Below are 72,089 nucleotides of genomic sequence, written 5' to 3' on the forward strand. Positions count from 1 at the left end.
AATCTAGGGACTTGTTCACTACTATAGGACGATCAAGATTCGATACTAAATGAACATAATATCATGAAATTATTGAAAAATTCTGGAGCTCCAATAATTGAGAAAATATAGGAATGTGTTCTACCACATTTAATGGAGATCCTAGTGTTGGGAACTAGATCCATTATTTGAGGGATTTTGGAGGCGAAATCTTCCTCCTTTCAATGAGAATGCTTCCTCATCATTTTGTATAAGTTCCAATTCAAATTTTCCTCTAGGGGCATGTATTTATTAGTCTTATTGTGGAGAAAACTTGTATTTTTGTGGCTCCACTCTCATTTCTATCATGGATGTACTTGGATTGATCAAAATAATGAAGTTTGGTGCCATTTTTAGCTTCTAAAGTTTGGTCTCCTTCATAGGAATCTGAGTATCCTAGGTTTTGTTTATCCTAGGAGCCTTAGATCCCTTTCATATAATTTTATTTTCTTTTTTTCACTTCTTATTCACATGCATCTTGTATTATTTTTTTTCCTATATCTGCATTTAGTATTGATGATTTTTTGTTGTAGGATTGGGTTAAATGGTTGAAGTGAATTATTTTGTAGATTATTTACAAATTCATGGGCAAGAATTTCTAGAAGTACCTTGTAGAAAATAATATTCAATTTATGTTATTTTTTAGGACGTGTTAATAACTGGTTAGCAAAAAAAATCAATTTAATAACAAAATTTACCCCATTTCATTTGCACTTGATTAGGTTGGGCAGTTGATAGGCTAACTAGCTCACTAGCTCTTGAATTTCTAGTTTTTAGTCTAGTAGTTTTTTGCTATTTTTTAATACGCGTGGACAAGGGTATTTTGGAGTTATGCCACTTGGAATGGAGACCTAAGACATCCTAATTAATAAATAAAAAAATCCCATCCCATTTCCATTTGATTTACTTGGTCATTCAGTGAGTTATCTCCTCGTGTAGCAAAACAAGACCTCATGTAGTAGTTATGTTTCACATATAGAAGTCACCTGTATAAAACCTTTAACACCACTTTCCTTCATCAGTTTTGATCCCCACTATAACTCTGATTTATTCTAGATGAATAGTTACCCTGAACTATTATTTGATGATCAGGGGAAGCTTCTAAGCCACTCCAATCCTTGCTTTTCTTCACTGAAAAAACAAAATAGACATATTTTCTTGATCACATGTATGATGCAACTAGGTTACTAATTTACAAGCAAATGTGAACTAGGTAGATGGTACATGTAATTATAATTGGTAGTTTTATTAATTATGCAAGATAAAATAGATTTATTTCTACAAGTATATTAATATTTGTCCTCTCATGAAGTTATTAGTTAACATTTACAAGTTCAGCAAGTACCATTTCCATTTCTTGCAAATAGAGTAACAATTGCACTTTTACAATTAGTTTAGGCTCTAATTTCATGACATTCACTCTATTACATCATATCAACAAAATAAGGACACATTGTATGTTGCATATATATTGTTGATACCTCTTAAGTTTGTACGAACTCTGGGATGATAATTAAATCTGGTAGCCTTAAGAGTTGCAAAATTCATGTTGCAATACTGAGGCTCATCATCATCCTAAACCAAGCCAAGTACCTTAGATTACCTTCCTCACAGGATAAGATCTCTTATATTCCTGCAGAAACTAAGCCCCACTCCTAAGACTTATAAAGAGTTATTTCCTTACAAAGTAAATAGTTATAGTAATCCTAAGTTTTGGAAAATTTGAGATTTGACTTGTTGAGACTTTCTTTTCTAAAGCATCATCATTTATGTAGCAAAAAGGAATCCCATTGAACATTCATCCTATGTGGTAATTCCTTGTCCCACCGGCATCAACCCCGCCACCTGAGCCATCGTGTCTATTGATCAAAAGACCTAAATTTTGACCAACACGAGCCCAAAGATTTCCACAATGCCGACCCCCCAAGTACTGTGGCTCGATGTTCAGGATTATCTTCTTTCTTACTTGAAAGAAGGCCTACAATTTCAAATTTATCTTACCCGTCAAATGGAAATTTGATGACGATCATTTCCTTTTCATGACTGTCATTTTATGTTTTATGTATATTCCTGAGTGTAAAAGTTTTTTTTTGTTATACGAAAATTTTCTATAACAAATGGGTGGTAGTCGTGAAACTAGTCATCATCATAAGTAGAAACAAGATTCACTAATCTAGCTCTATAGCGCCAAAAATATAAATAGGTTCAAGTAATTTCCAAGAACGAAAATTTCTTAAAAGTGAGGTTCCAAATATAAAATTATATATAAAATGACACCACTCCCAAAGGATTAAATAGAATAACATTGTCACTTGGAAACTGTACAAGTAGAAAATACAAGATCCTAACAATAATGAAAAAGGTTATATTGAAAAGCTCATTTAAACCAACTAGAATTTATTTATCCTCAACTTTTGTGTTGAATCCATAAATACTATTGACCAAATAAGTCATGAAGTTTTCTCACAATTCCAAAGTACATGATCATCTAGTAGAGAGAAATGTTTGGCACTTTGTGAAATGATGTTTCATCTCTGTGGAAAGACTCAAGAAATTGAGAAACCATAAAATACTAGCTTCATATTAAAAATCAAGGAATCTAAAGAGAAGTTATGATACAAAACATAGATAATTGGGGATATGTATTGAGATAAAAGGGCAACATTAAAATTAAATAGGGTAGTGAGCAGATATCTAAAGAATATTGATGCCTCATTTTAATAATACAACCCATTGGCTATGAAATGAAAGGAAACTAGATGAATAGATTAAGTATTTAGAATGTGAAATTTTTATGGAAATCTTTGAGGTGGTTTTCGACTCGAAGAAATTTGATTCCTTTTAAGGGTATTTCACACAGATTGATATTTTAGATTAAACTAGAATGAAACTAGCTAAAAAAGTGTAAACTAGAATGAAATTAGGTAAAAGGACTAATTTAATGCCAAACTAACAAAACTGGGTACTTTCATACAGTTGTTGAGAAATGGCAACAAGAAATTCCACTTTAAATGTGTCCTTGAATTAAACTGAGAATTAAAATCGAATTCTATTCTCATAGAGACTTGTAAATAGTTAATTAAGTTTAATTAACTTAATTAGCTTAGGAATTTCGAGTTGGAAGTATTTTTGTAGTCATGTATATGTTCTCCCTAAATTTTAGGGGTCAAGTATGAATTTAAATTGAGTTGCAAATTAGATCACTCAGTTTACTAAGCTAAGTTCAGTTAAATTAGTTCTAAATTGTTTTTGGAACTAGTAGAGGACTAACAGTTAGTGGGTGCACTAATGCATTCCCTAGTGCTACTTTAGTTAACTGAAGATTCCCTCACAAGAAACTCATGCATGTCAATTCTGAGAAAGACCCAGTTGAGACTAGAGTGCAAAGACAGTGTACTATTAGTGGTATTATTTACTGGACTGTAAATATCATGCATGCATTAGAGATTGATCCTATGTTTGGATTGTGTAGTTTTGGAAGCATGAGTTCCCTTTAAATATGGGTTATTCCTCCTAGGAATTATGCAAGAGATTAGGGGCTTGGAGAGTTGTGGAATAAGCTAAGGATTAGGCTTAAGCTAGCTTGCGAGCTGAGAGAGTTGAGCATACTTGTCTGGAATTGTTCTAGTGAGAACAAGATTTGTATATTCACTCATATTTTTGATATCTGCAGTACAGATAGCGGGGTTTTGAGCAGCAACTTTCCCTAGATACATCTTGATTTATGTGCCATTGATTTATCTTAGTCTCATTCTTATTGTTTTCGTCAATCTATTGGCCTCTGCTGGTTGAAATTATAAGTAGATTCTTGTCCTGTGCTTTAGTACATTGCATGAGCTTATGAATCTACATGATTTTCTACATGGTATCTGAGCTGAGAATAGTATCCTAGAGGAGATTTTGAAGCTTTGAGTCTTGTGTTATAGGTGAAATTTGAATTTGCAATACATACTTCAGTATCAACAGATGGTGTTCTCCAGTTTGCGGCTCAAGTATGCCTTGGAAGGAAACTCAAATTTTATAGCCTAGAGGGATAGAATGGAGGTTGTGCCAGAGGATAATGGCTTGAAGGAATTTGTTGGTCAAGAATTCCTAAGCTAGCAGCATCAGATGCAAAGAATTTGGCCGAATGGAAAAAGTGTGTGGTGAAGGCGAGGCAAATAATCCTTGAGGGAGTTCAAGACCACATTGTCTCGAGTCTCCATGGAAAGGAAACTCTATATGCTATGTGGAAATAATTAACGAAATTGCATTAGAGCAACAGTGCCCAATGGAAATTGGCACTGAAGAACAAACTTTGCAAAAAAAAAATGGAGAAAGGCAAGATGGTTCTCAAATACTTGACCAAGTTTACTCAGTGCCGTGATGAACTTGGAAGCGTTGGCTGTCGAGGATGATATGGTGAGTCTTTCTCTTCTAGGAATCCCAAAGAGTTGGCATAGTTATCAGGACTATGTCAATGGTCAGGGGAATTTCCCAGATTAGGAATGAATGTGGTCAAATTTGATGCTGGAGGAGATTAGGAGGAACATTGGGGATAGCTCTTCATCAAAGACTGATGACGAAGAGAATTTCACCTTAGCGATAAAGGCAAATAAGGGGAAAGGGAAAGCTTCCCATTCCAAATCTGATTCTTATCATGGAGGTAAGAATAAATACATGATGAAAGTTAACTGCTTTCATTGTCATGAGTTGGGCCATTATGCTACAAATGTTCCACTCAAGAAGTTAGAGAAGAATTCCTCAAGAAGAGTGGCGGGTGAGGCTTTGGCCTCTAAATTAGAATTGAAATTTTCCCTCATTACATCCATGGTGTCATCAATGACGGGAAGTGTATGGTACTTAGACATTGGAGCTTCATTCAACATGACTAGTGACAAACAGTTATTTAGTGACCTGGAGGAGAAATATCTTCAGATGCATATCTTGATTGGTGACGATCGGAAGTATAGTGTTACTCGATTGGGCACAATTACTTTTAAGAGGGAGCATGGGCCTCCACTCACCTTGAATAATGTTATGTATGTGCCTGGGTTGAAGAAGAACTTGGTATCTATTTCCATGCTTGAGGATAGAGGCTATGGTGTGATCTTCTCAAAAGGAAAGGCGTTCCTTTGACACATAGCCATGGGTCAAGTAAAGAAGATAGGGATTCATGTGAAGTATCTTTATAAGATTGAGTATAGGAGTGTATTTTTCAAGCACAAAATCAGAAAGCGTGCAGAGCCGAGACGTTAGTGAGTTGTGGCACAAGCGATTGGGCCACTTGCATCATGGGATTTTGAAGATATAGTAGCAGATATCTACCAGTCTTCCCAAAGGTACGCTTGAGAAAGTTGATACATGCAAGGGGTGTACTTTGGGAAAATACACCAAGTACTCCTTTCATGAAAGAGATAATCGAGCAGAGGCTATTCTATAGAAAGTCCATTCAAATGTGTGTGGACCATTCTCGACAACATCCACAACCAAATGCATGTATTATTTTATATTTATTGATGACTATTCTCGTAAATGTTGCATATGTCTCTTGTAGAAAAAGGATCAAACTTTCACAGAGGTTTGTGAGTTTAAAGCATTGGTGGAGAAAGAGTCAGGAAAGAAGGTTAAATCTCTACAAAGTGATAATGGTCGTGAGTATGTCTCAACTGAGTTTAAGAACTTCTATTCAATGGAAGGGATTAAACGGGAGTTGACGACACCCCATAACCCTCAGCAAAATGGGGTGGCCAAGAGGCAGAATAGAATCATAGTAGGGGAAGCAAGGGAAATCTTGCATGATCAGAGCTTACCACTACACTTGTGGGTTGAGGCATGCAACACAACAGTTTAAGTTCAGAACCGTAGACCACATTGGATACTTGAGATGAAAACACTAGAGGAGGCTTATTCCGGTAAGAGGCCAGATGTTGGTCACTTCAGGATTTTTGGGTTGTCGGTATTTTTCCACGTGAAAAAATATGAACTAAAGTAGCTTGAGCTTACAATAGACTTGGGGATATTTGTCGGGTATATTGATACACCTCACAACTATTAGGTGTACCTGCTAACCAGCAGGATGATAGTGGTTCGCAGGGATGTTAGACTTGATGAGGAGAAGGCCATGTGAGTTTCCCTTGAGAAGGAGCTTGAGCTACATGCAAATGAGAAGCTTTTAGCTCCTAAGGTTGAGGAGCCTGATATTGATGTGGAGCAGCCACATTTAGAGGATCCGAGAGTGGAGACATGCACTCGGGAAGAGCCTTCCAGGAGCAAAGAGCGTGGACCAGAGAGGCTGCCAGATTGTTGGATGATGCAAGACAGAATGTGGGAGCACCCTCTTCTCAATGCAAGTAGAGGAAGTCACCTGAGAGATACCCTAGGTGCATGACTCTTATGGGAAAATGTGTTGTAACAGAGCCATCTTCCTTTAAGGAAGTAGTGCAGCAGCCGATTTTGGTTGATGCCATGGTGGAGGAGTATGACTCCATAGTTCGTAATAGTCTTTAGGATGTGGTCCCAAGACTGGAGGAAAAGTCAGTGGTGAGCTCTCGCTGGATTTTCAAAGTAAAGCAAACTACATATGGTAGTGTGGAGAAGCATAAGGATAGATTTATGGCCCATGGATTTTCACAAGTAGAGGGGATTGACTATGATCAAACCTTTACTCTTGTTGTAAGGTACTCATCAATCAGATATATATTGGTAATATCAATGCAAATGTGTTGGATGATACATTAGATGGATGTGAAGACAACCTACCTTAATGACATGATTGAGGAAGAGGTGTACATAGAGCAGCCTAAAGTTTTGAGACATTTGACCATGAGTCACATGTGTGTCGGCTCAAGAGAATGTTGTGTGGGTTGAAGCCAACACCCCATGCTTGGTACACTAGGATAGATAGTTACTTCGCCGGGTTGGGCTTCACAAAGAGTGAAGGGAATGCGAACTTGTACCACACAGTGGTGGAAGGTAAATTGTTGATCATTTTACTTTATGTTGATGATCTCATACTGACAGGTGATGATCAGTTGATAAAATCTTGAAAGGAGGAACTTGCAAGAGAGTTTGAGATGAAGGACATGGGGCTCATGTATTAATTTCTTGGCATGGAGGTATGGCAAGGAGATGGGGAGTTGTTTGTGTCTCAGGGCAAGTATGTCAACGAGATACTCAGGACATTCCACATGCAGAGTAGGAAACCCATGGAGATTCCCCTAGCAAGTAATTGGAGGAAGGAGAATGCGACTTCAAGGGAGGTAGTGCAAGCTATTGTTTACAGGTAGCTTGTGTGTTCACTCATGTACTTGGTGAACACACAACCAGATATGTGTTATGCAGTTAACCAACTTATTCAAGCGATGGTTAGGCTGACCAAGATGTATTCGAAGGCAGTAAATAATGTGTTGAGATACCTTAGGGGCCCTTCTCAGTATGGATTAGGGTACAAATAGATAGAGGGAGTGAAGCTTCGAGGCTTCATTGATGCAGATTGGTCAGGGAGTCCATCCTATAGGAAGAGCACATCAGGAGGGATCTTCAACATTGGGTCAGCGACAATACACTTGGTACAATAGGAAACATAGATTGGTTGCACTCAGCTCGCTAGAGGCATAGTATATGGTTGCGATTCCAGTAGAAAGTGAGGCCATATGGATGAGGAAGATCTTGGTTGGTTTGTTTGGTGAGCAGATGGATCCAACTATGATTTAATGTGATAATCAAAGTTGTATCAAACTCTTTGAAAATCTAGTTTTTCATGATCAGTCCAAGCATATTGATATCTGATATCATCATCTTAGAGATTGTGTATTGAGGCAGATTATGTTGTTAGAGTACATTCCCATGGAGGAGCAAGAAGCTGACATTTTGACAAAGGCATTTTAAAGATGTAAATTCGAGTTTCACATAAACACGATCAAGGTAGCTGCTAATCCCTTTCTTGTTGAGAGGGAATGCTGAGAAAGGGAAACAATAAATTCCAGTTTAAATTTGTCCTTGAGTTAAACTAAGAATTAAAATCGAATTATATTCTCATAGACAATTGTAAATAGTTAATTAAGTTTAATTAACTTAATAAGCTTAGGAATTTTGAGTTGGAAGTGTTTCTGTAGTCATGTATATGTTCTCCCTAAATTTTAGGGGTCCAGTATGATTTTAAATGGAGTTGGAAATTAGATCACCCAGTTTACTGAGTTAAGTTCAGTTAAATTAGTTCTAAATTGTTTTTGGAACTAATAGAAGACTAACAGTCAATTGGTGCACTAATGCATTCACTAGTGCTACTCTAGTTAACTGAAGATTCGCTCATGAGAAACTCATGCATGTTCATTCTTAGAAAGACCCAGTTGAGACCAGAGTGTAGGCATAGTGTACTATCAGTGGTATTACTTACTGGAGTGTAAATATCATGCCTGTATCAGAGATTGATCCTATGTTTGGATTGCACAGTTTTGGAAGCATGATTTCCCTGTAAATATGGGTTATTCATCCTAGAAATTATGCAAGATATAAGGGGCTTTGAGAGCTATGGAATAAGTTAAGGATCTGGCTTGATCTATCTTGTGAGCTGAGAGAATTGACCATACTGGTGCGGAATTTTTCTAGTGAGAAAAAGCTTTGCATATTCACTCATATTTCTGATATATGCAATACACATAGCGGGGTTTTGAGCAGCGGATTTCCCCAGATACATCTTGTTTTATGTGCCATTGATTTATCCTCTTCTTGTTCTTATTGTTTTCATCGATCTATTGGATTCCACTCGTTGAATGTAGAAGTAGATTCTTATCTTATGCTTTAGTACATTGCATGAGCTTATGAATCTATAGGATTTTCTACAACAATGATTGTGCAAGATTCGAGCAAAACTTCAGCAATTGATGCAATGCCAAATGATAAAATATGTTAAAGGGACATTTTAATTTAATTAGAAATAGAAAAATCCATTGGAAAAATTTGTCACGACTCGACAAAATGGTGTGTAAAAATATGAATTAGTGGCTAAATCAATAGTTGAAATTATCCCAATTTATGTACAAATGAGGGATCTATACTACAAAGTGACCATTTTAGATCTAAAATAAGTAAATTCTTGCAAGATATTTTATCATTTTTCACGAGTATATTGAAATGACTTCTTACAAGCTTTAAAAGAAAAATTCAAGCTTTAAAAATAAAGTTCAATAATAAAAAAATATATGGGAAAATTACATGAAGGATTTATCTTGCTTCCCTCCGGAAAAAGAAAATAGAGAACAAAAGTTTTTATCAAGAAAATGAACCAACTTGGAGAATGTTTTTCTTCTGAAATTGGTAGCCAAACTGTCTTTTTTTTTATCCTAAAATTCTATTTTCCGAATGTGACTCTTTTTATTTTTGGATAAAACTATCATCTTCACTCTACTCTGGAATACCAAACATATCCTCATTTTTCTTCATTTCCAAGTCTTTCAGAAAACACTCTTCACCATTACTGAGCTCTTGAACTCCATTTGGGTGCAAAAGAATGCAAGACAGAAAACTGAAACTTTATACAAGATAACATTACGGAGTGTGTCCAGGATGATCAATAGTGGAATGTCTATGCAAATATAAATGGTATTGATATAGTCAAGTTGAAAATTTATACATATTCATAATGGTCTACGCTCCCTCATTCTGTTGTAAAATTTGACAGACAGGTAAAATTTAGATGGGCAGGGAAATTTATGAAGGGCAACCTAGAAAAATGAACGTCAAATTTAGGGTTTGAAATTTATTTTACTTGTCACTTTATACGTTTGAAAAAAAATTAAGCCATCAAATACATTTAAAAAGAAAAAAATATTATGTGGAACGTCAAATTTTAGGCCTGCTTGAAAGTATGTATATTTGTGTGACAATACGAAAACCCATGATATAGGTTTACTGACTAGGGAATGAGTATGATTACGGAGCTTATAATATCTGTCATTGTCTGGACCACTGACTTACATGGTACTCACTATTATACTACAATTCTATGTGTAACCTCATGCCAATGGTAAGATCTTTATTGACTTGACTTGCAATGTTTACCTTTCCTTGATCTAAGAAAGAGCTTATTGTATATCCACTAACACTCCGGGATTCTCTTCTTTCTTACTTGAAAGTTGAGTTGGGTGAAAGAATCAAATTTTTAAGAAGTAAATGTTAAATTGGAGGATTCTGAGGAAACCTATGTAACAGTTATAGAGTGAGATTTAGAGAAATACTCTCCACAAAATCCCAATCACAATCCATGTTGTTGTTCAGACAACGAGAAATAGAGTCACAAGAAATCCAGTACTTTGCATACAGTCACAGTCCATACTGTGCTTCAGACTGCAACAAACACAATCACAAGTTATCCATCAACTCCACACAATTTGAATAGTTGTGAATTTGAACATATCTGGTTTATATTGGTTTTGCAGTTCGGGCAAGGAGACGTGCAACCAATCATGAAACAATCCTGCAATAACTCTTCTAGCACCAACCAATCCTGCAAAAAACAAAAAAATAATTAGAATATGCATAAAACCAAAAAATTCCAACAAATAAAATAGGGACATACATGGGGATGGTTAGTTGGCAAAGTGTAGAAAATTCCTCCTACGCACTTGGGCCACCTGAACTCATAGTTGCAAACCAACCTCCAACGCACCCGGGCCACTTGAACTCATAGTTGCAAACCAACAAAATAACAACGCGAAAAATTCTGCAACAACCCGAGGGTCATCATATATATAGATATTTTTTTCAAATGAAAAGCTAGTTCAACCGAGTTATATATTTTCCCGAGTAAATAGTTCGGCCGAATAAGGAGTCCGATTGAGTTATGTTTTCTGCCAAAAAAATTCATTGCCGATATTTTCACCTCTAGCCAAAAATTTGTTAAATGGTCGACGTTAATATAAACGGCCAATTCTTCGTCTAAACTTCAATATAAAATTTTCGTGGAATAAATGTAAATATTTTGGCAAAAAATAAAGTTGTTCGGTCTAAAAATTGGGATTATCAATTTTTTGAGGGTGTTTCTTACAAAAGTGTAACCCAACTTCACATGTTTACCCACACACACACAAACAAATATATATATGTATATGTATATGTATATGTATATAGATATAGATATAGATATAATCATCCCGCAATCCCTACCTAACCACTAAGTGGGTTGCGGGCCAAGGTGGGAACCCTAGCCCACGACTTGTTAACTATTGGGTGGGATTGGTCACCCCCTCCCAGCCACCAAGGGGCTGCTAGCTAGGCGGGGTGCCTTGGCCGCTGGGGAGGGGTGCCCACCCTAGTACGTGACCCATTGGCCATTGGACGAGGGCCCCATGCCCTCGCCGACAGTCCCTAGGGCATTGGGTGGGTTAGTAAGTTGATTCTCAGAATCACCCTCTGCCATGTTGGGGGTGAGAGGGCTCCACTATGCTAGGGGCCAGAGTGTGATTATGAGAATCACCCTCCATCATGCCCACACCATAGGATGATTCTATGGTGATTCCCATAATCACCCTACATTGTGTTAGGGCTAGAGGGTGATTATGGAAATCTCCCCCATCTGTGCTGGGGCTAGAGGGTGATTCTGGAAATCGCCCCCCTCCGTGCTGGGGCCAGAGGGTGATTCTTATAATCACCCCCTGTCATGTTGGAACCATGAGATGATTCCAAGAATAACCCTTTACCATGTTGGTGGCGAGAGGGCACCCTGGGTGATTCCTGGAATCACCCTCTGCCATGGTGGGGCTAGAGGGTGAATCACAAAATCACCCTCAGTCGTGTTGGGGGGGAGAGGTTGATTTCGAGAATCACCCCCCACCATGCTAGGGACCAAAGGGTGATTATGAGAATCACCCTCTACCGTGTCAGTTCAAAAGGTGATTCCCAAAATCACCCTTCGCCCTGTCGGGGCCAAAGGTTGATTCTCAGAATCATCGTCTACCATGTTAGTGGCGAGAAGGCACTGTGGTTGATTCCCAAATCACCATCCACCATGTTGGAGGCTAGAGGACGATTTTGGGAGTGAGGGTGATTTTGAGAATCACCCTCTGTCATGCAAGGACTATAGGGTGATTCCTGAAAATAGTCTCCACTCTACTGGGCAAAAGAGGGTGATTCTAAGAATCACCCACTGCCATGTTCAGGGCTGGAGGGTGATTCTGGGAATCTCCCTCAGTCATGCTAATGTCATAGGGTGAATCCAAGAATCACCCTCCATTGTGTTGATGGAGAGAGGCACCATTGGTGATTCCCATAATCACCCTCCACTGTGCTGGGGGCTATAGGGTTATTATGGGAATCACCCTTTGTCATACGAAGGCTAGAGGGTCATTCTTGAAATCAACCTTTGTCATGTTGGGGGTTAAAAGGCAATCATGGGTGATTATCAGAATCACCCTCCACCATGATGGGGGTTAGAGGATAATTCTGACAATCACTCCCACCCTAGCCCACTAGGCGAGGGTGGTAGGCCAGTTTTATTTAGTATTTTTTAATATATATATATATTATTTTGTCTTTTATAATATTTTATGTTTTTCCTTATTTTTTATGATTGAATTTTGATTGTTTTATGGTTTTTTTTTTTATCTTTTTAAATCTTTTGTGTTTTTCTTTTGTTTTTTGTGTTCTTATACAAATTTTGATGTTTTTCAAAATACACATCCATACTTAATATATCAAAAAATTTGAAGTGTCAATAATAAGTTGCCAAAAAAAGGGGGTTGATGCCACACCACCATTTTTCAAAATTGGCATGAAAGTCACTAACATTTAAAAAAATGTGCAAAGAAAATTTAAAGTATCAAAAATATCCTCCCAAAAAAAGGTGTACTCTGAATCAACACTTAAAAATCCGGTGATTTTTTGCTACCTCTAAAAAAGTGAGAGCTCCATTTAGTTCTCATTTGATTGGTTACTATGTTGAGTTAATGTTCATCGAATGTGTAGATTTTCAAACTATATTCAACTTCCCCAACATTGTGACTTTGGCCACTGTGTGAACCCTCAACAACTCTCACGATTATTGATAGACCATCTCAACAACAATAATGGTCGTATTACATAGGTTTGAGGATGTTTGGTCGTGTTTTGTCACCAAATTTAAACACACGCTATGAGGGTGTCACGACTCAACCTCAGGCTCAAACAACATCTCACCATTTAGATGGGTTAGGTCCAATTCCAAATCACACACTTGCAATTGTAGGGGCACAAGGCTTCTACTGTGGTCCTCTACTTTGAATGTTAGATTTTCTCTATTGATATAATATAATCTGACATTGTTTGCAGGTCTCCAAGACATCATTGCTTGATTGTCTAACATGGTGCTCACTATATCAACATCAGACTTGTGCCCCTTCCTCTTTCTAAGGCTCACATGGATTGTACATCGAATAAGAGTGTACACACACATATACAAACACATGTTCTTAAATATAAACACATTCTATTGCTCCAAAAAAGAGATTTATCAAGGATTTACATGAACCCCTTTCCCAAGTTCTCATCTTGCACCTTCAACTCCTCTCTATAAGCTACTAAAACTCTACTCCTTGAGTTATTTAGCTTTGTTCCTCAGGCCTCCTCTAAACTTATTCTTCACACACACACATATAAGTAGTAGATAGACTATCCTCTAATAAAATGAAGATTCTTTTGGACATTTTCCCAAGTCTAGAAAACTATTTAACACCTCAAGCTAGCATTTGACATTTTTACAAATGCCCAACTGGCTAAAATACCAACTCATCAAAACAACCTAACAACCAAATAGTCGAGATCCTTCTAGAGTCTACACACTTGTAATTACATGAAATTTGTTTTTTCTAGATTTTTTAAAAAATTACATTTGAGGAAATTTCTTCCACTTGGAAAATTTTTATCATCCCTTGGGATTAATCACAAATGTTTGATTAAGAGTTTATGCTTTTGCATCAATGTGATTCTTAGATATGTGCAGGAGAGAAAGAGGAATAGATGATTGACCATGCAATTGGAGAAGTTGTGAGCTGACCTTTCGAATTAAAGATCATAGTTAATTAAGTATTGGGGGTTTTCGTAGTGCATTTTATTAGATATCATGCAATGAGTGCTAAGTGGATTGTTCAAAAATCAACAGAAAATAGTGAATTACAACTACCTCTCATGGAAATGGTCATAGATGAATGACTTACTTAATGCAATTGAATCCCAAAAAATGATATCTAATCATAATTAATTGTCAAGGTGCTACCATATTTGAATATGCAATTGAATTAAAGATAATAGTAATTAGTCTTTATGGTTTTTATTGTTGATGATTGTCATGTTTCTCTCACGCCTATGTAAAGTGTGCAATTTCAATTTCATGAAATGTTTTTTAGTATCATCCTATAAAGACACATGGTAGCTAACGTGTTTAATCATCATGATCATGATCATAGTGCTCATGCGGCATTAGTAATCATATGCATTTCTAAACATTTACTTTTTACTTGATCTCCATGTTCATGCTACATTTTTAATCCCCTTAAATATCCATGGTTGCAAATGCATTTATAATTCATAAGAGCATTCCCTTCAGTACGGAAAGTACAGAGTATAGTTAACGGGGTCTATAAAGTAAATAGTTCGAATCACTTCATTGAATAATCATAATATATGTTTATCCATATTATTGAGAATAAACAATTCCGTAATCACTTCTCAGGTTTCTTGACAAATATTTATCTTTCGATTTCAAAATATTTGACAAATAAACAATGCCATAATCACTTCTCAGTTTTTTCTACACATATTTGTCTTTCGATTTCAAAATATTTGGCCAGGGATAACTTTTCCATAGAAAAATCAACCACCAAGGGGGGCTTTTCTTTAATTCGCTCACAATGTCAATGAGTTTCCATGCATATGCGATCATATAAATACTTATAAATCGGCAATCTTCATTTGATATTTAAATCACTGATCCATTGTTCAATCTGTCGTTGTTAGATACCAACAACATTCAGTAAGAGCTAAGTTGGAAATACAAGCAAAAGATAGAATTCAATGTGCAGATTATGTTTCCACCGAAGAAATAATTAGTTGTTCAGTGAAGGTGATATATGGAGTCAAATTTGTTTCATAGTGGTTATTCGAAAATAATCATATATGCTCATACCTGCATACCTACTGGCACTCGCAATAATATACGTTTTATAACTATATTCATATTATAAATTTTAATTAATATAAGTTTCATAACTATGTTACAATATTATTATTATTATTTTATTATAATTATATTTTTAATAAATTTTATAATTTTAATATATATATATATATATATATATATATATATATATATATATATATTATTTTGATATAATTATTAAAATTTTAATAACCTTATACTATTATATAAAAAATTATAATTTTATAACCTTACATTTAGATATAAATATTGAAATTTTAACCTCTGAATACAATTATTTAAATTTTAATAACCTTATGCTATTATTTAAAAATTTATAATTTTATAACATTACATTAATGCATCCATGTTGTTTTACATAAATTACATGATGGTAATATAGTGAACTCTTCAACTCCATTAATTATGAACAAATATTTCTTTAAGTTTCTAGGTTTACATTAATACGATCTTAGATCCATCTTAATCTCATATTTATCAAGCGCTTAAAGGAATCAAATCTCTTTTCATAGTAAAAGAGGTTTGTATCTCAAGAGATTGATAGATCGAGGGTTAAGATGGATCTAAGCTAGTATTAACATTATTTGTTTAATATTAATAATAAATGTTTTTTACATGGTGTGATAACAAGATTAATATTTTCAAATATTACAACTTTGATGTGGAAATATTTATGCCATTAAAGATTTTAATATATCCATACTATATGGTTTTTTCCTTTTAATGATTCATTTTACAAAAAAATAATTAAAGGAATATTAAAAGATTTTGGAGCAAAATTTTGGGCCTACATTAAATTTTTATTTTTGTTGTCATTATTATTATTATTATTTTATTGGAGACGTGACATACTTAGACATCACCTACATAATAGGTTGTAGAATGCACCTCTCAGCGCAATAATATCAATATCAATTTTAATTTTAAACAAAAATTGAAAGCAACATTTAACTTTAAACTTTAAATAATTTATAGTATTATTTAAAATTTAATAACTTTTTAATCATACATAAACATATTAATACATTAAAAATATAATACATTATTTTATATATATATATATATATATATATATATATATATATATATATGACATATTAACAACTTAAGTTATACATTAACACATTGATAATATATTAACTCTATATATATAATATACATATACATATACATACACACATAAACAAATATCAATTATAGTTTACTATAGTGGACTGTAGTTCACGTCGTCAACTATAGTCAACCATAGTCGATATTGGCATGATAGTCAACCATATTGAATATGGATGTCATAGTGAACATTAGTCAACTTGCTAACTATAGTTGACTATGATTGGCATGGTTAACCATTATTAAACATGGCATTCATCTCAACCATACTCAACTATAGGAATCATGCTCAACATGCCCATAGTCAACCATAGGCATCATACCCTAACATGCCTATTCGTATCAAGTTCGAGATGACCATAGGCATCCATAGTAAACTGTGTCAACTATGTTTGACATGGTCAATCATATTCATCAATAGTCAACATAGGCACCATGTTCAACACTAGTTAATGATAAAAATCATGCATATATCCAACATGATAATAATCAACATGAACATAGACATTGCTACAATAATTAAACTTTATAACTTTAACATTAATAACTTTATATAATAAATCTAATACTTCAAAATATTTAACATTACCTTAATATTATTTAATATTTAGGTTTTTCAAAATTTATTTTTTAATATAACTTTTATAACTCTATTACAACATTAATAGCTTCGTAACATTAACCATGGTATGATAATATAGTAGTATAACTTTAATATTTATTCTCAATATAACCTTAACAACCTGAAAATTGATCTCAATGTTACAAACAACAAAAAGTTGTCATAATGTGATGAACAACAAACAACATAATAACTGGACCAAAATAACGATGTCACATAGTTATAGACATTGCCAATCATACTCAACATGGTATACCATAGTCAACATGGGCATCATAGTCAACCATAGTGAACATGGGTGTCATGGTGAACAATAGTCACCATAGGTAGCATGGTTAACCATAATCACTTATAGATAAATATGAACAAACAAAATTGATAATGTAGTTTGACAAACAAAATTAAAGTCACAGTGTGGTCAATAAGAAATGATGTCACATTACGATCTTGTAATGTGATGAACAACAAACGATATAACATGAATAAGAAACAATGTTGCAATTGGACAAAATAATGATGCCATGACATGATGAACAAGAAATTATGTTGCAATCTGACAAAAATAAACAATGTTGTAATATGATGAACAACAAACAATTACATATTGCCTCGAACAAAAAATGACATCAGAATGTGATGAATAACAAAATCAATTCCAAAGTGTGAAACAACAAATGGTGTCACACTATGAAAAACAAGTAAACCATGTCAAAATTTGATAAATGATAAACTTCTTCACAATGTGAGAAACAATAGACGATGCCACAATGTGATGAACAATAAATGTCAGCACAATATGTTGAATATCAAATTATGTCACATTGTAATGAGCATAAAAAATCATTGCAATTGGACAAAATTGAATTTCAATGCAATAAAGAAAACCATTGCTAACCCTAGTCAGCCATGTTTAAATAAGTCAACCATGTCTATCTCTTTCTTCACCATTGTGAAACATAGTGAACCAGGGTCATATATGGTTGAGAATTACCATATTTAGACAACAAGGTAACCATTTTCAATTATGGTTGTCATTTATAAATTATTTATAAATAATTATAAATGTAGATACCTAAACATTAAACATAAATAAAATAAATTTGACATCATAATATGACAAATAAAATGCTATGTTGTAAGGTGGCAATAAAAAAATAGTTTTCGTCATGTAAAAAACAAATCTTGGCATCACTATGTGACAAATATATATCGACATCACAATGTGACATACACAAATTGATGTTGTAATTTAAGCAATAAAAAATATAACACAATACATCGAATAGATATCCATGTCAAAACATGAAAAACAAAGCTAATGTCGATGTACGTCACCATTAATTATCTAGGTCAACCATGGTCAACCAACCATAGACATAAAGGTCAACAACAGTGAACTTGGTCAAAGCATCCTTAGCCATGAATAACTTGCATAATATAAGCAATCATTTTTAGACATGGTCAGCTAGTCTACATGGTCAATCATGGTAAGAAATGATTAATGATAGTCATCCTGATTAAATATTGACAACCATGTTGACCCACAAGAAAATATAGGTGACCATAGTCAAACATAGTCAAACATGCTCACGTTGGACAACCATGGTCAACAAGTTCAACCATAGACAACGATGGTTAACATAACTCAACAATATTCAACCATGGTCACCATCGAAATACATACTTTACATTATCAACCATGGTCAACCATGTTTGACCATGGTTAAATATGGTAATCATGTTTATCCATTATTAACCATAAACAACCATATAGAACATGGTCAACCACGATAACCTTGGTTAAATGATGTTTAGCCATGGTTAACATTGTTAGCATAATCAACCACAATCAAACATGGTTTAGTGGTCTACATGGTCAACCATGTTCAACCATAGCCAATATGGTCAACAATAGCCATCTATTGTTAAAAATTGACAACCATGGTCAAACATGTTCCCGATAGTCACCCATATTTAATGATAGTCAACCTTATATAACAAGTTCAACCATGGTAGAAAAAACTCAACCATGGTCAAACTTAGTGAGTAAGTTCAACCTTAGTTTACCATGTTCAACATAATCAAACTAGCAAAACAATGCTTGACCATGGTATCCATGCTCATACATGCTTAATGAGATTAATCGTAGATAACAAGGCCAAACCATATACATCCATGCCTAGTTATGGTTAATATGGTCATCCATGATTATGCTTACTCCACCATAACCTATACTCCTCATCCCTAGTCAGCTATGGATGGCCACGATCATTTAAGGTCAAGTACAACCAACCATAATCAACCAACCAAACTCAACAATAATATATCCTCTCTATCCTTTGTCAACCAAGGTCGACCATGGTCTACCTTGATAAAAAATGGTTAACTCTCTTCAACCATTTATGTAACCATTTTTTAAAGATTAATGTACCATCATTCATTGTCAACCATGATCAAAATTAATGTAATTTAATGCAACAATGTAACAATTTGTAACATTCATATAACATTTTTATATGAATGTAACACAAATACATTGTTACATTAATGGTTTACCATGGTTAATCATTATCAATCATGGTCAAGCAAAGTCAACCATGGATAACCTCAATCAACCATGGCATGCCCTAATGAAAAATGGTTGAACTTCTTCAACCATTAATGTATTTTTTTTGTAACATTAATGTAACATCAACCATGATCAACCATGGTCAACATTAACGTAACAATAATGTAACAATAGTTAACATTAATGCAACATCATGAGATTAATCTTACATAAATACCTTATCACATTAATGTTTGATCATGGTAAACCTCGTCCAACAATTGTCAGACACAATATACCCTATTAAACCTTATCATCAATGGTTAACTATAAACATCCCTCATTGACCATGGCCAACCCTCATCAACTATTTTTAGCCATATAAACAATGTGAACCATAATCAACCATAATTAATGATCCACCCCACATGCATAAGTCATCAAATTAACACAACCACATTAATAACTATTAATCCTAATGGTTAAGAGAATGTGTTTCCTCTTAAGAGGTCACAGGCTCAAAACTAGAGGGGGGTAGAGTATGTATGCATTCATAGACTTAGCAGTCAAATCACTATGTGGAAATGCATCCCTTGTCCCACAAACAAGAGGGTCTCATACACCAATATGACCGTGACCTTAAAATTGAATAATAATTTAATAATAATAATATAAATATTAGTATTTATGAATAACCATTTTCATCTTCATTTATTTTCTATTTAATTTTATATTTATGGAAATGTCCATCATTTAGGTTGTAGGATTAGGTAGTTATGTTTCTACATGCGGACTTTGAATACTTTGTTTATCATAGAAAAACTATATGTTTTTTTAGCGCAAAGAAAGCCTTTGTTTCATTCGTCAGAAGCCCTCCTTACAACTTCGGTATCTTCTTCTTCTTTTTTTTTTTATTTTATTTTATTTTGTTCATCATATAAAATAGAAAGCACTGATTTAATATTTTTTAACACTTTTAAAAAAATAAAATTAAAAGAAGAAAAAGAGGACAACATATATAATACTTTTATGTTTTAGAAATCTTGATGTCTTTTTTAATATATGATTTTATTTATATTTCACTAAGATATAATATTGTATTTTTTTATTAAAAATATTATTATATAAATATAAAATTATTGAATATGTTTACTAACATTAAATATCTTTTATCTAGCTTTCAAGTAAAATATATTTTTGAATTTTTTCTTCATGTTCCAAAATCATTAAAATAATGGTTCTATGATTATGATAGTTTTGTTAAGTTAAAAATTCAAGAAGGTTAGTAGTGTGATTAATAGTTTGAAATTTAGATTTAATATGAATATTGGAAAATTTAAGAGAAAGTGTTTTTTTATCTTAAACACTTTTAGTATTACAAAGGTAAAAACTATTTCATCCCATAGCATTTTTGGAATTGATTGATACTCAAATTAACTATAAAACTAGTAAGAATTTGTTCTTAGTTGAAAAATGTTTATTTTATTCTTTACACTACTCAAACAATATAGATATGTTTGTTTTTGTAAACTGAGGCGATATTCTATTACTGAAAAAGAGATATTACATACATAGGCAGGTCTCCACCCGCCCAGAAGGGAAACCAGGTGACCATCGAAAGTTTTTAACAGCCATCCAAAAAAAGTATATGACCAGTCGATCTAACCATGCTAAAAACCCCTCTATTCTTACTACAAACAAACTGTTCTTAACTGGAAGCAGTACCATCTAATATTTCAAAAAGACAAAAAGAAGTATAGAAAAACCTCCTATCAGCATCTGCATATTCTACTGTTTCATTGCATCTGGCTTGGCCTCACTTTCTACCTTGACCTCCATTCCACTTGCTTTAAACATCTGCATCAGCTTGTCCATCTTTCTATCCTGCATGAGAAGAGTTACTTGGATATTCTTCAGCTCCCTTTTGAGTGTGGGCATTCCTTGAGCCAGCTCCACCATTTCCATGGCCACTTGTTCCATGGCCTTGGCTAATAATCTCTTCATGCCCCAATAGACATGTAATGACTGCTTGTATAAGGACATTCTCCCTCTTGTGTGCCCCGGGTCAGGGAGAAAGCGCTCCCAATCTTCCATTTCAGGTTCAGAGAGTTCCTGCATAGCATCTTCCTCTAAGTGGTCTATAATTCTTCGGATGTTCGGGTTGGTTTCATGAATATAAGCTTCCTCTGCCTCCTGCAATTTTTTCCTCATATCTTTTTTCCCTCTCTTCCTGCCTCTGACCCCACTGGCTGATCCTTCCTCATATGCAGATCTTTGAGCTCGGCTCCCTCGACCTCCACATGCTGCAGGCCTCCCTCGACCCCTCGGGTTACCACGTCCCCTCAGTCCTCGACTCCTTCCACGCCTGCCACCCTCTTCCTCTTCGTCTTCTTCCGAACCCTCCTCCGTATCTCCCCTGTCTCCCATTTGAGCGCTGCACTGCTTCCATTTACCAACTTTTCCACCCGAGGTCGGACGCTGCTCCTCTTCTGCGATATAATCTCGTATATCGAATTCCTCCTCCTCCGACTCCTCCGGTATGTCAAGGTAAATCCTCTGCGGTGTTTCCTCAACCGCACTCTTCCCTTTCGTATCCAGACTCGCCCCCTGGCTTCGCGTCCGCCTGCCTTCTCCCCTGTCTGGGTTCACTGCCATAATGCTTATCAGCAAATTCGTAACAATGCTGCTATTCGCTCCCAAGTTCGTCGTTATCACCAGTGGACTGTATGCAAACAGTAAATCCGGAACTCTCCCCCTCCCTTGGCTGCTATGCACTCCCAGATTTATCCTTGTCTCCGGTCGACTGCATGCATACAGTAATATAACCCTGCTCGGCCACCTTTCCTCCTTGATACTTCGCTGCTGCCAATCCTCCTCATTAATACACGTCTCATGTCTTGGATCATGATGTGATACATTCCCTGTCCGTCTGACGCTTCCACCACTCCTCCTCGGTACCTTACCCCCATTCCTTCTTGGGATGATCATTCCTCCCATTGTTCGAGTATACTCACCATTCCTGATTTTAATTTGAGCTACTCTCGCCTTCATACACCCTGAGCGAACATTAATGATCCTGTCTTTTCCCCTCCTATCCATTATGAGGAGGCAGCTAATCAATCCTTTCATGCGCAATCGCTTCATCATTATCTTGCCTTAATATGGATTTTAAATCATTCCACCGTGGATCCTCCTGAAATGATAACCAACTGCCGTCCATTACCCCGTTCGGCGCTCCACTTGCCCAATTGGCTAAGAAATCGGCTGCTCTATTACCACGCCTCAAAACATGATTTATCGTAATATAGTCAATCGTCCGCATCAAACCTTCTATGTCCTGTATAATCCCTGCTGTCCGCCAGCTCTTCGCCACATGGTCCCAGCTTTTGCCACCCCTCAATTTCCTTAGCATATCTATCGTGAGTTGGGAATCGCCTTCAATTTCAAGGTTTCTATATCCATTTCGTGCTGCAATTCGAAGTCCATTATAAACTGCCCATAACTCCGCTTCATTGTTCGTCATTTCCCCTCCCCATTCAGCATACGCCCACCGCGAAATCCCTCTACTATCTCTAAAGATACCTCCCCATCCTGCTTGCCCAGGGTTACCCTTCGATGCCCCATCGAAGTTCAATTTGATCCGACTATCTCCTGGAAATCTAAAATGATTTGGGCTCTGCATGCGATACCTATTTCTCCTGTCTGTATTGGGATATAACATCGTAAAGTCAATATTCAATTTGGAGACTATTCGCTGTTCTTCCGAGTTTAATTTCCAATCGTCTTCACTCCAGACTTCAGATAAAACCGTTTCTTTGATCAATCGATAGACTTCATCCCAAATTCTTGATTCTTGGCAGCTTCTGTCTCTAAAGAGTCTTCGATTTCGCTCTTTCCACACCTCCCATATTACAAAACCAACCGCTAAATTCCATATCCTCCTGACAAGTTTACTTTGAAAATTCCCCTTTCCCCATTGAAGTATGGTATTCCTAAGGCTATCTGGATCCCTGTTTGACTTACCAAAGAGTACCCGAAGTTCTTCCCACAGACTCTGAGTATACATACATCGATTCAGTAGGTGTTCCTGATTCTCTAACTCTTTACTACACAGGTAACACCTTGATGGTCCAATCATTCCTCGTTTCTGCAAATTGTCCCAAGTCAGGATCCGTCCTCTGCACACCAACCATGCGAAAAGTGTTACTTTTGGCCACCATTTTCCTTCCCAAATCTTTTTCCAATCCGTTGGTTCATCCTCCCTTTCCTCTTTCGTAGCCCAGTAATATGCTTCTTTAACTGTAAACATCCCCTGCATTGCTTTACCCCATCTAAGGATATCTTTACCTTCTCGGATCTTAATTTTCCTCGAATCTATTTCTCTTATATACACTTGCGCAGTCTCCAGACTTATACTATCATCCCATTCCTGCGGTCTTTTCCAGACTCTCCAAATATCATTTAATGTTGTTCTTCTCCAATAATCCCTTACGTATTCCATTCCTGCTCTTTGCGCTGTTGCTTGGATTTCATGTAGAGGTTGGTTTCTCTCCAGCTTATCACGCTGTTGCCATCCTTCCTCCCAAAACCTCGCTGAACTTCCTTCGCGTATTTCCCAGAAAGCTAGGTCCCTAACCAGATCTTTGTTATTTCTTGCTAACTCCCATATTTGTGACCCTCGTGGCGTTTCTGCTATTCGTAGACGCCCTTCAGTTGTACCTGGCATATCATATTTTTGATTCCATATTCTTTTCCACACATCTGTTCCCCCCTGTACCCATCTCCACCATAATTTCGCCCCTAAAACCTTATTTACGATTTCCAGATCTCTTACTCCAAGGCCTCCTTCCTCTTTCCTCTTGATTACATTCTTCCATGAAACCAGAGTCCATTTTTTCTGCTGCTTTGGACCCCCCCAAAGAAATTTACCCAATATTTCTCTCAATTTAGAAAAAACGCCTTTGGGGGCAGCCATAATGGACAAAGGGTATATGGGGATAGATAATAATACCGATTTTAAAAGAATAACTCGGCTTGCTATATTCAGCAATCTGAACGACCAGCTGGCTAATCTTTTCCTGATCTTATCCAATAAGCTTTGCCAATTCTTTATGCGGTTTGAGTTTATATCCAGCTGAATGCCCAAATATTTTGTGGGTAACTCTCCCTGTCTAAAGCCTAGAACTCTGGTTAAATGAGCCTTGACAGCTTCAGGTGAATTAAATATAAAAGTACAAGATTTATCATTATTAACCGCCATACCTGAAGCGTTCATGAAAACTTCTAAGACATGTTTGAAACTTCTTACCTCTCTAAGCGACGCTTCTCCAAACAACATCAAATCATCTACGAACTGTTGATGTGTGATGATTAGATTGTTTCCCCACAATCTAATGCCTTTGATTCGTCGTTCACTTACTTCTGTCTTAAGTTTTCTGCTTAATCCTTCCATAGCCAGTATGAATAAAAATGGAGAAATTGGATCCCCCTGCCTAATGCCCCTGGTGGCATTAAACGTATCTGTAGGGATCCCATTAACCAAAATTGAGAAGTTCGGAGTCGAGATCATACTAATTATCCATGCAATCCACCTGTTCTCAAACCCAAAAGCTTCTAAAACTGCTCGTAGATAGTTCCAATTCAATCGATCATAGGCCTTAGACAAATCCAACTTCATAAGCATCCCTTTCTTTTTTCTCTGCTTTAAAGAATGTATCACTTCCTGAGATACCACTATACCATCCAAAATTTGCCGACCTTCCACAAACCCAGTCTGTTCAGGCGCAATTAAATTGGGTAGGAGAGGTTTCAACCTTTTCGCAATCAAGGTAGATATAATCTTATAAATAACATTACACAAGGCTATGGGTCTAAAGCCCTGTGGTTCTTCTGATGTATTACTCTTAGGAATCAAGGTAAAAAAGGTTGAGTTAATACCTGGCCAGATTCTCTGCCTTATTCGTGATTCCTCCACCGCCTCCAGTATTTCTTTGCCTAGAAAGTGCCAGCATGCCTGGAAGAATTCGATTGTATATCCATCCGGCCCTGGAGCCTTATTCTTACCCATATTCATCACTACTTCTTCTACCTCTTCCATGGTTACTGCCCGCATTAATGCCTTGTTTTGGTCCTCTGTAACTATTCTTGGTATCTCCCTGCAGATATTAGTAATTGCTTCCCTTCTATCCCTTTGATTTTCCGTGAGCACCCCCTTAAAGTAATCAACTAGAGTCTTTTCGATATCTGCCTGTTCTAGCACTCTTTCGCCCTCTGCATTCTTAATTGAAAAAATTCTATTCCTCTGCCTATGTTGGATCATAGCTTGGTGAAAGAATTTTGTATTTCTTTCGCCTTCCCTTAACCAACGTACCCTTGATTTTTGTCTCCACAAAATCTCCTCTTGTTTTCTTCTCTCCTCTAGCTGACTGATAATACGCCCTTCCTCCCTACTCTTCTCTTCATCCCTGCCCTCCAATATTATTTTTTGTTGGATGTCCTCCATTTCTCCTTCTAACTTCTGCTTAGCCTCCATAATATTCCCAAATTCTTTCCTGTTCCATTCTTTGATTCTTTGTTTTAGTTCCTTAAGCTTCAATTGAATAGTATGCATTTTCCCTTTGCCCCTGCTAGTGCATTGATTCCACCAGTCTTCCAATTTCTTTATAAATTGTGGATCCCTAAGCCAAAAAGATTCAAAGCGAAAAGGTTTCTTCCCTTTGACCTGCTTGATATCAACCTCTAACCGAATGGGCCAGTGATCAGACCCAAGGCTAGGGAGAATTTTAGCTTCAATGAACACATCCCGATTCAAAATTTGCTCCGATAGTAGAAATCTATCCAGTCTAGAGGCAATTTGACTCTGTCCTCCTCGACGATTGTTCCAGGTATGTACTCCATTCAATGTATGAATATCTACTAATCTCAGATCCCTAATCATATCGTTGAACTCCTCCATATTCTGATCCTCTCTCCTTACTCCCCCTCTCTTTTCTCCTAGATGCCTGATCATATTAAAATCCCCTCCTATCATCCACGGGATGTTCGGGATTAGACTTCTCATAGTATGGAGGTTCTTCAAGAAATCTTTCCGTTCGCTATGATTATGAGGCCCATATACCCCGGTGAACAAAATTCTTTCCCCCATCCCTACTAATCTAAACAGACCTGAAAGTATTCTAGGTAAAGTAAACCAATGTTCAAAAATTACCTCCTCCGGGTTCCACAAAATAGCCAATCCCCCTGCTGTCGCTATTGCATCTATGGCCATAACCTCATATCCTAATTTCAGTTTCCTTACAGTTTCTGTCATCTGTTGGCTTTCCATTTTCGTTTCCTGAATTACCATAATACTTGGCTTGTCTTTCTTTACTCTTTCCTTCAAATATCTCTGTTTCCCTTGACTGTTAAGTCCCCTGATATTCCAGCTTAGAACAATCATTTAAAACTTTTTAGGAGTTTGTAGAAATACCTCTGACAGAGGTATCACCCTTCCTGAGTTTACAAGAGTCTCTCCCACTGCTTGGATTGATTCATTTAACGTTCGTCTCCCTTTTTTCCTTCCGCTCTTACCTTGACTATCGCCTTCTAGACTTTGGGAGTCCTGATTGTCTTGATCAGACCTGTGTTCTATAAATCCGGCCTTCTTCTCCTTATATCGTTGAAAGGTTTCCTTATACAATTGTTTCTCTTTTTCTGGGATGAACCTTTCGTCCAGTTTTTTCCAATCAGTAAGTAACTTCTTCATTATTTTTTCTTCCTCTGTTCCCACTTCTTTTACAATTTCCTTACCCTTCTTTGATTGATCTGTAATAATATCATCTCGTACTCCCTCCTCCCCTTCCGGCTCTCTACTTGGGCTTCTACTTTTTCTCTTTCCATCCTTTATGATTTCCATTGGCGCTATCACATTGATCTCCTGTTCCGGTTCCATTGGAATTGTCTCATTACTCTCCTTATCCTGTTTTCCACCTTCAAGCGCTTCTTCTTGCGTTTGAAGGATATTGAACTTGTTTTTACTCTCGAGTGATGAATTCCTTTCCTTGGATTGCATTTTAAGAGCCCCAAGATTTGGTCTCCTTCTCCTCTGTACTTCTTGGAACTCATGTGCTTCTCCTTCCATCCCTTCCCGTGGTCGAATGTCCTCCTTCTTGTCCTTTTCCACTTCCACTACTTTAATTTGTGGACAATCCCTTGCTAGATGACCATATACATGACAGCGTCTACACCGAAACGGTATATGTTCGTAATCAATAGGTTGCTGCCAAAGTTCATCCTGATACTCAAGCTCAATAGATTCTGGTAAAGGGGCTGAGATATTCATATATACACAAATCCTTGCGTACGAAGTATATTTGCCCCTTTTCGTGGATTCAGCCACCTTCACAAATGTACCAATTGAATTACCAATTCCTTCCAATATTTCAGGATCCCAAAATTCATCCGGTAACCCAAATAAGCGAACCCATATCGGTGCTGCCATGATTTTCTCTTCATCAGGGTTGTATCGATCTTCCCAATATCGTGTAAACAACCCCGCATTATTCATAAAGTGTGGTCCCTCCTCAAAAACCTTTTCCTTGTCCTGTAAATTTGCAAAAATGACTGTAAAAAATCCCTTAGCTCCCAATTTGAGATCTATATGTCCTCTTGGTTTCCATCGCTGTTGAATCCATCTCATGAGGTCCCTTTCAGAGGGCCAATACCCTATAAACTTACAAATTAACGCGTGATCTCTCATGTAACATCGATAATTTTCCAGCTTGTTATTTGGAATCACATACCTGGGCTTTTTCTGTGCCCGAGGAAGGCATTTGTTCACCAGTCGTGCTTGCCATTGGTTCCCCATTACTGGTATTTCCTCGGTTATTTCCGTCACCCTCCCATTCCCACTACTATTTCCGGGATTACCTGCCATTACATCCCTAAAGGAGGGGATCTCGCCCCTCCCCTGCCTTACGTCCATTACTTTACTCAGACCGACAAAACCGCCTATCCTCGAGCTGTCTATTCGTAAAACTGTAAATTACCTGTTGAGTTTTTACCAAAACAGAATACCGTCGTTTCTCTGCTTCGTTCCACTTTCTCAGAACAGCGTTCCTCTGGAAACCCTTGTGCTATATTACTCCGTAACCCTCGTAAATCCTTGTGCTATATTACTCCGTAACCCTCGTGAAATATTTCCCACCTTAGATTGTAAGAGGACCTAGCGTGCTCTCATATTGTTCATCACATCCTTATCATATTTAGTTTCTTTTTTACTTTTAATTATTTAATACTAAACAATTTTTCCTTAAATTTAATATAATAATTTATTAATAAAAAATTAAATTAAACCTATTAAACTAATTTTTATTTTTTTTATTATTAAAATGTACTCTTCTTCTTTCCTTTTCTTTTTAAAGAAATTCACAGTACACAATTTGAGCAGTGTTTCGGATTTGAAATTTCTACCGTGATACCCCTTGCCGACAAAGTGAGAGATGGCGTTAACATTGAGGCGTAGGTAGGGTTCGATGAAGACGAAAGAAAGCTCGATCCTTAATGACATAAGGCGTGATTTGATTTGTCTAATCCGCACCGCTTGAATTTCTCATATATTCATCCCGTTCGTCACGTATGATGGCATATCATGCCCGTTCGTCACGAATGACATATCGACGGGCCCAGATGGTCCAAACACATTCTGACATATCGACGGGCCCAGATGGGCCAAACACATTCTGACCTGCAGAGAGCTTTCGTGTATGGCCACGAGTCTGGACATTGCGATGCCTATTTGCGCACGCCGACGGATGGGTATATCACAACATAAATAGCTGAGGGAGATTCACATAACTCAGAGAAAACTCAATAAATGAAACGATGGAGGCTTGCAGAGAAGAGAGCCAAGTGAAGCTGTTGGGTTGGAGGCGCAGTCATTACGTGACGCGGGTTCGCATAGCACTTGCTCTTAAAGGGATTGATTACGAGTTCATCCAAGAGGACAGTGAAAATAAAAGCCAGCTGCTACTGCGATCGAACCCTATTCACAAGAAGGTTCCGGTATTATTCCACAATGGAAAGACTCTTAGCGAGTCGATCAATATTGTGCAATACATAGGGGAGGCATGGGAGACAAAGGCGCCGAATCTTATGCCTAAAAACCCATATGACCGAGCCCTTGCGCGCTTCTGGGCTGCTTTTGTAGGCGATGGGGTAAATTAATCCATTTATAATCACCTACAGCCAGCCAGATCGCATCGATCTTTTTGTTATGTGGTATTTCGGTCTTTGAAAGTTTCCATTAATTTTTCTTATTATTATGGGTGGTCGCATCGATCCCTTGCATTTTAAGGTTTCGAAATTTGTAATTAATATTTATTGTTCGGTTTCTAATACGAGTTGTGGGTTATTGCAGTTGATTCCAAGTGTTTGGGGAGTTTTAAACGGGCAGGGTGAGGAGCAGCTAAAAGCGGTGGAAGAATCGTTGGCAAACTTTTCTTTGTTAGAGGACGCTCTGCGAACTAGCAGTTGCTCGGAAAAAGCGTATTTTGGAGGAGATGAGATTGGCTGGGTTGACATCACACTCGGCGGCCATTTGATACACATAAAAAGCGTCGAAAAGGTTACTAATATAGTCTATATCAACAATTCCTGGCAATTAAGGAAAACCCTAATCTGCGAGATGAATGATATGGGCCGCCATATTGTAGCAAATTTTTAACTGGCAATTAGGTAAAGCCATGTCAGCTTGAGAAAATTAGGACGAATAAAGGCATATTTGGACGGGTGTTGATCCCTAATCTTGTAATTGCTAAATATATATAGACATTTTATAGTTGCTAAATATAATAAACGTTTTTATCTTTTGAAAAACAACATATAATTTTTAGAATATTATTTCAGGAAAGTTAAGGCACTGCGAAACACTCTTAATTCGAATTTTTATTAAATCCTTATCAATATAATGATAAAAATAACCCTTATCGCCAAAAACGGGCTGAGTCTTACTATTATCTACCATTTTGTGTTCTATCACTACCATTTTGTGTTCTATGGATGTATTCGGGTTGAACTATGCGGTCATATTTCATGTGAATGGATGTTTATGTAATCTAGCTTCCATAATATTCAATTTCATACTAGTACAATATTTCATGTGAATGGTTGTTTATGTAATCTAGATGTCATAATATTTAATTTCATATTAATCTAATTATATTAGTAAATATGGTGAAAACATTATTTTCCATCATCCCAATCAATTTTTATAAATAAATGCAATTTTCATAATTTAATATTATTTATTAACATTAATATTATTTATATTAAAAGCTTTAATTTCATTAATATTATTAATATTTAAGTATAATATAAACATAAATCTTATTTTTAATGTCCACGGTATACTGAATATAATGTTTTTATTTTTCATTGATAAATTGTAAGTTATTAAAATTGGCAAAATACCAAAATTTATATGATTGAAAAAAAATAAATTTTAAATATGACAAATACACTGAAATGATTTATAAAAAGTATTAAAATTTTTTCTATAATTATGAATACATTGTATTAATTACCAAATAAAATATATCCTATCATGAAATTATATTTAAAAAAATAAAAACAATATGTAAAATGTTTAAAAAATATTTCAAAAATAAGGATTAGAAAATAAGTTAAACATATAAAATACCAAGCCCAAAAATAACCTTATGTCATAATTGAACCTTCTAAAACATCTGAAACATAATCCTCATCTTTTTAAAAAAACTTCTAAGATTGAGTTTAACAATTCATTAATCATAACAAGAAATTTAATAAACTAAATGTTATAAATTAATAATTGTGTAGTCAATAGCCACTCCAAATGAAATGAAGCTAAAATGTAAGTAATTTTTTAATAAATTATAATGTCAGTTTTATTAATAATTTTTTAATAGATTAACTATATGAGGAGGCTAAAGAAACTAAAAAACCATTTTCATACCTTCTATACTATCCATTGGATCATGTATTAGATGAAGAATATTCTCACATTATCAAATCTTTGCCATTCATAATTAAAAATTCGAAATTAAATACATCTTTTAATTGTTTTCTTTTATGTTCATCTAAACAAAATTGCAATGGTTAATATGATTTGTTTAGCTATGCAACAAGTTCACAATTCACAATCCTTCATCCTTATAAAAAAAAATTATAAATAAACTTAATTACAATATTTTTATGGTTAATTATTAAAGATTGTAATTTAATTGGAAATTTAGAAAATAGCATAATAAGAAAATATTTGATAGAATTTATTGGAATAAGAAATTTATGTTATTTGTTAAATAAACAAGTTAATTAAGGTGTCAAATTTTTGTTATATAATTTGAGCATGTTTATTTGTTAAAAAAGTGTGTTTCCTTTTAAGAGGAGTAGAGACGGTAGAGTATTTACACTTCAACCTAAGTGCAATAAATCCCTCAACTTATTCCCTCTACTTGGTGTGTACTATATCTCGATCTTTTTGTTTTGCATCATCATTGTCTCAATAAACTTCATCAAAATTTGTTGCTAAATTATTTCCTTATTATATGTTTGTTTTACATATTAGCTCATCTCCCATAATCACCCTCATCCTACTTCATCTCCACTTTTAAATAATTTTGTCTTAACGCTATTAATATATATTTTTGTATGTTTCACTTGTTTCTTTATTTCACATTTGAGTTCACTTGCAATAAAGTCACCACACAAAGCATCATTGGAATAGAGCATTTACATTTGTATTTTTTACACTCATCCATCTATGGAAACACCATCTCCTTACAACTTCACTTTTGTCACCACTCTCTTCTACAATGCTACCTTTTACTACAAAACTACTTACTAATGCAACATCTCTCACTATTGCAAAGTATTTCTCTTGTAACTCCATTATTGCTTCTTGAATTTGTGGAAAAAACTCTTTTACATCACTATTTTACTTAATTTTTTTTACTATAAAGTCTTGTTAAATTTTGTAATTACATCTACTTGTTGTAGAAAGATCTAGAATTTCCTTTGTTAGATTGACATTAAATCTAAATTCTTCTATTTTAGAAACCTCCCAAATAGCTTACTTGTCCATAGACTCTAGGAATATCTTCTTGGAGAATTTCTAATATATATATATATATATTCTTCTATTGTAGAAACCTCCCAAATAGCTTACCCATCGTCTTTAAAAATATCTTCTCTGGATCTTCTTGGAGAATTTATAAAGAAGAAATATATGTGTGTGTGTGTGTGTGTGTAAGACAATTTTAAAGTGAGATGTTGGAGAGTAAATATGCATATAAAAGAGGTTTCAAAACCCAATGAAGATCAAAAGGTGATTAGGTTGCACCCATCTATGTGAGTAGAAATTATTTAAATGCTTCACTTATGCATTTCTTTTTCACATGAAAGGAATTTTTCTGCATTGCATGACTTAGTGAAAAATTTATTCCTTTACAATTTCTAGAATTTTTTTAGGCTAGGGACATGTTTTGACATTTATAAAAAACTCATTGTCATCTATCATTAAGCAGGTAGAAGTATAGCTGGTAAATAGTACTCACAAAAGCTACACATGGTTTCACATGTTTTGGAATCAGTTATTTCACTCAGTTGGAAACCATTGTAACCCATCTATACCCCTTGGAGTAGTACCACATTAATTTTTTTTTACATGGAATATCACTTCCAGGTAGCGTCAGGTATATGAGAAATCATGTAGGTATCTTGAAACCATCCGTAGATTAGCTACTCAACTTATTGACTATTGTAGTAGCACAAGGACAACACCTAGAAAGATACTCTCACATACTAGCGTAATTGGATAGTATGGTTAAGGTTACAATTGATCCTTCTTAGTTGGAGCCTTAAGATATAGGGCAGACTACTACTATTGTAACTTGTTTATATATTAAAGAGATATAGTTCAATACAAACCATTATGCATAGGAAACTTCAAGTTATAGTAGTAAAATTTCTTAGCTCTTTAATCATTGTACATTAAAGAAATATACAATTTAGCAAATGCCATTTAGTAGTAGTTTAGAACAAACTTGGGGAGAAATTTTGATGGGTAAAACTTATGAAATTTGGCCAATGAAGATGAAAATTTTCCTTCTTATTATAATTATTAGGATCTAGTTGTATATTATTTCATACAACTAGATAAAGAAGACATGCAACTACAGAAAATGCTCAAAAATCATACAAAAATGAGAACAAAAGGAAAGATTGAAAGGAACTATGGATTATTCAACAAGGATTAGAAGAGTCATGTTTTCCCCAAAAATTGCAACAGTGAGTTATGAAAAGAAAGCATGTGATACTTTAGATATTTCTTATCAAGGCAAAAACAAAGTAAAAATAACGTACTTACAAACTCCTAGAAGAAGTTCTAAGAATATAAAGATGAAGGATTTTAATTCTATTAAATATTTTATAATTCAAGTGATGAATGCAGCATACTAGTTAAGAACAGTCAATGATGATATAATAGAGAAAAAGGTTGTTGAGAAGGGTTGAAAAATACTAGCCAAATTCTATGTTGATGTGGTTCCCATTGAAAAATCAAATATCTAACAAAAATTTTCATAGATGAGTTAATGTTATACTTGTTGTCCCATGAGATAAGGATGAACAAGGATGATGATTTCTTGGAGAATACCTCCAAATCATGGCCATATGTTAGTGAAGGAAGAGGAAGGAATAACATAGGTAGGACAAGATATATTAAATTAGAATTACAAAGAGATCGATATTCAAGATTAGAGCATCGATATTCACCATATCATAACCCTTAAATATTAAGAGAGAGTTACAAATTCCATGAATGGAGAAGACAATATGAAAAATCGAAATTTGATTATTATATTATTGTAACAAGTATGGGAATTATGATGATGAACGTGGAAATAATATTGTGTATGTAAATAAAATAAAATAAAAAAACCAATTTGACATTTGAAATTACTTTTGAGTCTATTCTTATTAGTTGTGATGTTTCCCAAAAGAGTAACAAAGGAATTTGGTTGCTAGTAGTGGTCGTAGTAACCATATTACATGAATTAGAAATCTATTTACAAGTCAATATAACTTTGTTAAGACTAAAGACTAATTTAGTGATGTCAATATTGCTAATGTTGTTGGCAAGGTTACAGTTAGTTTCTTTACTAAACAAGGTGAAAAGAGAAACATCTTAGATGCATATTCCGTCGAACGATTAGAACATAACCTTATGAGTGTTTTAAGCTTACCCAAAATATGTCCTGGGGATTTGGATTGATGTTGAATGGGTGCACTATTAAGGAAATCCCTATGATAGTTCACTAGTTAAAATCCCTCATGGATATAAAATCACAGAGAAAGAAAATCAAAATGAATATGGAAATAAAATATAAAATGAAAAAAATAAAAAGGAGACACTAACATACATGGTTCACTTGCTTTGGTCTAAATTAATAAATGAATAAATATTCCTTCTTTTTATTCCAATAAGAAAAATGAAGGCATTACAACTTAAAACACATTTGTTTCAACCTCATTTTCTCTCTCTCTCACAGTATCCTCTCTATCAATTACAATGATATATTAATAATACACAAATACAATACAATTTCCTAAGAAATGGTTTCATTCTAGGGAAAATAAAAAATACAACATAACATCCACCGTCATATCTAGGACCTACTGATGAAAAATCCAAATTTACTATGAAATTACAATATTATACAAGGAATTTTTTCCAAAAAATCTCTTCATGGGTTCTTGTCCACAACCCGTACAAAGGGGGATCCAAAGAGTTTTCACATCCCCTTGGACCCACTTGGCCATAATAGTAGTTTGGAAGTTCCTCTATAACCTCCATTAGGCATTCGAGTCCAAACATGACTAAAAATTGAGACCTCTAAAACAGGAAGATAAGAATGTTTCATAATCAACAGTCTCCCTCTTGAACTCTAATTATAACAACTCCATTGTAGCTCCACTACTATTAGACCTAGTGGTATATTCTTAAACTTTTGACTTAATTAATTTCCCATCTCCATCATAATCCTTGAATACCAACTAAAAATAAGCAAAAAAATGGATTTTTCCTTGCTTATTTCCTTCATTAACATGTTTGTAAGATTTTGGCTAGTATGTATCATTTCCACCTTCAATCATCCCTTGTCAAAAATTGATTTAATGAACTGGTACCTAATTTGTATATGCTTAGTCTTAGGATGAAAGGTTGTTTTATTTCTAATATGAATACCACTTTGTCTATCACTATATAGCCTTTTATTTTCCTACATCTTTCTCAATTCCTTCATGAGCCTATGTAAGAAAAACATGATTTTGTTAGCCTATAAAGTATCGACACACTTTGATTCTATTGTTGAAAGTGCAATCACCATTTGAAATTTTGAAATCCATCTTACTGTTGTTCCACCTACATTAAATTCATACCTCAAGGTGGTCCTCCTACTATCCATATCACTTGTTATGTTTGAGTCAACATATCCATGTAGGATAGTGTTTTAACTTCTAAAGAATAGTTCCATATTAGTAGTACCTATAAAACATCTGACAATCCACTTTATTTCCTTCTGATTCTCTTTAGTTGGATTGTTAACATACCTTCTCACAACTTCTAGTGCATGTGCAATATCTAGCCATGTGCACATCATCGCATACATCAAGCTACGAAAAACTAATGGATATGAAACATTACACATGTACTTTATCTCCTCCCCTGTCTTCGGAAACATCTCCTTAGTCTATTTCAAATGGATAGACAAAGGTGTACTAAATACTTTCTCATTTCATTTCAAATATTCTTAACACCTTTCCTATGTACTCACACTAAAATAAAGCTAATTTGTGACTTTTTTTGTCTCTTGTTATTCTCATAACAAGGATTTTATTTTCAACATCCAAATCCTTCATATAAAATGAATTATCTAAATTTTTTTTAGCACATTTATATATTTCATGTTAAACCATATGACAGGAATGTCATCTACATTCAATAACATGATAATATAGTTTCCATTCTCTAGTATCTTATAACACACACAATGTCTAGATTGACATCTATAATAACCGTGTTATATCATAAAGCTATCAAAAATCAAATACCACTACCTTGGAGCCTACTTTAAATAATAAAAACTCTTATTTAGTCTACATACATTTTCCTTCCCTTTGACCTCATATCCCTATGGTTGTTTCATATAAATATCTTCTTCCAAGTCCCCATGGAAAAAAATCTTGGCATTGAACTACATAAGATGAAAATTTTACATTACCATTAAACTTGAAATAGTTATAATTGAATTTATTTTGACAAAAGGAGAAAATATCTCATCATAACATATACTTGTCTTCTATGCAAACGCTTCTAAAACAAGCTTTACCTAGTACCTCGTTCTACCTCCATCTTGTCCCTTCAACCTATAAACCCATTTATTCTGCAATGCTCTTTTACCCACAAGAAGTGGGATCAAGTTCAAAGTTTGGTTATGTACCAAGGAGTCCACCTTTATTTTAATTCTTTCCTCCCATTTCATTCTAGTTTCTACCTTCATTTCTTATTCACATCTTTATGCTTCACTAGAATTAGTCACTAATACATAACATAATGAAGAAGAGTACTATTTTAGGGTTATACATAGCCTACATGATCTTCCAATAACACTTGTAAGAGTTCGAGGTACATATTATGCTATTCCTATTGAACATTTTGACTTTTCAACACCTTTGGAATTTCCATTTTTGTGATATCATCAAGCACTATGTATTATGTACTTTTCTTTTCCTATTTCTTTCTTTGAAACTAATATTTGTATATGACCTTCTCACTAAATACGACATCTCTACTTATAATGATTTTTTTTATTTTAATAATACCATAATTGATATCTAAAACTATTAGCGACATATGTAATAAAAGTACACTTCTCATAATCTTCCTCAAGATTTTTTCTATTTTCACTATCAATATGGACAAATGCTTAAGAGATAAAAGTATTAATAAATGAATAGTTTACCTTTTTACCTATCAAAATCTCCTTTGGAATGCCCCCTTTCAAGTAACTTGAAGGCCTTATAATTATTAAGTAAAAAACAATATCAACAACATCTTCCCAAAAATATAAGGTAAATTCTACATGAAATATCATACTCCTTTCATGTTCCATCATTTTGTTATTCGTCCTTTCTAACAGATCATTTTTATGGTGTTCCTAGAACTTTCTTCTCTCTACAAGTCCTATGGAATGAACAATATCTATGAAAATACTTGTTGTAATATTCACGTTCATTTTTTTACCTAACACACTTCAACTTATTTCTTGTCCCATTCTCAACTAGGTCATTCCATTTTATAAAAATATCAAAGAAATTAAATATGTTTCTAATGTAATAAATCCAAAATTTCCTAGTTTCATTATCAATACAACATAATAATAAGAAACATTAAGAGATGATACTATAGTTGGTCCCCATACATATGTATGAATAAGATTTAGCTTTTCACCCTTCCTTTCCTTCCCAAACCTAAGTAATATAACTCTTTTCCAGTTTCCATAAACACAATACTCACAAAAATCCAGATCAACTCTCTTCAAAAATGGCAGTAATTTTCTTGAGTTGAGAATCAATGTCCCCTTCTCACTCATGTTCCTAATATTATGATGCCACAATGTTTTGTTTACTCTTGTAGAAGCTATAGAAATAGAAAGGTTAGCATTATTAGTACATAAATACAACGAACCTGCCTTCTCTCATTTTTCCATTATTAGAGATCCTTTAGTGACCTTCCATGATTTTCCCATAAATGTAAGTGTATAACCTTCACTCAACAATTTCCATGTTGAAATTAGACTTTTTTTCTTTAATCAAGAACATACCTTACCTCTTTCAACAACAATTGGTTTCCATTCTATAATTTTAGACATACCTTACCCTTTCTCGAAATACTCAGATAAAATTTACCAAAATGACGTTTAACGTATCATTGAAAATATTTCCTATGGGGTGTAGCGTGAAATGAAACCCATGTGATGCGGGAGAATCATTGGCCTTGAAAATCCTCATCAACAAAAAAAAAATTATGTTTGAGTTTGTAAAGTAGGAAAATAAGTGTTGCTACTCCCATGTATTTTTAGTTGCTGACACTCCTATTATGTTAGTTGTTTATACACCTAGTTGATAGTTGTTACTATGCCTATAGATACATTTGATCAAAGTGCCATTTACTTTTAAGTTGTTGACACTCCTAGGATTGTGTGTTGATATTCTTGTTGCATGGAGTTGCTGACACTCCCAAGATCGCCCACTGATACTCATATTTCAAAGAGTTGTTGACACACCCACACCGAAAGTTGTTGTTACAAAACAACCACTACTAGACGCACTACAAGAATGGGAAGTAGGTCACAAATTTTGGTTTTTCTACGTAGTGTGAGTAATCAAATTGATTAAGTTCTTGAATGCAAAGAGGTAAGAAACATGGGAAACAAAATATTTTAGTTGGAATGTGAATAGGTTAGTAGTGCGATAAATAAATTGCAGGAATAAGGAAGAAAAGGGGATTTTGGCTTCTGGCTCTCGGGATTTTGGATTTGGCTTTGGCTGCTACAAAATTTGAGAGAGGATGTAACTGGCTATTGCATGATTTAGTGATGGAATTTCGATTATTGTGCGGTATCATAGTGTGGCAACATATAAAATGCAAGTACTCTGAGAACTCCACTCTTTAATCTAAATTTCTTGCATGCAACAACATATTCTAAATGAATACAAATATCTGAAGTATATTTTATGTTCTCATGCATAGCTTTAATTTACTTCCTATTTTTTTCTCTATGATTTAGTCATTTGAATTAATTTAATGCAGTAGCCAAAACCAATTGGCTAGGGTTGTGCGCTTTGTAGCAGCAATTATAATTTTGTAGTTCGTATTTGGAAGTTATTGACACGGAGTTGCGTCAAGTCATACTAGAATGGGTTTCACTTCGGGATTTGTACCTTAATTTGCTTCGAGTAGTGGGGTACCAAAAAACCTTGTTCAGTTGGCGTCATATTGAGTTTGATTCCATTTTTTCGATAATGACTTTGATTACATCTTTTCCGTATCGAATTTTATTTTTCCTTCACCATATCAACTTTGATTCCAACCTTTGAAACCACATGGCCTAGAAGTATTCTAATGGGTGTTGCAAAGATGCATTTTTTTTGTGTTAAATGCTAAGTGAATCTATTTGGATTTTTTTCAACATTAATATAAACCATTGTATATGATATTTAAATAACGTATAAATTGTCTAGTCATCAAGGTAGATTTCGATTGTTGTATACATATACTCCTAGAAGGCTTTGGCAACAATTCGTGAAAATTTATTGGAGCATTTTTTAGTGCAAATGTGATCTTTTTCTGTATGATTATTTTTGTTGTGCTAATAGCAATTACATATTTATAAATATGTGCTTATTTCTCCTTGTGTTGAGGTTTCATTAGTTGTTTGTGCATACAATCAGGTAAATTTCCTTAAGTTTTAAAAGATATTCATAAGAAAAATAGCTTCAGAAACAAATATTGAACACCAAACATGTATTGTGTAGAAAACCATCAAAGAGATACATTAACACAATGCTTTGATGAAGGAGTTCACCCCTCTTGGGCTGCATCTCCTTGGTCCAACTTCCATGGTTTAGGCATATGTATTAGCTCAATGTGGAAAAAATGGTGTTTCCAAATATCTATGGCTCCTGATACCTACACCAATGTGTTCATAATGTCCAAATTAGCCAAAAATGATTATTCGATCTCTAAAAACTGACTTTGGTTGATCTCGGCATGACCTCCTTCCCTAGTGGCCCTAGGCTTCCCTGAATTTCCCTATGGAAAATAACCTACAAAAGTCTTCTATTGCCTCTGAAACCTATACCAATGAGTTCAGAATGTCCAAATTATCAAAGATCACCTCTTTCTGAGCTCAATTTGGTCGAACATTGCTCAAGGTATGCTTCATTCAAATTTTCCCTAGGAAACCCCACTAAAACTTGAGAAGACTCTAGTTAGCACCGCTAAAATTGGTTGTCCTGCCCAATTCAGCATGCCTCCAAAACTTCTACCAGCGTTAATAACATATTAATTAAATTTACACGGGATTAGGGGCACTAATCGTGCTTAATCATTTGGCGTTGGCTCAAGGTTTTTACAGCACGGTCGTATGGAGATCGGGGTGGACCGCAGGGTTGGCTCCCTCCTCTCCCACCATAGGCTCTCCTGTAGCTTTAATTACAATGTCGTGGGCCACCGTTTACGAGACCTGCCTTTAGTTCAATTAGTAATGTATTATTTGGGAGAGGGAGGTCACGGGTTCGACTTGCCCTCCGCCCATCCCTACATATATTTTTCCCACCGAATATATTCCTACTTTGATATAATTCAGACTTTACCATATTGTGCGGATTTGGATATAGTGTTCATATATATGTGGATTTATAACAAGTTTGATTTTAATATATACATATATATATATATAGAGATATATATGATTTTATTATCATATATATATATATATACAATTTCCACATAATATTCACCATGAACCAATGATTCCACCTTGGAGGACATTGGGCAATTTCACCTTCAAAAAACCAAATTGGTGAATCCTAAAGTGACACTTGTCACAACCTCTTTAGGTAAAAATCGAAGAAGGTTTCCATCATGCTGATTGTACTGCCATGTCATCATTTTGTCTTGATCTGCAATTTTTTTAATTATTTAGGAAAATGAACGACGGGCCTTTTCTCCTTCATTTGGACTGAGTTTTCAGTGAAACAAATTGTGTTGTGATCATCTTGATGAGATGGACGCAGCCGTTTAGGTTTCGAGCCAATCTAAGAACTTTGATTTTTGAGCTAAATACTGAGCACTTGATCATTCCTCCCCACTAGAAGCTTCTTGGACCCCAAAAGATCACTATTATTTGACAAGTAGATGAGGGTATAGTCCCCTCACATTTCCAAGCTCGATCCAATGGGATTTTGACGAATTTGTTTCCTTCAACTACTCTCTAGGGAAATCAACGTTCTTTTATCACAGATGGCGTCTTGTTGAAATTGGTTTATAAATTTTGTAGGAATGCATTCACAATATGAAATCTGAACATTCTCTCCTTGTTCAACAACTTGAAGCCTCTTTTTGAAAAACTGTCACCATCTTGCACTGTTGACCTGAAACCTATGATTGACATAATACATGTACTTGTCTTTGCCCTTTTCAAGCTGATCTTGCACTGTTTGTTGCACCATTTTCAGCTGTTCATAGAAACTCATGGTTTTTTCCATGTCGCCATCAAAAGTAACATCCTTCTTACCAAGACGACATAACATCGTTGCAACTTAATATTTACACCATGGAAATCTTTTGAATCAAATAAGATGGTGAAGTTGCTTGCATAAACCATAAACTCAAATGAACCTTTCAAGTTTAAAAGAACATAAAAAAGAATTGAACTGATCTTTTGGTTTGAAGCAACACATGCCTCTTATTGTTTGCCTCCCCACTCGAATAATTTTCACACGCGTGATAATGCATGCCAAGGAGCTGAAATCTCAACAACAGCTCTCCTCCAACATTGGGATGCTCCCAACAAACCTCTTATCAAAATGACGATCTTGGGCATTAACCAATCAACAATAGCATCCAACTTGGAGAGGCTTTCCTTCAACTTACCTCTTCCAATATCATGGCCCAAATGCGTCAAAGAAGTCAAACCCAACTTGTACTTTGATATCTTCAAAACATCAAATAATTTCCTTCATACATGACATGTGCATAAGAAAACTTTCTAAACATGTTTATGTCACACCAGTGGAAAATTTCTTCAAGAAATGACTCTTTTTTTCCATAATTCAAATACATGTATGTAATAGAAGTGCTACAAATAACATAAATCATTAAAATCCATAAAAACCATTCTTGTTTAGTGTTTTGTATATTCTTGCACTGACGTCTTTTTACTACTCCTTTTGTCCTCTTTCTTGAAATGTTTACCATTCCTTTTTGGCACTATAACCATTGTTTCACATCATGGCGTAAGGGATGATTGAATGAGCCCATTGTTCAAAAAAAATTTGCATTGCATTGGTGTCTCTACACTTTACAATTTTGTCAACCCTTGCATGCTAACATCAAAAAGAGAAACCTCGTACTACAAAGATATTTCATCTGAAGTTTTTTTCTCCTTGAAGGATGATTCTTTCACAACATGAAGTACTTCATCACTCTGATGAAATGAACCAACCAAATCATAATTGAAACTTTCATTACATGTAACAACATTTTCATAAACAATATCATCATTTGGCTTGAACATGAGAAGTACTAAACTTTTACTTGAATTCAATAGTTTTTTTGCCTCGCCTGCATTAACAACTGATATATTTAAATTTTTGCGATGGGCTCTCACTATATACTCCACACCTTCCTTGAAAAAGTGATAAATTCTTTCATGGTGGTAAAAGACTTCTTTCTATTCATAAAAATATGGACTACCCAGCACCACACCTGAAATATCAAGCAGTACCACATCTAACTCTACTTTGTCAAAAAAATTTGCGATGATTGCAAACTTAAACAAACATTTTCTTGTAACCTATAAACTGGTGTCTCTTGTTATCCATCCCAAAAGGTATGGTTTATGGTGAGGTACAGTTTCAAGATTAAATATGCTAACTAAGTCTTCAGATATTAGATTTGCTTCTAACCCACTATTGAAGAATGTGTCAATCTTGTCTCTTTTCATCTAGAGTAGTAGTAGTAGTGTTACAATTTTTTGAACTAGTGCTTGCAATATCTAATTTCCTTGTGATCCCATGACAGTGATTTTGTTTTCATCACCTGATTCGGAACCTAAATCTTCTTGAGTGATAGCAGTGGTTTTCTGTTTCCCTTTATTGTTGAACTTATTTGGTCTCATTTCTAGATGGAGTTTCTAGCAATGATCCTCATTATTTTCCTCTTTTGAACAGTGTTTACTGATAACTTTATCCCCTTCTTTCTTCATAGTTGCATTTTTATTCCCTTTCCATTTTCCTCCTTTCTCTTTCTCCTTACCCTTAGGTGGATTTTTATTACTACTCTCTTCATAAGTGTTCTTTCCTCTAGATTCAATATGTGTGCCTTGCACACATACTTCATCCAAATTAGTTGAATTGAACATAAGAATAGTTTGTTTAAGATATGAATGTAAACTGCCAACATATTTCTGAAGTGTATCTTGGGAATTAAAATTCACTCCTAATAACGAAGCCCTTTTCCTAAACTCCTGTGTATAATCTTGGACTGTTTGGCCTTTGAGCTGCATAAAATTATGCCAACTCATAATGGCTTTTTGCATATAGGCTAAAGGATAAAATTGTCTTTTAATTGCATAAAAAAATTCAACCCAGGTGACGGATATCTTACCATGGATTCTCATTTCCTCTTGAGTCTTTGCTTCCCACCAAACTAGAGCAACTCCTTCTAGGCTCAATGAAGCCAACTGGATCTTTATGTCATCTTCTTGAAGGTTCTGAATTTTGTAGTATACCTCCAACTATTGAATCCAATTCTTCAACTTTTCTGCATTCACCTCTCCATTGTACATGGGATGTTCAAATTTTATGTCAAATTTCAGTAATGGAGTCTTTCCTTTTGGGGTTTTGGAATGAGTATGGGTAGTGTTAGTGGTGGTAGTGGAAGATGATGTTGTGTGAGATGATGGAGATGATGAGGAAGATGATGAGGATGGTGGATATGGAGGTGGATTTCTGTAGGTTTTAACCCTAGATAGAAATTACCTACATACGAATTCTAAATCACAGAAAATAAACAATGCGAGAGAATAACACATAAAACACATATACACAGAAATTTTCGCCTGGATCCCAAAACCGGGACTACCAGCTTGATTTTTCATTATGTTCCTTTCAATGTTACAATACATATTTATACATGTCAAAGCATCCAATACCATGGACCGAAAAATATCTCGTCCAAAACCATGGACTGAAAACCATCGCATCCAAAGCCATGTGCAAAAACCATGCACAAAACCATAGGTAGGTATGCCCAACCTAATATAGGTACCCAAACAAATTTTCCCCAGGGTGCTATCCTGGACCCTGTAGAGGGGGGCTACTTGCCCCCCTCAAACGCCCTGGACAGGGGGGCTGTCACCCCACTTCTGACCCCCCCATTGCGTAATGAACGGGGGGCTCTACGCCCCCTCTAACCCCCTCGTTAACTACATAGGCTAGTTGTGGAAAGAATATAACACAACCCAACATTCTCCCACTTGTTTTCTTTCGATAGGGGGCCATAGGAGAACTTACTCATTTATCCAACCCTACAATACCATTTTCTTCTCTACACCAAGGGAACTTCTCAGAGCTCACAGATTTTGTCAATGAATCTGCAATATTCTTCAAAGTTTCCACCTTTACCAGCAACACCCTTTTGTCTTCTATCATATCCCTCACAAAGTAATACTAAACATCAATGTGCTTTGTCTTTAAATGGTAAGAAGGGTTCTTTGCCAAGAAAATTGCACTTTGGTTGTCACAATCTATCCTTATAGCTCCTTGTACTAACCCCATACTTGAACATAATCTCTGCAAGCAAATTGCTTCCTTGCTTGCATGAGTGGATGTCATGTATTCTGCCTCCGTAGTTGATATTTCCACTACAAATTGTTTCTTACTCATCCAACTAAATGCACATCCAAATAAGTTAAACACATACCCACTTGTAGAAATTCTCTGATCCAGATGTCCAGCCCAGTCTGCATCAACAAATCCATAGATATCCAAAACTCTGTCCAATCCTGGTCCTCCTTGGTAGCACAAACCATAATAACTAGTGCCACGCAAATACCTGAAAACCCACTTCACTATTGTCAGTGCTCCTTCACTGGTTTTGACATAAACCTGCTCAATACTCCCACTGCATGTGCAATGTCTGGTCTAGTACAGACCATTGCATACATCAGGCTACTGAATGTACTTGCATATGGAACACGGGACATGTCACTTTCCTCTTCTTGTGTCTGGGACACTGTCCAACAGATAACTTCACACCTATAGGAATAGGAACCTTCATCGGTTTACTATCCTGCATAATAAACCTATGTAGTATTGTCTTGACATAATTCCTCTGGTTTAACTAGAGCTTCCTCTTTACCCGATCTCTTTTAATTTCAATGCCCAAAATATAGTTTTCAGCACCAAGATCTTTCATGTTGAATTTGGACAACAATTAGGTCTTCAAATCCTGGATAATTTCTTTGTAATTTCCAACCAACAACATATCATCCACATACAATACTAGATAAATGACACGGTCACCAATTAATTTAAAATACACATAGTGATCTACTTTACTTCTGGTGAAGCCAAGTCCCTGTATAAATGTATGAAATTTTTGATACCACATCCTTGGTGACTATTTTAACCCATATAGATACTTCTTTAACCTGCATACCAGTTCTTTCTTACCCTTCACTGCAAATCCTTCAGGTTGCTTCATGCAAATCTCCTCTTCTAGATCACCGTGAAGAAATGTTGTCTTCACATCCATTTGTTCTACCTCAAAATCAAAAGCAACAACAAAAAATATAGGTAATCTAATAGAAGCTACCTTGGCAAAAAGAGAAAAATATCACCAAAATCAATTCCCAACACCTGGGAATAACCATTTTCTACCAACCGAGCTTTGTATTTCTCCACCTTTCCTTTTGCATTTGTCTTATTCTTAAACACCTATTTTCTTCCAATGGGTTTCCTTCCAGTAGGCAACTCCACCAGATCCCAAGCCTCATTTTTGTGCAAACATGCCATTTCATCAACCATGGCCTCTTTCCAGAGTTTTCCATCCTCTGAATCTACTGCTTCCTTCATAGTTTTGGGATCATCATCAGTAATAGATAAAGAAAAAATTGAACAGAAAGTAGATGGACTATGCCTTTTTGGTTGCCTTCTTTCTCGAACTGATCTTCTCACACCTAATGTTTGTGGCTCTTCATCTTCTAATTCCTCTTCTGTTGTACAGTCTGATTCTTCCTCCTTAAGCTCAAAATCTATCTTCTTAGGTTCCTTTAATTGGACTTCATGTTTAATAACATATTTCACCTCTCTAAACACCACATCTCAACTGTACACAACTTTCCTTGCTACTGGGTTCCAAAGCTTATCACCCTTTAAACCATCCTTATACCCAATAAAGATGCACTTTTCAGATTTACTATCCAACTTGGTTATTTTCTCCTTTGGAACATGTACATATGCATCACATCCAAATACCGTTAGATGTGAAAGAGAGGGTTTCTTACCAGTCCATACCTCTTGTGGAGTCTTATCCTCCAACGTTGGTGAAGGTGATTTGTTGACCAGGTAACATGCTATCTCCACCGCCTCTACCCAAATTTCTTGTCCTAACCTAGCACCACTGAGCATGCTTCTTGCCCTTTCCATCAAAGTCTTGTTCATTCTTTCTGCAACTCCATTTTTCTTAGGTGTGTGTGGAGTAGTCTTCCGCTGTGCTATACCACACTTCTTACAAAATTCTTCAAATTCTTTACTACAAAACTCTCCACCGTTATCTATCCTCAACACCTTGATCTTCTTCTTTTTTTGGTTTTCCACCAGAGCCTTAAATTATTTAAACTTGTCAAAGACTTTAGATTTCTTCTTAAGGAAATATATCCATGTATTCCTTGAGAAGTCATCTATAAATGATACATAGTACACAAACTTACCCAATGATGGAACCTTCACAGGTGCAAACACATCACTGTGCACAAGTTCTAATATATATTTCTCCCTCTTACCATTAGAGGGGAAACTCACCCGATTTTGCTTCCAATATACACAATTTTCACAGAAATCAAAATCCAGAGAGCTATTACTCATACCTTCTACCATACATTTACCATGAAGTATTCGAAGGCCCTTCTCTCCAATATGTCCAAGCCTTTGATGCCATAACATGGTCTTCTCTCCAGAGACCACTAGATTTTCTACTCCACTTTCAGGAACCACAGAACTATTGCACCCATCAACAACAATGCTACCTTGTAGCTTGTACAGAGTTCCAATTCAAATTCCCCTCATCAATACCAGTGCTCCCTCAACCATCTTGTAGGTATCCTTATAGAACACTTTTTTTACACCTACATCATCCAGTTTGCTTACAAAAATCAAATTTTTGACCAATGCAGGAATATGCAGAACACCCAGAAGTGTTCTAACCCTTCCACCTTGCAACTTCAACTTTACTTTTCCACAACCAACAATTCTACCCTTCCCATCATCCCCTAAGACTACATCACCACCATCATATTCTCATACTCACAGAACCACTCTCTATGGGGAGTGAAGTGAAAGGATGCGCCTGATTTAATCAACCATGCCTCATGATCTACATGTGTACTTGAAGAAGCCAAGTACACATCCCCACCTTCATCTGAGGTGGTTTTCGCCTCTATAGAAGGAGCATCATCAGATCCCTTTCCTTTGTCAGGAGCTTTAGATTTACAGTCCCTTTTGTAGTGCCCTTCCTTTCTACATTTTTAGCAAACCACCTTCACAGGTTTTCCTGGAGATTTAGATCTCGCTCTAGATTTTGATCTCCCACTCAATGACTTATTTTTTTTTATGTTCTAGGATCGTCCTCATACAGATAAGGCATCACCATTCTGGCTCTCCATATTTTTCTATCTCATCTCCTCCGTCAGCAAGGATGAGACTATTTCATCAAACTTTAAGGTAGTTTCATTGCTACCTATTGCAATAACCAGCCTATCCCATGAATTTGGTAGAGAACACAACAAACTGATGCACTTATCTTCATCTGAAATTTTAATATCAACAGATAATAATTGACGTACCACAGTATTAAATGCATTCATATGCTCTATCACTGAGTCTCTATCTTTCATCCTCAGCGTATACAACTTTTTCCATAGGAACAATTTATTCACCAGAGACTTAGATAGGTACAAAATTCCTAACTCGTCCCAGAAATCCTTAGCCGTAGCTACCCTTGATACATTCAGCAATACTGAATCTAAGACACACAATCATATTGTCCTGTTTGCCTTCTGATACAACTTATTCCATTCTTCATCAGACACTCTCGTTGGTTTACTACCCGGATCTACCGTGATCCACTGATTTTTATCCACCAACAAATCCTCCATCTTGAGTTTCCATAACTCAAAACTCTGACCATTAAATTTCTCAATCTCTATCTTTCCACTACTCACCATCTTTTTTCACCACCAGAATCGATCTCGCAGATCTCCCACTGAACAGTGTCTACCACAGGCCCAAGCAAAAACCCCTTAGTAACAAAGGCATCCCCATGAAGCCAAAACACCTCTAATTCCAAATGTAGGTTTTAACCCCATACAAAAATTACCTGCATACAAATTCTAAAATACAGAAAATAAACAATGCTAGAGCATAACACATAAAACACATATACATGGAGATTTCACCTTGGATCCCAAAATTGGGACTACCAGTTTGATTTTTCATTATGTTCCTTTCAATGTTACAATAAATATTTATACATGCCGAAGCATCTAATACCATGGACCAAAAACCATCGACTCCAAAACCATGGATCGAAAACCATCGCGTCCAAAACCATGTGCGAAAACCATGCACAAAACCATACGTAGGTCCACCCAACCTAATATAGGGTCCAAAAAAAAAATTCCCCTTGGTGCTACCCCAAACCCCATTAAGGGGGGCTACCCCCCCCCCCCTATGAACCCCCCGTTACGCAATCGGCGCAATGAAGGGGGGTCCCATCCCCCCTCTAACCCCCCAGTTAACTACATAGGCTAGTCATGGAAAGAATAAAACCAACCCAACACTTTCCACCATTCCCTTTGGAATCCTTCTTCTCATCTTTTCTGTCCTCTGAGCTTCCTTCTCCATGTGGAGGTTTAGAACTCTCTCCAACCATTCTATTCTTCCTCTCTTCATAGAGGATTTTAACCATCTCAGTCAAAGTATATAAATATTTCTTGAATTCTTCCTCTTCTTAAGAGGGACCTTCAGGCTCTCTTTCTCTAGACATAATGGCTATGGATTCAGGCTCATAAATTCGTACTGATTGTACCTCTTCAATCTCAGTTGAAGGCAAAAATTGAGGAGTTTCCAGTGCAACTAGAATTGGAACTTTAGGTGGTGGAGATGGTGGTCGTGTGGCTCTGCTTCTTCTACTCATTACCTCAAGAGTTGCAACCAATAGCTTCCCTTCTCCTTTCTGCAACTTTAACCTTGTAAACATCAAAATTTTGCAACCATTAAAACCCTAATTGAACAAACTCAAGAAATCAAGAAATTCAACCTCCCTCTAATACCAACTTAATCTATTTTTGTATCATTATTTTTGTTGTGCTAATAAAAATTATAGATTTATAAATATGTGCATGCTTATTGCTCCTTGTGCTGAGGTTTCATTAACTATTTGTGCATATAATCAAGTAAATTTCCTTAAGTTTTAAAAGACATTCATGAGAAAAATAGCTTTAGAAACATATAATGAACAGAAAACATGTACAGTGCATTAAACCGTCAAATAGACACATTAACATAGTTTTTTGATTAAGGAGTTCACCCTCCTCGGCTACATCTCCTTGGTCCAACTTCCATGGCTTGGGCCTGTGTATTAGCTCAATATGGAAAAAATGTTGTTTCCAAATCTCTACGGCTCCTAATACCTACACTAATGTGTTCATATTGTCTAAATTAGCCAAAAATGATTATTACATCTCTGAAAACTGACTCTGGTTGATCTCAACATGACCTCCTTCCCTAGTGGCCCTAGGCTTCCCTGAATTTCCCTGTGGAAAATAACTTGCAGAAGTCTTATATTACCTTTGCAACCTATACCAATGAGTTCATAATGTCCAAATCAGCCAAGAACACATATTTCTGAGCTCAATGTGGTAAAAAATTGCTCAAGATATGCTTCATTCAATTTTTCCTAGCAAACCCTGCTAAAACTGGAGAAGACTCCAGTTAGCACCGCCAAAATTGGCAGTCCCGTCGAATTTGGCGTGCCTCAAAAACTATTGCCAACCTTAATAACAGATTAATTAAATTTAAATGAGATTAGCGGTGCTAATCACTCTTAATCATTTGGTGTTGGCCCAAGGTTTTTCCAACACAGTCGTATGGAGAGGAGGCTGGCCTATAGGGCTGGCTCCCTCATCTCTCGTTGTCATCTCTGCTATAGCTTTAATTAAAATTTCATGGGCCACATTTTACAAGACTTTCCCTTGGTTCATTAGTAATGTATTGGAGTTGGGAGGGGGAGGTCACGGGTTCGACCCGCCCTCCGCCCATGCCTACATATATTTTTCCCACCGAATAAGCTTTATGATGCATTTGATATATTCCAACTTTGATATATTTTTGACTTTACCATATTATGCGGATTTGAATATAGTGTTTATATATATGTGAATTTATAAAAGGTTTGATATTTAATATTTAACATATATATATATAAGAAAAAATACAATTTCCACACAATATTCACCAAGAACCAATAATTCCACCCTGGAGGACATTGGGCAATTTCACCTTCACACAACCAAACTGGTGAATCTTGAAGTGACACTTGTCACAGCCTCATTGGGAAAAAATTGAAGAAGATTCCCATCATGCTCACTGTACTGCCATGTCATCATTCTGTCATGTTCTGCAATTTTTTTAGCTATTTAGGAAAATGAATAGCAATTCTTTTCTCCTTCATTTAGACTTGGTTTTCAGTGAAACGAATTGCGTTTTGATCATCTTGATGAGATGGACATGGTAACTCAAGTTTCGAGCAAATATGAGAACTTTGATTTTTGAGCTGAATACTGAAGGGCATTACCCTATAGGGACAAGAACCAAATTTAGCGGCAAACGTTGTTTTCTCCCTGTATTCTTTTGCAATAGGTACTTATTGTACCCTAAGAAACCATCTGTATAAGAATAACACTCGTGTCATAAGACTGCATTTATAATTATGTTGGAGAATGAAGTAGAAAATGGACAAGTCATTGTTAATTTATTGAGCCCATGGTAATCGACACATATGTGTATCTTACTTGGGTTGTGCTTTTTGGGCTTCATGACCATGGGACTTGGCCATTTTGATGTGTCAATCAGATAGATGATACTAGCAGTAAGCATCACCTCTATTCGAATCCTTTTGAACATTGGGTTTGTATCTATGAGAAAGATTGTAAGGTATATTTTTAATTGGCTTAGCTATTGGAATGAGGTTGATTTTCATCGCCCCCATTTATTTTACAAGTACCTTTAGATATTAATAATCATAGGAAAATATATTGATATTACGAGTAAGTCAAAAAATGTTGCTATTTCTTCTTTTGACCAATAGTCACCAAGTTAGGCAATCTTTGGTCGATCATCGTTTCATATATCAACATCTCTTATCTTCACTTCCGCATCCATCCAATCAGGTGCCTTTGACTCCTCGAGTCACTAGTCCCTGAATTTTATTTCTTGGTATCCAGGTGGAAAGTCTGGTTTCTCAAGTTTCTCAATTTATTTCTTCTCATGTTTGTACACTAATTTTATTCATTTTCGATTTTCGGGATGATCTTTCTTCTAATGAAAACTTTGGCTAGGAATAAGTGCTTTTTCCATTTCTAACCAACTTTCCATTTTTTGATCTCATGCAAATGACATGTGTTACAAGTTAATGAGACATTAACCACTGATTTTTTATTTTTGGTCGGTTTTTCCTTTATGAAATCCTTTATTTTTTGAATTGCGTTGGTCAATTCACATCCCTCCAATTTATATTCAAAATCATTGATGAAATTTTCTATCAAATCTTTCCATTCCAAAAATTTCCCTTGAGCTTCTTCTATTTTCTACCGTTTCCTAGGCAGGTCATCTAAATTATTTAGAAACATATGAGGTTAGACTCTCTCATCTCTATATATGATCTTGCACTAGTTTGATTCACAATTCTGTATATGAAGAATAGGGTCCTGTCTGGGGCTAAACATGGGTATATTCACTTGTACAGAAAGCCTTCGACCACCAAAGAATTTAATAAAATATGTGGTTGATGTTGTCCACGTTTGGAGCCAGGATCAATGGGTGTCCCACCATGTCGATGCTTGATCTATAAATTTTCACACCATACTTTACATCCTCCCTTATTCACCAATAGAATTTGTTACTTTCTGGATGTCGTTAGCAAGAGAATCACATGCTTTAAATCGAATCATACTATTGGAATCTTGCTTCAAATCAGTCAGTAGCAATGACAGTATTCCTTTGGAGTTTTTCTATTTAAGCATAGGTACCACTTTGATAGAATAACATGGTCGTATTTTTTTCGTTTGGATGCACTCAATCATCCAACATTCTTTTGATTTTGACTCATAATTTTTTACTTGTCGCTTGTGGAGCTCTGTGTTGGAATTTTGTCCAACGGAGAGAGATGATCTTGTTAAAATTTGACTGAAGGATGTCGGTTCCACATTATCTTAATATTCATGTAGTACTTGGAACAATATTCTATTTTCTGATTCTTCTTCACAAGCTTCAACCCATAGCTTTCCTTCCCATGGGTCCAAAGGAATGATAAATTTCTTATCATTACATTTAAGCATATAATTATATCTTTCTCTAATGATATATTTCACTTTCATCCTTCAGTCCCACGATTGACCGACCAGTGTAATATATGCAAGTATTCCATCAATTAAGTTTATGAATTCAAAATCAATTGTCATCAGGATGACCATAATTGAATTTTTTACTTGCCTTAACGTCGCATTAGGTTCAACAAACCGTTCATCGATGAATTTAAGATTATTAGTCGTCTTCTGTAGATTAGGTCTACCTATACTAATCCATGTTCGTCATGGGAATAAATTAACTTGAGACCCAAAGTTGACAATGACTTATTTTACCATATATCCATTTATTTTGAGGTTGATGTGTGGATCATTGTCTTCAGATTGTTTTCCCTATGATATTTTTCGAACATTTTTACATTTCTCCCTACTTTTAACACAATATTTTAGCATGTTCAAAATCTCCACTATACCTCCTACCAAATGGTATTCCTTTAAAAGTTCTAGGAATTCTTCTAGTATGACATCCTTTGACAGTTAATGTGAATCAGCTTGCCTTGTAAAGAATTCAACCGCTCTTTTCATTGTGTCATTTTGTACTTGTATATATGGGTGTGATATAGTCATATTTTTGTTAACTTGTTGATTATGATTATTGTTATCCCTTTCAATGCAAAACCTCATAACAAAATTAAGACTTTTTAAATTAAATATATCTTGTTTTGGAACAGTTTGGAGTAAATTCACAATTATTTTAGGCAAAACATTTTCAATGATCTTAGGGGAGTATTACAAGGAATGATCCCCCAAGCCAAACATATTGTAGAACCACAAGTCAGTCTTATATTTTAATGGGAAGTTCCTGGTTATATGTTCATCCTACTAACAGGTCAAGTAGTAAAACCTTCCTTGACCTCGACATCACCCTTGACCGCTACTAACGTTGTATCCCCCTCATCGGCCACCAAATCCTCCTTAACCATTTCCTCTTCTTCCTCCCTATGTTGGTGGCTCATGGAAGTGATATGAGGTTTGTGTATGATAGATGACATGATAATTTAGCTTGTTCTTTCCATTCAATGGATATTCTTGCATTGAGTGTGTGTTATATTCCCAAATGGTGCACCATATAGGCTTATAATTACGAACATTGTACTGATAATATATATCTGTATGATTTGAAGTGATCTTACATATATCGTAGTATATGTCAGATTTCAGTCATAAGAAATCTTGATCAAAATAGTTCGCAAATTTATAGGTACCCTTAGCGTACCCTTTAGTCTGACAATTAGTCCACCATAAGTTGTGTCAATGCCAACAACTAATTTTGCAGTTTCTCAATTTTCTCTTCATGTTTATTATCAGTTGATGAGATAACTGACTCACGTTCATCATCTATTTCAATACATTGATCCACCTTGAGAGCCTCTTCATAAGTTTTAAATTCATGCATTCTCAGTGGGTCGTACATCTTTTGGAGGAGACCGACCACATATCATTGAACTAACAATTTTTCATCTATGATATACGAGATCTATCTCAACAATTATTTGAATCTTTTGTCATATTCTCTCAATTTTTCATTGGGTTGTTGTTTAATATTCTTTAGCTTCTCTCCTTCCAGATTTTTTACATCTTAGGACTTGAAGAAATTGATAAAGCTAGTTTTTATTCCATCCTTTGAATTTAGTTTCCTCCTAGTGAGACTCATGAAACATGTTAGTGCACTTTTCCTCAAAGTCATTGAAAATTGATCCATCTGTTTATTTTGATCAGTAATGTCATTTGCAGACCAGAATTTTTCACAAAAGAACTATTTTTTTTTGGATATTCATCACCCTCATAGAGGGGTATGTGGTTTAATTTCATTATACTTATTATAGTTTTCGACGTTCCAGATGTTTGAATGTTACTTGACTAGTCGTTTACAGCAAGATCAATAGTGGGTCAATTGCTCACACGTATGTTTCTTTCTTACTTGTCAAAATTGTCTTCTAAGAATGACTCAACATTCAGGCATACTATATCTATGTATTTCGTAAATCTACTTACTCCAGGTTGTGACTCTTCACCAGTTGGAATCATACTTTAGAATTATTTGATGGATACAAATTTTGGTGAGGGGGTATGATCATGAGATTACTGAGATTGAGAAGTACTTGTTAATTTTTTTTATTCTCACCATTCGGTTGATTCTAATCATGATTTATGACTTCAGTTTGATTTCTTTGTTCATCTTTGTTGTGCCAAACAGTGGGACTGTTTGAATATTTTTTTGATGTTTTTTCAAGGAATTCTCTAACAGTGGGACTATCTGAATAATTTTTTGATGTTTGTTGAAGGAATTCTCTAACAGTGGGACTTGATATTGATATCATTGAAATTTATTATATTGCGGGATTGTAGTCATCAATTTTCCATTGTGTCTACTTACATTCTAGGGCTTATTTGTAGACCATTATTTTCTATTAGAACGGATGATACTACACCTCTCATCTCATCTGAGGAGTCTCATGCATCTTTGTAACCACCCCTCCCACATTTACCGAGTTTCACCGGCCTACCAGGGTAAAAATGAGATGAAGAGCTATTATGACATGACCCAACCTCCTAGATCCAATTAAGGAACTTGGGTCAACAACTGGAACTTACCAACCTCAAACTAACATCCTATAGGGCTTACAGGACACCCAAGAGATAAATAACCACTCCAAGTGCCCAAACCTTGAGCTAAGCTACCTTTTTAGTGACCTAGGCCCACAACCGCATGACTAACAAGGTCGCCATGTGGTTATAGTCCTCCAAATGCATGGTTAATCCTATAAGGGTGCAGTTATATCCCAAAAGTTCTAATTGAGAGGCCATGGTCCCAAATTCTGAGCCATCATTTCAGGCTATCCTCCATACCACTACCCATAACTCAGTGAGACTTTGCATAACAATACATAACATCATACAAAACCATTCATACACAAATTAATGAAGGACTTGACCTAACCAGGCCTAACCATGATAGTCATTTCCTTAAGCATATGGAAAACATGTAATAAATAGGTCATGAATGCATATTTGAACATAGGAGTTTGAAACTTATATGAGATTCACCAAGAAGGTCTAATTCCCTCTCATAATAGTTGTAATAACACTTTTTAGTCCATTCATTCATTAACCATTGATATATTGATTAAAAATGTCAAGAGCCATAGACAATATACATCATATAGCCAGCATATAAACCAACAAATAACCATCATATAAACCATGGAAACTCATATATAAGATCACAATCATAATCAATACATATACGCATAGGTCACAATAGAAAACACCTCATATTAGTATATGAAAATTCCTTCCAATTCAGGGACTTCCACCTACCACCTGTCCATATATTGGGTTGAACCAAATATTTCTTTTAGCCAATCACCCTTGTGCCATATTCCATGCGTGAATGTGGGATCTCACGAAATGAACCAAGAAAAACCAAATATAGGTCTTCTAGAGGCCAAGCCACCTCAGACCTCAACCAGTGATTCCACCTCACATTCAGACATCATTATCACCAACCATATCAGTCTCTACCCAAGTTTTCCATGGCCCGAGATCATTTTTTCCAACTATGCATACGGGAGCTAATAGCTCAACTCATTTCCTTAAAAGGATCTAGATCATTTGTCCAACCTAGCTCTAGGTACTAGTAACTCAACCCACCAAGGGCTCTGTAGTGTTTGTCCTAACCTAGGCTCCAAGACTAGTAACTCAACCCATGTTGTTCTAGGGCTTCTAGAGCATTTGTCTCAACCAATGACTCCATGACCTAATAACTTATCCCACAACCATAAGGAACTTGAGGACCAGACAAAAAAAAACAAGTGAAATACCCAAAACAACATGGTTATCCAGGAACGGAAAGAAAAGGCTAAACCACCATCAAGCCAGGAAAATTTCCATGCCCATGAAAATTCATAACCAAGAAACCACATTTATATAACACACATGCCAAAATTACCAAGGAAATCATACATGAAACTTGATACTTACAAGAAATCTAGTTGTAGTTGTTGATCCACATGTTCCCTTGTGATCTTTTGGTTTCCTTTTCCTTCTTTCTCGAATCCAAGTTAAAACTAGAGTGCTCCAAGCATGCTCCAAGAATGCTCCAAGTGTACAAGATTATGAGAGAATGAGAGAATAGAGGAGAGCTCCAAAACTGAAGTGAAAAAAGCCATGAACTGATCCTCGTAAGCATTTTTATCATTGAGGCTTCTATTTTATTCATTTTCCTTCATTTTCTCTTCAATTTCCTTCTCATACAAATATGTTACCTTTCATCTCTCTTTTCTCCTATTTTCTTTTATTTCAAAAATAAAATTCCAATTAATGCCACTTTTCCTTTGTCAATGCCTTTGCCAATTTCCTTGGCCATAAATAACTAAAAGTGACACCCACTAGGATGTTTTTCCCACCATTCAGATTGGAATACATGTCCCATGACCTTGGTCGTATATTTTTTACATGGAAAATCAACCAGGGGTTGTTACAAAATCCTCCCCATTGGGGGAACACTGTCCTCAGTTTCAATGATACCTATGACCAGTGAATCGCTAAAAACAAAACATATTGCCTATGGAGATTTATAACCCAACTCGTTGCTATATTTATAATGACCTCCACTGGAAAAAAAACAACATACTTCTTACTAGAGCTTTATAACATAACCCATTATGGTATTTACAATAACAAACACATATAATTATACACATTTTCTTCAACAAACAATAATAATATTGTCTGTGGAGCTTTATAAATCCAGCTCATTACAGTATTTACAATAACATACACATATATACGTATGCACATTTTGTCTAACCAGCAAATAAAAGGATATGATGCTTTCATCAGCAACAAAAGAATCTAGAGGCTCACACCTCCACCCTCAAAAGTAGTACTAGGATTCACCTCCTTCCTAGGAAGTCTAGAATCCACTACTAAAGTTAAACATGAATCCAATGTCTACCGCCATGATCCCTGTGCTACTTTTTCTCTTAGTGAACAATTACCAACTCATTGTTCTAGGGAAAAATCCCAATGTTCTTTGAATTCCATTTGACAATGCTAATGACCAAAAAAATTCATTCCCCGACCTTCCCTTCTCTAATACATAGTCCCTCGAATAATTTTGTTACCCCTTTTTGTGTAGTCACACACCTTCTAAGTTCTGTTGGCATCCCCTTCTCTACTACATATTCTTTCAACTAATTTGGTCACCCCCTTTTGTGAAGTCACACGCCTTCCAAGTTTTGTTGGCATCCCCTTCTCTGTTACACAGTCCCTCGGGTGATCCATCCCTTGGAAAGGTTTCTTCACATTGGAAGGTCCAAAAACCAAGGCATATCCTTGCCTCATAACCAAGACACTATTGGGTACTAGTGTCCCACAATGGCCCCATTCTTGAATTCTCTACCATCATATTATTGCATGTTCCAATTCCATTCACTATTACTACTAACATTCTTACAGTGAGTTCCAACCACCCAAACAAGGCATTTACCATGTTTTCCTATACCAAGCACACAATTACCATTAGATTTAAAATAAATTAAATCATACCTCATGGATGGCCCATCAATAAGGTACACTTGAAATTATGCTCACTTCCTATCACAACAAGTCAAACTAGCTCCCTAATGAAATCATCATGTATAAATATATCGCATCCGGTTACCTTAAAAGGAAACCATCATAAATACTAATCATAAATCACATGTAACCATCATAAATCAGAGTCATAAATAACATGCATAATAAAACTGAATTATAATATGGATACTTATCCTTTAATCAGTCCTTACTTCTACCTTTGTTCTTTATCCTTTCCGTACACATACTAAATCAATTGCCACACCTGGCAAGCACCCAATGCCTTCTCTCCTCTTTAGTCACATACCCATACACACAATGTATATTACAAAACATACACCCACACATGGTGTACCACACCATACATACACCCACACTTGGTGTACACCACAACACATGCAGCTACACCCGCCGTACAACACAACACATATACCTACACTCGATGCAAAAAACAACATATATACCTACACCCGGTGCACAAAACACCACATATACCTAGACAGAGTACAACACAATGAATACACATGTCATGATACAAAAAATACTAAATGCGCATAACACAGTACCACATGTATATAACATAATATGTACGACATGTACACAATACCACATGTACAACATGTACCTCACACCACGTGTACAACATGTACACATCACCACATTTACATAACAGAACCTACACAATGTGTAGACTGCACCACATGTACACAATACCACCTGCACAATGTTTACACAACATCACATGTACATAGCACCACCTGCACAATGTGTAAACCCACATGTGCACAATACCACATGCACACAGTGCCACATGTAAAAAATGTACACAACACCATATCCACATAGCACCACATGTAAAAAATGTATACAACACCGCATGTACAACATGTACACAACACCATATGTACAACGCATACATGGAACCACATGTACACAACACTGCATATGCAACATGTACAGAACACCATTTGTACACATTGTCGCATATACAATATGTACACAACAATATATGTGCACAATCCCACATGTATAACATGCAAAAAATATACAAAAAAGTAATAATGCATCGACATACCACACTGGCTCTACCGAGCAACCTTGCTTCTAGTGCCTTCCACTAACCATTCTTGTCCCAACATGCTGCAGATCGAATTTATTTCATTTCGTTGATTTATCCTTCAATGTTACTTGCCATAGAATAAACATAGGCATAGTACAAGCATATAATATCAATTAATATCCACATGATAGTAACCTCAAACATTTTCCATGGCTACTCTACCCACTTGATTCCTCATAAACCAGGAACATCTTCATGCCATACACCTACATAAGCAATCATTCCTACACAAGCATGATCCCTGATGACCCTATCATACAATTTCATACATACATACATATATACATCTAAACATTAGCATAAAACAATCATGATCCTTGATGACCCTGTCAGTCCACAACATACTTACATACATATATACATATATAAGCATCAACATAATCATAATCACAACACAATTACCAAATATCATAAGTTCAAGAACAAGAGAACTCCCTTTATCCATGCACAACATTGAGAACAGGAGTTCCCAATGTAGTGAAGGAATCTAATGCCCCAAATCCATTTACTTTACCTTTCCTATTACCTTTCTCATGACTCTTCTGCCACAATCCATTTACCTTGGTCGACCCAACCAGTCCAACTAGTTGTCATATTCTTATCTTCAACTTCTCTTTACTCATGTAATGGGCTTCATCCTTCTCTTACATTACCCATTGGGCTTCATTCAACTCTTCACGAGCTCTATTAATTTTCCTCTTTCCCCAACCAATCCTTAAGAACTTGAAACATAAAATGCAAGAACAAGAAGCAAACAAGAAGAAAACCATGGAAAACCAATAGCAATACAAAATCACAAACAGAGTGGCATGGAAATGCACCAAATAAAATCAAAACTACAATTCAAATGCAAAAAATTCAAAAAATACCAAAAGAACAAACTAGCAAAAAACACCATGACTCAATCCCCATGGTTTCCCAATGCATCCAAAGGAAAGGTCAACTTGATACTTCTTCAAGATTTCATGGCAGTCTCTTTTTCCATGCAATTCCCTGCATCATACTGCCATAAACACATAATTGTCAGTGCATAAATAATTATAACAACATACTAGTTACCTTACCTTGTTATGCCAAGCACGTTGCCTTGTAACTGAACACAAACATATATCATCTCTCAAGGGATTCCAATTTCTTGACGAGTCCAGCCATAAATGGAAATTAGTTGTTATATCTATCAAATACATGTTCAGGAATATAGCACATATCCCCATAATGTTAGACAAAATCAAGTTTAAGAAGACTTATGGTATTCATGCAAGCACTCATTCATTTGGAATTGTGGTTTCCTAACATATCCAAAGGAATTCTCACCTAATTATTTTCTTTTACCTATTTACATTACTGTAATTGAGTCTTATTAGGTCTTATCACATCACCCAGTTGTTAGTTATATAAACAAATCAATTGTTACCTTATCGTGCTAATACCAAGCATGTTTCCTTGCAGTTGTCCACACATGTCAGTCACATGTTCCAAAGATCAAGACATCGTGTCTATTATTTTGAAATAAGCCTTTAATAATACTAACAACTATTTCATAACTACCAGTCAACTCAGAGTGATCAGTCGTAATACTACAACTATTAGCCACTTTTACTCTTCACATATTATTTTAGTACAACCATCTTAAAACAAGATCATTCCTTCATGCAATATTATGGAAACATACTCATATCATGTAATAAACCAAAGATTCAAACAACCTGTAAACATATCATGTTAGATAGACCAAATAGATGACATAATCAAACTCATACCTCAATGTATCTTAGGGGAGGCTATCACAATTGCACAATTTAGTCCAGATTCGTACAACACAATATCACTAGTGTATTGAATCATGCATGAATATCATAACCATAACCCTCTACACAAGCCAATCTATATTATCATGATATGTAATAACATCAATATCTTAGATTAAATGACCATAATCATCATGAATATGAGCGAAATGCATATAAAAATAATTTACTATCATTTGTGACTATTAGATGCATGTACATATGACCGCACTAATTACCTAACATCTATCACGCATGTAACCACAACAACAATAGAATGAAAAGCATGTACATAACCCTAATGCTTGTAACAACCATTAACCAACATACCTACATGCTAAGCATACAAATTTGTATGAATATATTCTCTTACCCCGAGGTTCAGTGCTGCAACCTCTCTCTAATGACCTGCATCTCCTGCTCTATCTCAACCAACATATCAGCATCATATCATAACAACAACATCACGATGACACAAAATATATAAGGACCACCACGATGCATGTCTAGCCTACTATGCATGCATAATTGTTGCAGACCATTTTTTCACATATGGTCAATAGGCATGCAAACCAGATCAATCAACATCCTTGAACATCTTGTCATCATCCTTCACAAAGCCCTAAGCATCACTTCTCCAAAAATTGTGAGTTTCTGGGACAAATTGCTCAAAAAAATTATTTTTATCCCCAACTCAACTTGCATGTTTGATCACCTGCACTCAACGCATGTTGCATACCTAGGAACTAGTTGTAGTCAGTGCATGTTGCATACTTGGGAACTAGTTATAGTCAGCGCATGTTTCTCCCTTTTGCAGGTGCGCTGATTATGGAAATTCAGGAGAAATAAAAAATATCTCCAAAGCTTCCTCTTCCATAAGCTTCCAAGGAAGTTTTAAGTAATTCCCTGAGATAAATATATTGAATTCCTATTTGATTCTACTCTAATTTACCTATCTCTTATCCCTTGAGCTCATCCTCCGATCATATGTGGATCTCAAACCTAGAATGGAAAATTGTAAACTACCATTCTTTCCCTATATATGTACTACCTTTCATAGCCTCAGTTTTGGATTTTGGAGATTTATAGTGCCCTTCTATTATTGCTTTGAGCCTAAGAAGTCATCACATTCATGCATTACCATTGATGTTGAGGTGTTCTTTGTGGCAAGGAAGGACAAGTCAACTTGGGGAGACATCTACAAAGTCAGACTTCTATTTATTGTGTAACTCTCTCCTATATTTGTTAATACAAAGAGAATCTTGTTTCCCTATATTTTTGTGTTATGTTTGCACTCACGTATTTTAATGCCATGTTGACTCATTGAATAGATATTTTAGATTATGCTACATAGTTGTTGTGGATCCTTTTATTTTTTTAGTCATTTTTGTAGGTTCTAATTATAACACTTGGAGATAGAGTTGCAACTTAGAAGAAAGGAGGAAAGGAAGGCTTGCTATAGATTCTAGGTAAGATTCTTTTCCATTTTCTAATTTCTCTAAGGGAAAATTGAATCTCTTTATCTTTTGTTGTCCTAGATCATACCACTAGATCTAGGGAATTCATCTTTGTTCATAATCTTAAAGTTTCCGCATAAAAATCATCATAACCATGACAATGCATGCATAACAACATGCATTCATCCCATCTAGTCCAAGTGTTTGAACCTAGAACCTCTCATACCAATATGTAACCACCCTTCCCGCAATTTAGATGAATGAATGGATGCAGATGAATATGTTCCATATTCTTCTCTTTCATTAACTAGTGCCCCATCTGAGTCAACATGCATGCCCACCAGTTTGGGTTTCAAAAGTATTCTAGATCTACGACTTGCTTCAACAAACTCACATCTCAACATTGTTTCTTTTGATAGAAACCTCATCATAATTTATATTGTCCTGAAGAGAAGAGTTCCTCTCTTTGTTAAATTGAAGTCATAAACAAGTATGTCACTATCCTCCAATTTTATTAGGTCTGTGCGGTGACGATTTGTATTTGTACCCTTTCTTTTTCTCTTTTGGCCAATTTTTTTTATCAACTACCATCTCTGCCTCATACACACTATTTAATGGGTGTTTATTTGTGGCATACCAATGTACTTCAACACTTGCAACATCTTCATTCTCTGTAATTACCTTAGTAACCTTGGCAACCCATAATGGATAGCCATGTGCATCTCCATCTTCTAACACTGCTATCATACAACCCTCCTTAATATCATGTACTAAATCCCTGTAAATATCTTCCATGGCTTCACATTGTGCACGAGAGCTTCTGGAACCAATATACATTTCTCTTTCCTCTACCTATGAAGAATTAATAATTCCTTGAGATTGTTGTTTTTCAACACTGTTTATTTCCTCATGTTCATTTGACACATTTTGTGACCAAATAAATAGAGTCTTCAAAAGTATATCTTCATTTGTTGATCTTGGAATGATATCACTCTAATTATTGAAAAACGACTCCCACAAAAATGAATCCACAACATCAAAGTACTCATATATATATCTAATAGATTTTCTAATTTCTTCCAGCCTTTCAGAATAATTTATATCTCTCTTCTGCCTTCGTGAATTATGTACTTCATCAATTGATTGTAACAAAAATATATTTGACGCAAACATTAGATGATATGCAATGAAATTTAAAAATGCCAAACTTGGTGACAGCGCCCATTATGCAGTAGTTGAAAACTTCTTGCCCCATATTAGTGTTTTCCCATCAATTTTTTTTTATACGAAATTGAAGTTGGAAGCTAATGTCATTAACTTGTTCAATGCATTTCCCCTCACCATGTGATCCCAGAATAAACCTTTGCATTTCAACAGCTTCTTCCAACACATGAAAAATAGGCCCTGACATGTATGATTTCTTAATACATTAGATTAATGTTGGGAAGCTCCCAACATCCTTCCTCCACAATGTTCCTGAAAAATGACTGGACATCTTATCAATATGGTCATGAGTGTGCCCAACAAGAAGAAAACCAACCTTTACCTTCTCAAAAAATCTCAATTAAACAAGCATGTTTAGATATCCAAAAACAATCTGATTTTTGTTTTCATGACAACTGATGTCCAATCATAGATAAAAAACTTTAGGAAGATTACTAGACCAATGAGAAAGCACATCATGAATTATAGTTATTTTCATATTTGCATCATTATGAATATTTGGAGCTATGAAGTAAACCCTTGAAAACATTCATACAACCGACCAAGTGAAACTGAATAAAATTTTCCTCCTGTAAATTTTTGGGTGTGTGAATAAAATGTGGTAGATGTGTTTTCCTCTGTTCCATACCATAAACTATCAAACCCAAATATTTATTTGGATTCATAACACTTCTTTCGATGCTTGTACAACTTTTTCCTTTCACTTGTTTCTTGTTTGTGATGCTCTTGAAGTGCTTTGACAATGGAATATACACATAACATAAAAGAAACCTATTAATAAATACCTTTTCATAGTTGATGACTATACAATTTTTAAAAATAATTTTATGAATGCTTACCTCTTTCTGCCCCGTGAAATTTATCCCTTTTTTGTTTAAGAGAAGCACATTTTCTACAAACCCCCATCCTTGTCTTCTTAGGAATATGGACATTGTTGAATTATCTTTTCCATATCTTCACAAAATATTGATATGTAATAAAATGGTCATTTCCTTCAACACCTTCTTCATATTCTTTGTATAAGTTGTATATTTCTCGTCTTGAGGAATTATTTGGAATTTGTGTTGTGTCTCTATTTGGCATACACTCTCCATGATTTGAAAAGAAGTCTTCCATCCATGACATTGTAGTATTTGATAATGGCTCAAACTCTCATTTATGACATAATTGTGAATAAAATGTGTGATATTTTTCCAAATTTTCTTGCGTTCTTGAAAGCCGAAAATTACCAATTGAATGAAACATATTGAAATCCTTTCTACAGAGCAATAAATACCCAATATGATAATCATAACCTGACAATGTAGATTGCACGCACCCCACTAAATATGAATTTTGCACGATTTTATTCATTGACAAATATCTCTTCCTTTTCTCCAATGCAAACTGAAATCCATGTGTTTCAAGCAACCCCTTTAACAAGATTACATGAAATGAGGTCACTGATAGAACTTCTTCTCATGAGATATTTTTCTCTACCCCTTGTATAACTAGAACATCTTCGATTGATATGAAAAGTTCTGCTCCTACTCCTAGATACAATATTTGTTGACAATGTCTCCATCATTTCATCATCATCTGTATAATAATTTTCATCATCTTTAAGAGGAATATTATCGTCATTGTGATAATTTTGAACATGGTTAGGAAATTTAGCACCATCATTGTTTGAAAAATATTCATTGCCATCCTCAGTTGTAGGAACTTTTTCGCTACCATAATTTGTGCTTTTGAAATACTAACTTAGAGGATATTCTTCATCATCTTGATCCTTTCCTTTGTCAGTGCTACCCTCACAGTCCTTAGAATTAGGAATAACTGGAAAAATTTGACTCTTTATTTACTGGAAATTTTTCATCCTGTGGTTTGCCAGTGCTGCTCTCATAGACTGTAGGATTAGGAATGCATGGAAAATGTGACTCTTTTCTTACCGGAAATTATCATCCTACCCTTTGTCAATACTTCTCTCATAGTCCTTGGGATTAGGACTAAGTGGAAAATGTGACCCTCTATTTGCAGAAAAATCTTCATCCTACCCTTCGTCATTGCCACTGTCATAGTCCTTAAGATTATTCCTAAGTGGAAAATGTGACTCTCTATTTACTGGAAATGCTTCATCCTTCCCTTCGTCACTACTACCCTCATAATCCTTAGGATTAGGAATAAGTGGAAAATGTGACACGATTTATTGGAAATTATTCATCCTGGCCTTGATCACTATTGCTCTCATGTTATATAGGATTATGACTAAGTAGAAAATGTGACTCTCTATTTATTTGAAATTATTCATCCTGCCCTTCATCAATCTTGCTCTCAGAGTCCTTAGGATTAGGACTAATTGGAATATTTTACTCTTTATTCATAGTGAAATAATTTTCGTTATATCCATCAATATGAATAGAGTTGTTATGCAACAAAGATGTTGATGCTTCCCAAAGAGAAGCTTCACTATCAGAAGAATCCATGAATTTCAAATAGAAGATGTAGAATGATACAAATGGAATATTTCCTAATGATAATATATAGCTTAAAGAATGAAAATTTCCCTTCAAAGTTTCCCCCAAAAAAATTTCGCCAAAAATTTTCCATCCAAATATTTTTTCTAGAGTATATTTTAAAATTCTCTACTAAAATTTTCTATTAAAAATTTTTACCCTAATTTCCATTCAAATTCTCCACACAATTTTCGTTTAATACATTCCTTCAAAATTAAACTAAACATTTTACTAAAATTAATCTTTTACTTAAATTATATAATATTTACTAGATAATTGAATCTTTTTTTAATTTTTATTATATTTTTTATTTTACATGTAACATTTTTTTTTTCCACAGAAAAAAGACCATCCTTTTATTACAAAAAGGGATTACATATAACATGTAGGCATAACACCGAGACTATAACCACTGGCAGAGGGGAAAGTCTCAGCAGACTGTCAATCCTGCTCGCTGAAACAAAGCAAGCCATCGCATGAGGGGAGAAACCTCCAGCCACACGCTTCGCTGGAAACGAGATCACACAGGAAAAAATCACAACGCGATCAGAGGGGGGCCACAGAAATCCACAGTGAACACTATGAGGATTTGGCGCAAATACAGAACATACCGCTGCCTGGGCTTCCACAAAAAGGGAAAGCAGCCCAAAGAACTCGGCATGGAAAGAAAAAAAAAACAGAGAGAAGAAGATACAAGGAAAAGAGCAGAAAACCAAAAAGAATATTTACAAAATACCGGAGAAACAGGGTGGATGAATCATGCAAAGATGGGCTGTTCGACAGATCGAACCGCCCCATTTTCAACCTCCCAAACAGACCACGACCCCATCTCCAGATCAACTCCTTCTTTGGAAAGGCGGTCCGCGTCAAAATTCCTTTCCCGGTAAATGTGACTAAGAGATATCTCTATGAAGCAACTCTTAAGGCGAGAGACTTCTCTGAACAGAGTAAGCAGAGAAATATTGCTGCAACGCTGAGCCCCATTAAACCACTTCACCACATTCATGGAATCCCCGAAGATCTGAGCTTCTCTCACATTTCTAAGAATAAGCCAACTGAGAAGGAGATGAAGGGCTTTCAATTCGGCAAAATTGTTGGAACCTTGTCCCAAACCTATTGAAGCTTTAACAGCCTTTTCGTTTGAAAAGTGGATGATCAAGCCAGCCCCGCATCGACCATTATTATCCGAAGCCCCATCAAAATATGCCCACGGCATAGAGTATCTAATGAATTCAGGACAAACAGCTCTGGAAGGATTAAGAGATTGAGGTATAGGAATGCTTTCATAAATGGTTGCTCCTTCTGCGGCAAGTCTTCCAATAGGTAAGACAGAATCCTTGAAAATGACTTGATTTCTAGCAAGCCAAGTCCCCCATGTGATGAGTAGTGGAATGGTTCTTTCTCTTTCATTTGAGGAAGCATTCCACCATCTCTGCCAGGCCTCTAAGAGCCCCTGCCCTTCCCATCTGTAAGGGACTTTTATCATGCTTAGCATTTCTGCCCAGAGACTGGTATTAAAGGGGCAAAGGAGAAATAAATGTTGAACTGTTTCTGCACTATCTTTGCACAGTGGACATCTGCCAGGACCAATCCTACCTCTCCTTTGAAGGAAATCCCACGTAGGAACTTTCTGGGATAGGACACACCAGAAGAACAATTTTGATTTAGCTGTTCCTTTTAATTTCCATAGCAATTTAGCCCACCAATCCGGATTCTCCCAACCATTTTGAGACATCATCCATTTATAACCAGCCTTTGGAGAAGAATAGCTATTCTGAGCAAAAACCCATTTTAGCTCGTCCGGGGAGTCAGAAAGCCTGACTGAGGAGTTTTGAAGATCCCTAGTATACCTGTCCCATTCCTCCAACCTATCACCGGTCAAATCTAAGTCTCGACCTTGCAGCCACCCTTGATTCCAAATGGAAGAGGCCCACGGGTCAGCTATCTGGTTTAGAGTGTATATACCCCTATCTTTTAAAGCCGCAACCAATCCCTGCGTAAGAGTAAAGCCCTCAGAGCAGCCAATCCAGGGATCTCGCCCCAGATGGATCTGAGAGCCATCACCCACATACCAAGCCAAACCTTTCTCTATAATGCTAACAGAAGCAACCACTGCTTTCTAGACCACCGATGAATTTTTGGTTGACTTTTGCGGCAGTCTAATCCAATCTAGCGTTGTTAATGGATCTATATACTTCCTTTTAGTCACAGCAGTCCACAAATTTTCTGTAGTAATTATCCTCCAAGCCAGCTTAGCTGCAAGTGATTGAGAGAATTTGGCAAGGCTTTTTATACCCCAGCCTCCCCACTCTTTAGGGTGGGCAATTTTGTCCCAAGCAATCCACGAGGTAACTCTTTTAGACTTGGACCCCGCCCAAAGAAAACAGCTGCATAATTTCTCAATAGAGTTTAAAATTCCTTTGGGCACCCAGGTCAGGCTAGCCCAGTAGACTGGGATTGCCATTAGAACTGATTTAATTAATACAAGCCTACTTGCCCGAGAGAGCCACTTGTGGCTCCAATGTTTCAGTTTCAACTCCAATTTTGCAAGGATCCACTACCAATCTTTTATCCTATAATTATCTGGCTTCAAATAGAAACCTAGATATTTGAAAGAATCCTCCAGCGCTTTAATTTCAAAATTCAGAACCGAAGCCACTCTACGCACCTCCTCTCTAGCCAGACCTGAGCAAGTAAGAGTAGATTTTCTCTCATTTATGCATAGTCCATTAGCTTTCAGAAAGAGGTCCAAAATCCTCTTGAACGTCCTACAGTCCTCGAGGCTGCCATTGCTAAAGAGTAATATATCATCCACGAAGAGAAGGTGTGTGACCCAGAAATTTGGAGCAACTTCGATTCCTTTCAGAGATCCTTGTCTTTTTGCTTCTTGGATCAAACGACTGATTCCGTCTGCTGCCAGCAAAAACAAGAGGGGAGAGAGCGGACATACTTGGCGCAGGCCACGTTCAGGGCTGAAGAAACTGGAAGCTGCCCCGTTAATCAGAACAACTATGGAAGAAGATGAGACACAGCTCATAATCCATCTTACAAATTCATATTTGAACCCCAGATGTGTTAACAAAAGTCTAACATAAAGCCAGCTTATTCTATCATAAGCCTTCGATAAATCTATTTTCACAACAACTCCTTTTTTCTTTCCAATTTTAAGACTGTGGATCGTTTCTTGGGCAACTCCCACAGCTTCATGAATTTGCCTGCCATCTAAGAAACGAAACTGCTCCGGAGAAACATTTTTAGAGAGGAAAGGTTTTAGCCTAACAACAATGGTTTTAGCAATAATTTTGTAAACACATGTACACAGAGAAATAGGCCTGAAATCTCCAAAAGAACCTGGAAGATCATATTTGGGAATGAGAGTTAGGAAGGTAGCATTAAAGGGTTGATAGATAGAAGCTGAATGCTTGGATTCATCCACTACCTCCACTAACTCATCACCAATGAATTCAAAGAAATGCTGGAAGAATTCAATTGTCCAGCCATCCGGACTAAGACTTTTGTCCTTTTGCATTGATTTAAGGACGCTTTCAACCTCCTCTTTAGAAATAGGTGCCATGAGAGAGTCATCGTCTTCCTCCTCTATAAATCTGGGAAAAATCTGAGCAACCCTTATGACTTCTGCAATAGAAGCTTCGCCTGGAGCTTTAAATAGATGTTTGAAATAATTAACCCCCTCAGAGGCCAGCTCTTCGAATGAAAGCGCTAAATCACCATTTGCTTTCTTCATTTCCCATATTGTGTTTGAGTTTTTTCTACCTTTAGCATAATTTTGAAAAAACTTGGAATTTTCATCTCCTGCCTGTAACCAGGTCGCTCTACTTTTAAGACGCCAGCTTTGTTCCCTGAGTTGTAGAATTCTCCTTCTTTCCATTTCTAACTCATGAATTCTCAAACGATATTCACCTGTACCATAGCCAAAACTGTCTGGATCTTAAAGGAGTGCGAGTTCTGAGTTAACAGCTTGCATTAATTCTTCTTCCTTCATCTTCTTTTGGAGAGCCCAGACTTTGGAAGTGGCCTTCATCCCTGATAAATTTTCCATAAAAAACTGACAGCGATCCTCATTTCCATTATCAACAACTTTCCTCCAAGTTTTATGGAAAAGACTAGTGTATGATACATCCAATAACCAAGAGGAATTAAATTTAAAAGGAATACCTGGCTTGGTTAGATCTCCCTTCACTTCCAAGAAAACCGGTAAGTGATCAGAGAGACCACCATCTCCAACCCAATGCCTGAACGCCTGAAGTTTCTCAGCCAGCAGATCACTTACTAAGAAACGATCTAGTTTTTTCCCGATCCAGTCATCTCCAATTCTGTGATTCCTCCAAGTGGGCCGCAGCTTTGAGGGGGTAACATCCACAAGAGAGGACGAGGCCAATTTCTGAATGAAGAAAGCAGAGAGAGGGTCAGCTCTGGTGTTGACCCCCCAAGATTCAGTACAGCCCAGAGAAAAATTGAAGTCTCCACCAATAATAAGATTTGGATGCTCCAAAAAAGACTTAGCGAAGAAAGAGTTCCAGAACTTCTCCCGCTCCAAATTAGGACCATAGATATTAAGAAAAAGAAAGGGGATATAGAGTTCGTTGGAGAAAAGTTCCACCGCCAAAACGTTTTCTGAACCCCAGGAGGAGATTTCATGCGCCACCTTCACGTTAAACCCAAAAACCACACCTCATGAATGACCATTTGCATCCATTGCATGAAAACTCCATCCCGGCAGAAGCTTATGTAGACAGCCTATAATTTCATCTCCTTTCCCCAAGGTTTCCTGAAGAAAAAGAATATCAGGTTTGTTGGACCTGACCAAATCCTTCAGAGCTAGTTTTTTGGGTATACTAGCAAGACCCCTGCAATTATAGGATAAAATGATCATCTAGAAACCTCGGGGGGTGATTGCTTTTCTCTAAGCACCCCTGGCAGGAACAATTGCTTCCCTCCAGCAATATCAATAATAGCCTTCAACTTTGCCTTTGACAAATCTGATTTCCGCCCTCTTAACTTCCTCGGACCTATGGACACCTCATCCATTGCCAAACCGCCTACTGCCCGCCCTTTTCCTTTCCTGGTAGATAATGGTCTTAGGTTGTAATGAGGTTCGTGGCCTCTTTATCCAGGATCGTGTGTAGGAGAGGAAAGAACCATCATTATAACACTATCAGAAGGGGAATGTCCCATATTCAGGTCTGTCGTAGCTTTTGAGAGTTGAC

General features: G+C 35.9%; 3 protein-coding genes across 3 annotated transcripts in view; 1 reads left to right on the top strand and 2 right to left on the bottom strand.

Annotated features, from left to right (window-relative positions):
- Positions 1-22,579: 22,579 nt before the first annotated feature.
- Positions 22,580-28,429, bottom strand: LOC149204645 (uncharacterized). Its single transcript, XM_089397174.1, has 2 exons — positions 27,087-28,429; positions 22,580-26,879 (listed from the first exon to the last, which is right to left on the bottom strand). Exons 1-2 carry the CDS (start codon positions 28,427-28,429, stop codon positions 22,580-22,582), a joined length of 5,643 nt encoding a protein of 1,880 aa, XP_089253300.1.
- Positions 28,430-29,288: 859 nt separating this feature from the next.
- LOC149204646 (putative glutathione S-transferase) lies at positions 29,289-30,292 on the top strand. Its single transcript, XM_089393339.1, has 2 exons — positions 29,289-29,661; positions 29,864-30,292. The coding sequence occupies exons 1-2, from the start codon at positions 29,329-29,331 to the stop codon at positions 30,167-30,169; spliced, it is 639 nt and encodes a 212-aa protein (XP_089249465.1). The 5' UTR covers positions 29,289-29,328; the 3' UTR covers positions 30,170-30,292.
- Positions 30,293-67,618: 37,326 nt separating this feature from the next.
- LOC149204647 (uncharacterized) overlaps positions 67,619-72,089 on the bottom strand; it is a 4,667-nt gene continuing 196 nt past the window's right edge. Inside the window, exons 2-6 of the mRNA XM_089397175.1 lie at positions 71,764-71,891; positions 71,038-71,527; positions 69,423-70,782; positions 69,071-69,248; positions 67,619-68,980 (exon numbers count right to left, since the gene is read on the bottom strand). Coding sequence (XP_089253301.1) covers positions 67,619-68,980; positions 69,071-69,248; positions 69,423-70,782; positions 71,038-71,527; positions 71,764-71,891 — 3,518 coding nt within the window. The remainder of the gene's footprint in view (positions 68,981-69,070; positions 69,249-69,422; positions 70,783-71,037; positions 71,528-71,763; positions 71,892-72,089) is intronic.

The sequence above is a fragment of the Pinus tabuliformis genome, chromosome 1_2 (genome assembly GCF_031772625.1).
Source record: "Pinus tabuliformis cultivar Carrire ecotype Pingquan chromosome 1_2, CPIR1, whole genome shotgun sequence".
NCBI lineage: Eukaryota > Viridiplantae > Streptophyta > Pinopsida > Pinales > Pinaceae > Pinus > Pinus tabuliformis.

Coding starts and splice junctions, on each gene's coding strand:
- LOC149204645 (XM_089397174.1), bottom strand. CDS start 28,429: ATGGACGTAAGGCAGGGGAGGGGCGAGATCCCCTCCTTTAGGGATGTA. Junction 26,880..27,086: donor GCCGGATTTATAGAACACAG/GTCTGATCAAGA, acceptor CTGGAATATCAG/GGGACTTAACAGTCAAGGGA.
- LOC149204646 (XM_089393339.1), top strand. CDS start 29,329: ATGGAGGCTTGCAGAGAAGAGAGCCAAGTGAAGCTGTTGGGTTGGAGG. Junction 29,662..29,863: donor CTGCTTTTGTAGGCGATGGG/GTAAATTAATCC, acceptor GGGTTATTGCAG/TTGATTCCAAGTGTTTGGGG.